At 38.7% G+C, this 72,089-nt stretch overlaps 1 protein-coding gene across 1 annotated transcript; it reads right to left on the reverse strand.

Annotated features, from left to right (window-relative positions):
- Positions 1 to 2,400: 2,400 nt before the first annotated feature.
- slc45a4a (solute carrier family 45 member 4a) lies at positions 2,401 to 38,337 on the reverse strand (the record flags this gene model as incomplete). Its single annotated transcript, XM_083523592.1, has 7 exons — positions 2,401 to 5,432; positions 6,838 to 7,049; positions 7,886 to 7,985; positions 9,342 to 10,393; positions 11,076 to 11,255; positions 15,427 to 15,615; positions 38,013 to 38,337. The coding sequence occupies 7 exons, from the start codon at positions 38,335 to 38,337 to the stop codon at positions 5,061 to 5,063; spliced, it is 2,430 nt and encodes an 809-aa protein (XP_083379718.1). The 3' UTR covers positions 2,401 to 5,060.
- Positions 38,338 to 72,089: the final 33,752 nt, after the last annotated feature.

The following is a 72,089-nucleotide window of genomic DNA, read 5'->3' on the forward strand; positions in this document are numbered from 1 at the left end:
AGATTAGACTACTGTAACGCTTTACTGTCTGGGTGTGCGAGTAGGTGCATAAATAAGCTTCAGTTAGTTCCGAATGCAGCAGCAAGAGTCCTCACTAGATCTAGGAAACATGACCACATCACCCCTGTATTAATCAGTCTACACTGGCTCCCAATTAAATCTCGCATTGATTATAAAATACTACTACTGATGTATAAAGCACTTAACGGTCTCGCACCGCAGTATCTGAGTGAACTTCTGTACCAGTATGATCCTCCACGCCTACTTAGATCAAAAGGTGCTGGCTATCTGTTGGTTCCTCAAATAATGAAGACCACAGCAGGGGGCAGATCTTTTTCCTATAAAGCCCCACAGTTATGGAACAGCCTTCCAACCAGTGTTCGGGACTCAGACACAGTCTCAGTGTTCAAGTCGAGGTTAAAAACGTATTTATTTAGTCGAGTCTTTTATCAGTAGATTTTTCTTAGGTAAAGGCTCAGATCTGGAGGGATCATGGATAAAGAGTGTTTGGTGAACTGGTATATTTGTATGCTGTCATCCCCTCACATTCACAAGGTTCTCCCTTTTAGTTATGCTGCCATAGCGAGTCTTGCCGGAGTCCAAACTGCACAGTGACATTAACTTTCATACACCAATAGGGACACTTAATAATCCATATCCTTCTCTTCCCGTCACTCTCTCTCTCTCTCTCTCTCTCTCTCTCTCTCTCTCTGTCTCTCTCGGTCGAGTTAAACATGCTCCTGAGGCTCCAGTGACCACTGTTCCTGCCCCTCTCCACTCCGTGGATCTTCACACTTCTGTGCAGCTTGGGATGGTTTCTCATCAACGCCTTGGGTGGTTCCATGTAATTCCGGAGTAGAACGGGTGCTTTGAGGATGAATTGGACTGTAGTTGGTGTCGGCGGTCTGCTGCACTGACTCGGGAGTGCAGTTTGCTTCTGATCGTCATCACTGTACCCCGCAGCATTGTATATCTGCTTCAAATGGACATTCGGTGCAACCCAGATGAGGATGGGTTCCCTCTTGAGTCTGGTTCCTCTCAAGGTTTCGCCCTTATGCCATCTCGGGGAGTTTTTCCTTCACCACAGTTGCTCATCAGGGACAAACTTACTTAAAAAGAACATATTTACGTTTATCACCACATTATCTGTGTGAAGCTGCTCTGAGACAATGTTCATTGTTAAAAGCGCTATACAAATAAAAATGAATTGAATTGAATTGAATTATTAATATCCGTTTCTTGCTTATCAAAGCATTTCTGGAAGAGGTTTGAAAATTGCTAGAGACAGTCCTGTTTTGACATTAAGGGCAAGTTCATTCCACCATCCCCGCCCTTGCAGGTCTTTCTTGCATCATGAGAAATCGTTCAATTCAAAAAGAAAAGACGACGCATCACAGCAATATTTTTTTTAGTGATTCTTTAAATGTGCATTCAATACAGTGTTCCTGAATAGATCTACATTTGAAAGGCTTGTGCATATTTACAGATGTTATGTACAGTTCTTAGAAAATGAAACTAATAAAAAATAATCAGCTTTTTTTTTTTATATATATATATAGCAGCAAAAGGAACTATTTCAAAGGAATATATATATATATATATATATATATATATATATATATATATATATATATATATATATATATTTTTTTTTTTATATATATTTATGTATATATACAACTGTCAAAGAACAAGGCATCTAGTACACTGCAGATATACTATTCTCCTTCATACGTTCTTGTCTGCCGTGACAACTTCCACTTACTTGTTTCAAAAATGTCGAACATTGAACAAAGAAACGGTCGCAATGAGGCAACGATGATCTGCAATCACATCCCTTCAACTAGCTATATAATCAGAATCAAGTGATATCTGTTTTAAATTAAGGTTTGTAAACTATAAATGTAGACAAGCCTATTTCTGATGTCTCTAGCACACACACACACACACACACACACACACACACACACACACACACACACACACACACACACACACGCGCGCACACAGCCTCGCATCATACTTCAATTTGCATTCAGTACAACACTTAATAATAGATCTCTCTGTAATTATAGTTTCAGATTTAAATAAAAACCAAAGCATTTGTTTTGTATAACATGAAACAAAACCTCAAAAATAAATATCCACTTTTCTTTTAACTTTTGCAAGACGATTCTTTAAACTCTATGTGGGTGTCCTGTTGGACAAGGATTAATCCTCGTCTCGAACTTGCACAGGTGGAAATCCTTCTTATTCCAAGACCGTGCATAATCCAAGTCAGGGACGTCAGCCCATGTGCAAGCTCTTTGCAATATCAGATCTTTTGCTCATAGAATAAAAACAATAAAAAGACAAGAGTTACATTCAAATGACTTTCGAAAACCAAATCCAACACAGCGGCTCTTCATACAGGTCTTTACCATACACCTTCTTGGATGATTGAAAGAAAAAAAATTATGAACACAGCACGCTTCAAGTATATATATAAAAAAAAAAAAAAAAAAAAAAAAAAAAAAATAGAGACTTGTCTACTAAGCCAAGCCTCTAATATACAATATTTTTTATAATGCGAACATATCATTTAACACTTTCTATGAAGGCCACATTCACATCCTCCATATCCATGTTATGACACATTTTCAAGGCATTACACTATACACAATAGATTTTTTTTTAAGGTGAAAAATTGCACTTCATGATAGTAATTGTTAATATACAGTGCATTCTGTATATAGTTTACAAACTAACACAGAAAAACTCAGCTTGCACATTATATTTAACAGAAACAACTGAGGTTGTATTTTCCAGATTATTTTAAAATTCTGAATGTACTGAAATGTTACTGTGTTGTAGCACTCATTTGTATTTATTTATTTCTTATATTAATACATTATATGGAATGGACAGATCATTTTTAACCGGCTAGTTCATTTTTATTTTATGAAATATAATCAAGTACGTTTGTAAGAAGATGTCAGGGGATATTTTCTATGAGGTATAGAGAAAATAATCAGTATATATATAAAAAAAAAAAAAAGAAATTAATAAAATAAAAAAAAATAATAAAAAAAGTTTTTTTTAAATAATTTATATGATTTTCTCCAGAGTTTTGTAATCTGGTTTATATTTATTAAAAACAAAACAAACAATAATAAAAAATAAAAAAAATTGAAGATTTGGGTTACGGTCATTTTTTAAATAATTTTTTATAACGAATAAAGATTTTCTTTTAGCACTAAACAGATGCAGATGGTGTCGCTGTAGTACACAAGTAATACTTATAACACAAACAATTTAATGTTACCAACAATGCCTTATAAATGCATTATAACACATTATTTACATGTTCAAAGTTTATGATTGAGGCTTGATGGCCTTCATAAAACGTATTGCATTTCTTTAGTATCTAGGATGCGACACCCTCATGCACTAGGTAGAAAAATCCAGCACTCAAAACGTTCACACGCTCTGAGGCAAGTAACGTTATTATTGCAACTGTGTCTGATTTGTCTAAAAAATAAGCTGTGTGTGTGTGTGTGTGTGTGTGTGTGTGTGTGTGTGTGTGTGTGTGTGTGTGTGTGTGTGTGAGATTCTTCAAGTTTGGTTTCATCTTTTAATCAACATTCCCCATAAAAAAAAAAAATATTTCAGCATATGACTTAATTATAATACTGTATAAAGAAAGACTTAAGTACAAATCTGTTTCTTGGGAAACAAGAATATTGTCGACATGCTTCAGAGTAGTCCGACATGCTAAAACAGCAACATGGAAGTAAATTTTGTGTCTTTGATCCTAATCGAATCCTGACCCAAGTCAGAAATCTTACCATTTGACATCAAAACCCCTGAAGACTCCAAAGATCAAGCACACACCCTCCCCAGCGTCCACCATAGCAGGTGTATTGCACCGCTATATAGTAAACCGGGACTGAACCTGAGGCCACGGAGGAGCCGAGGTGCCAGAGGTGACCAGAAAAATCGCACGATCTTTGTAGGGAAGGGTCGGAAAAGTGCCTTCCAACATGCAGCAGTTAAAGGAGAATGTAAACATTACTATTGATGGTGCACCACACTCTAGTCAGAAGCACCTTTCGTTCACTATTGAAAAGTGGACAAAAAGAAACTGGAAACAACAGTGTTTTTGACTGAATTCAGCATTAAGTCTTTCCCAAAAAAGTGAAAACGGCGAAGCGCCGACACTGAAACGCCCTCTCAAGCACCTTCCCGATCACCTCATTGCCCCAAGTACAGGCACTCAAATTACACGAGTCGACTCCAATCACATACTGTTACAACCGAAAGATACGCGAAGCATCTTCTTTCACACGCTCACTCATTTACTGCATGTGGAACTTGTGGCTCTAAAGTCTCAGCTGCAGCACTGAAGTCTGTTGCACATTATTAGTTTAGCGCTAAAGCGTATCCACCACCAGGTAGAAGATTTGGATTTTTTGTTGAAATTTTTGTTTTAAATTCCTCACTGCTTCTAGAAACAGCAGAGGAGCCTGGAAAAGCTAGGAATCTTTGAAGGAGAGGCAATTCCTTCTCCTGGCACTGATTTTTGCACGATCAAAAACGCTAAACAAAATACCGAGCATTTGGATCTGTTTTATAACTATTGGGTGCTTAATCACACCTTTACATAAAGACACAATAAAAAAAATAAATTAACAAGGGATTGAATATTTCTCCATATAAATGTACTCTGGGAAAATTTCTCTTCCTGGACAAAAAAGCATGAAGGAATAATAAATGGAAACAAAACCGAGAATCCAATTGACGATTTTAGAGAAATATATTCATTTCAAATAGATTTGGTAACATCTTGCACTGAGAATAGACGTAGGATCTTTGATTTGGATGAAGTGCATGCTAAAATAGATAACCATATAGAGAAACCACAATGCCCTTGTCAAATCGAATGTCCGGCACCCCCTAGTGGCCCTGAGGATCAAGAATACCCATGCCACCTACTAAAAAAAATCTACACCACTCCTATTGTGAAAGCTGAGCTCTGCAGGGATGGATGGAATGTGAGCTCCGACAGCTGTTTGCTGTAATCACAGTGTAGATTCACACTCCACCTTGCAGGTCGTGGTGGTGGTGGTGCCTTTGCGTGTGAGCTTCAGGACACTGGGCTTCTCGGCACCGGGGTCGTTTTCTCCGTTGCTGGTATTGGTGAGGGCTTTGTTTTGCTCACTCTTCTCTCCATCATTATCGCCCGGATAGATAACAAAAAAGCAAGCGGTCAGGAAACCCAGGAAGGAGCCACCGGATGCCACCATGGGGATGACGCGAACGCTGCCCACCGCGTCCACGACTGCACCCAACGCTGACGCTACGATGATCTGAGAGATGTACACCTGGCAGGACAGGATTGCGCAGTCGATCCCGAAGCCTCGCTTTGAGTTACCAGGGCTGTGATGGATATACTGTGGAAAAGTGGAAAGATTTTGAGTTATTGTCGAACCAGGTTGGTTTATCTTCTGGACAAAAATACCTTGTTAATGAAAAACATCAGAGGAGACTGGTTTTAGAAGCCAACAGTAGCTCATAGAACCACTATGTGCAACCATGGTGAGCAGAAAAGCATATCAAAAGAGACAACATACCAAAGCTTGAGACAGCAGCAGAGGAGCACAATCAGTTTCTACTTGTCATCCGGTTACAGATTAAGAAATGACCAGCAAAGGTTTTTCCTCTCTTTAGCTATCCAGTTTCAGTGATCCTATGGCCACTGTAGCCTCAGATTTCTCAATAGTTGCTGTTATGAGTCATCTGCCTCACAAATGTATACACTATATGGACAAAAGTATTAGGACACCTGAATTTTCCTGCTATATGAGGTTCCTCTCCAAACTGTTTCCACAATGTTGGAGGCACACAATTGTAAAGGACGTCTTTGCTATAATAAAATTGTGTGTTAACTTGAACTTGGAAATCCAAATCTAAATGCCAATGCCAATGTTTACAAAGTGAGCACCATAAAGATCTGGTTTACATGCATTGGAAAATCTTGAGTGACCTACATCAGTAGCTGACTTTACTAACACCTATGCGCCTGATGAACACGAATGTCCACATGTACACTCCAAAATCCAGTGGAACATCTTTCCAGAAGTGAAGGGAATTATAAGAGCAAATTGGGACTGTTCGCAAACCTTTGGCAATATAGTGTATGTCAATAATATGCAGTGGTTTCAAAAAGGTTTGAGACTTTTTTTGTAAAATGCCAACAGATGGCAGCACAAAGCTGCACGCACAGTCACAGGGAGCACCGAGCTTCATAAGACAGTGTGCTTTGTACATGCTAACCACGTGCGCTACAATGTCTGCTATTTCATCATGGACAGCAAGTTAGAATACCCTGTCATCAAGCAGGTGAGTTTCTCGCCATAAACAACATGAGCTCCCACCCTACTCGCCAGATTTGGCTCCTGCGAACCTCGCCCTCTTCCCGAAAATGAAGATCAGCTCAAAGAACGTTTTGTCACCATTTTGGAGTTTCTGCGTCAATCGCAGAAGGTGCTTGACACGCTTCGAAAAAAAGACTCCCAGCACCTGTTCCAGTAGCGGCAGGACCTCTGGGTGCGCTGTATTGCTGTGAAGGGGACTATTTTGAAGGTGATAGTGTAAGTGTAGATAAATAAAGTAGATTTTTTTGTAAACAAGTTCGAATCTTTTTAATACCCCCTTGTGTATGCGCTCAACTCCTGTAAAGATGAGTAATTTAGGAAAATTTATCAATATTCTCTTACCATTCTCAACAACCTGCACTTGATGTTTTTCCTCAACATTTCTAAAAATATTTAAATCCATTCTGGTGTGCCGTCTTACCTGTTTAATCTCGTGGTACTGGCCCAGTAGCGCATATGGACAGTACGAGATGCTCATGGAGATGATACCCATACTGCTGATCATCACCATGGACACGTAGACATTGGGAAAAATGGCCATGACGGCCGTGCCAACAGAGAAGCCCAGGGTGCCCAGAATGTAGATGACCCTTATGCTGAGGTCAAAGTTGTCCAGGTACTTTTGGAGTAAAGCTTTACAAAAGAAACACAAAATCTACAAACGTCAAACATTTGCTAAAATGCATGCGTTTTTTTTTTTTTTAAACTAGTTCCAAACATGATTATAGTCTGATTTATGTTTTGACTGGTCATGAATTATCAACTTGTAATGAAGCAAGAACCCAGAGTCCCTTATAATCTATCCAGATGACAACCACAATAAAAAAAAAAAAAAAAAGGCACACTGTGTAAAATGTAAATAAAACTAGAATGCAGTGATTTGCAAATTTATAAACTCAGATTCTATTCACAATAGATAATTGAAAACATATTAAATGTTTTAACTGAGCAAATGTACCATTTTAAGGAAAAAATAGGGAAATTTTTAATTTGCCACTCTGCAGCATTCCCTATTCTAACAACAGGCCATATACACCTGGGAACTGAGAAGACCAGTTCCTGGAGTTTCGGGGAAAGTATCTTGTCCCAATCAGGATTCCGGCTGCTCAAAAGTCCTGGGTCTTCTTTGTTGTATTTTTTATTTCATGATATGCCACAAGACTTCATTTGGGAAAAGGTCAGGACTGCAGGCAGGCCAGTTTATCAATGTTGCTATTAATTGTATTGCATATATTTTAACTGCATTTCATACTATACTTGTACTCTGCACAATGACAATAAAATTGAATCTAATCTTATCTAATCATGAAATCTAATCAGGCTAGCCTGGGAGACCTATATACACCTACAGACTACACTTGATATAGGAGTGACAGAATAATTTTTCATAATAATAATAATAATAATAATAATAATAATAATAATAATAATAATAATAATAATAATAATAATAATAATAAAGAACAGACCTGAGCAGACAGCAGCAGTAGCAGCATAGATCACCAGCCCCCAGCAGCCCATCTGCACTCCTTTATGGTAACTCTGCAGCTCAGTGGAGTTGGAAGGAGCCTAGACATTTAAACCCAGGGATTGAGAATTATCTAGAATATTCAAATCATATTCCTAGTAATAGAAATTAACCCGAAGAGAAAACAAAATAACAAAAAAAATTTCTCCTCATTCAAGAAAACATTCAAGATATTTCTTTGTTATGGCTCAAGACATTTTTTATTAATGTTTGTATTTTATATATGCATAAATATTAGTTGGTTGTTCTTAACGAAATTTTTATCTGCTCTAAATTAATACTTTAAAAATGTTTAATACTCTAATCAACATGCGCATGGACAAATATTGATGCTTTATGCAAATGTATGTTTATTAGTAGTGAAACCAAACTCAACATAGAGCATGAAGACCAAATATTTTTGTAAATGTTTTAAAGTAATGATGGTGTTTTAAATTATGTAAATCATCAGGACATCAAATGGAACTTTTGCTATGTTTCCACACGGACGGTTTTAATTGCCGGATATGTGCATCATGTTAGATTTTTGTGTTTGATATGAGACTTGGCGCATCAGTAAAACAAATGTTTAGTGATTAAAAATGTTTTTTCGATGAAGTAAATATCATTTAAATATCTGAGGTAAGAAAGGACATCTTAAATAAATTTGTGTTGAGTTGAAGGTTTTATTTTTGCCTCTTTTATATTTATTTATTTATTTTTGAATAAAAATGCTCAAACAGAAATGTTTGTGTTAATAGCGTTAAAATTAATTTGCTTTGTTGATTTAATTTACGATTAAGTCAGATGAGACAGACCTAGAAAGACATGCATTTCATAAATTCCTGAAGCTTTATTAATGCATGGATTTTGAGAGGAGGCATCTCTTTGCGGAGACCTGGCAACCCGGGACAACTGTAAAAGCTTGGCCAGAGAGCTAATATTTAACTAGCTATCCTGAAGTGTGTTACTCTTTAATGCACTGCTTTTGTCTTGTTATCTGCTGCAAAAAGCCTGAATGATTCTTGTAAACACAGTGGCATTAAAAGGGTTTAATAATTCTTTTTTTACAATTATATTTAAATCAAATAACAATGGAAACCTAAGGCTTATAACCAAAGGCTTATTAGGAGTAGTTTTAGCAGCTCAGTGGATAAGATGTTGAACATCTAATTGAAAGGTCATGGGTTCAAATCCCAGCACCAACAAGAAGCCACTGCTTGGCCCTTGAGCAAGGCCCTTAAGCCCTTAACTGAAATAACTGGATAAATGCCATAAATTGAAATGTAAAGCATTGAAAATGTATCATATTGCCATATATATACTGTATGATACACAAATCATATACAATTTTTAATTCTATTTTTTTTGTGAATTGTTATACCCCCTATTAAACTGAAATGGTGCTATTATCTCACCGTGGGGTCGCCCTCGTAGATGACCTGTCCCATAAAATCAGTGTAGAATACGGCCTCGGCGATGATGGCGAACCAGGTGAGCAGGTGGCAAAGACAGAGGCGCAGCAATTCTTTGGGCATTTTTAGCATGGACATCCAGAGGAGGCGTACAGTCGTTTCCATTTCACCCTCCTCACTCTCGGTGTCTCCGCTGGACGTCGTGTTGCCACTTTGGTGCCGAGCCCTGTGCCGTTGTCCCCTCCTCTGGCGCTGCTGCATCTCGTAGATGTCGTTCATGCTGCGTGAAGGTTTAATAAGCACGGCGGCATTAGCGCGCCTGTAGCGGTAGCGGTGTGAGCCCAGGCGCCCATAGTAAGAGAAAGTACAAGACGACTGGCGGTAGAAAGTGTGGCGGCGGCGCCGGATGGCAGCTCCGGTACTGCAGGAGGATTTGAGCGCGTTTGCTGGAAGTGGCTGGGTGGTATCGCTGTGCCCGGCTGGTTGGCCATTAAGGGGTTTGGAATCCGCATGGAGTGGGACGTCTTCACCCTCAGGCTCATGGGCTAGTGATGAGAGACGGCTCAGGCTGAAGCGCCCATGTGAGAACTCTTGGCTGTGGTATGATGATAAGCGGTCGTGAAAAATGGATGGTTCTATCTGGCGCAAGAAGAGTGCCTCATGCTCCAGGCTGCCATCTCCCATGGCTAGCACCGAGTCGCTTTTACTGCGCACCAGCTCCACGTCTAGGAAGTCCAGATCATGATCGGCTGAGTGCGTTTCATGCTCATAGGGCTCATCCTCAGGAATCAGATCCAGCTGCGGCTGCGATGTCGGAAGACCAAGAAGGACATTCAGTTTGACAGAGGTCGTCCCATCAGCCTCCTCATCCAGTCGTTCCTGCTGCGGGATGTACTGTTCCTCCTCAATGCTGAAAAGGTGCAGTGCCACTGAGACGATGAATATTGCAGCAGCAAACACAAACAGGATTTGTTCCTGGGACTTAAAAGCCTGACCAAGGAAGGTGTGCGTCCAGTCAAGACCACCAAGTGCATAACCCACAGCGCCTCCCAGTCCTACAAATATATACACACTGGTAATATTATGACTTATTTGTATATACACACGCTCAAGCACTAGATGCACAAAGATTTGTAGACACCTGACCAAAAGATTAGTATTTGCTTATTTTTTACCATTTCATTCCACATTTGCCGTTATAATAACCTCCACTCTTATGGGAAGATGTTTCACTAGATTTTCTGGAGATTCGTTGAGCCACAAGGGTGTTAGTGAAGTCAGGTACTGATGAAGGTGAGGTGAGGAGGCCTGGGGTAAAATCAGGGTTTACATTCACCTCAAAAGGTGTTCAATAGCATTTAGAGCTCTATAACAGGAGGTCTTCCACTTCTAGTTCAAGTAAAAGGAAAATTTTATGCTACATCAAAAGACAAATGCGTCCTTCTATTTTTGTGATGAGAGTATGAAATTGAACCACATATGGCTGGAAAAGTCAGGTGTCTCAATCCTTTTGTCTATATAGTGCACACATATTTGTATAATCATAATTATCATTAATAAAATATGACTTTTATATGACAGTATACAGTGTGCCATCAGTTGAGAAGGTGTTGAAAAGACCTGAGCTGTTGAGAGCAGTGTTCATGCGTAAATGATATGGGAAAGTGGGAAAGATGTGTAAAGATGATGATGCGGTGTGTTCGGACGTGATTTTCGGCACGTATAAAAAGACTCTACCTGCTGAGAAAGCATGGATGTTGAGAGCCATGTCCTGCTCCTCCGTGTCAGCCACGTCCAAAAGATAGGCTCTGATGGGCCCCTCGGCTGCGTCGGCGCAGAAGTCCAGTACCACCACTCCGAGTACAGTCAGCACAATGCCTATAGGCTGCCTGTTGGGCACGTCTCCTACAGCCAAACCTGTCTCACACACACACACATACACACACACAAAACATGAGAATCAGAGAACAAGCCATACCAGTAATAACCGCAACAACATTGTAATTGCAAGAAACACAATGTTACGAGGCAAAATATCAGATTATTAGTAGAAAACCTTTTTCTTTTCCAAGATTCCTATTACTACAGGACAGCTCTCATTATTACAAAATAATATACTGGTTAAGACATTGGACTTTGGATCAAAAGGTCAGTGTTCAAATCACAGCCACACCGAGCAGCCACTCCAGGGCCCCTGAGCAAGTTCCCTAACCCCCATAGCTGCTCAGTTAAATGTATTAGATAAATGTATGTATGTGTGTATGACTGTATGTATGTATGTATCTATACATCTATGATGTAAAAACACACACACACACGCACACACACGCACACACACGCACACACACGCACACACACACACACACACACACACCTGTATTACCCAAATGGGGTAAATTTTATTACATTTATTTAAATTATTACATTTATTTAATTGTGTTTAATCAATTTAATCTGTCAGTGTAATCAGTTACTCAATTTAATCAATATAATGAAAAGTGTATTGCATTAATTAGATTTATTCTATTTTATTTTTAAATATTGAATTGTTAATTTAAATCAAGCAGGTATTTTATTTAGAATTGCTTGAAAAAAAAAAAGGAAACTGTTGGTCACAAATGTTAATAATATAAAAAAAATGACAAGAATTCGATGTTTTGCATTTCTTCCCCCAAACTGTAGCAAAATTTAACCGAACTGTGAATTAAAGATCGATGTAGGTATTGAATTGTGCATTTTGTGTACAGTTACGATATATATATATATATATATATATATATATATATATATATATATATATATATATATATATATATATATATATATATATATAAACGAGTAAATAACGATTTAACGCAAATTTATTTCAACAGCGCTAATTTTAATAATGTGCCATTAATGCGGCAGCGGAAAGACATTTCCGTTTCACCATTTTTAATAAATAAATAAATATAAAAGAGGCAAAATAAAACCTTTAACAAACACACATTTAATTACAAAGTCCTTTTTTTCGCTCAGATATATATAAAAAAATACTCCACCGAAAAATTATTTTAATCACTAAACATTTGTTTTACTGATGGACCATGATGCACACATCCGGCAATTAAAACCGTCCGTGTGGAAACATAGCAAAGGTTCAGTTTGGTGTCCTGATAATTTACGTACTTTAACACAATTACTTTAAAACATTTACAAGATTATTTTGTCTTTATGCTCTATGTTGAGTTTGGTTTCACTAATAGTTAGACTCCCATAACACTGACAATAGAGCGGCACACAGCAAGCATATGCTGGAGACAGGAGACAGGAAGTTGTTCCAGATAGCCAATAAAAGGTAAAAAAGGGGCACAACAGGAAATAGTTCCCTGTGAACTGGTTCCTAGTCCTTTCCCATGTCACTGAGAAGGACTGGGTTTACAGTCTCGTGCACACACGGACACAAAGTACTCATTAGGAGTCGTGCAAGAGCAGATAGTTTACACTCTCCTTCTCTTTCTCACTATCACAAAAACACTGTAAATGGTAACAAGAGGTCACAGGCAAATTCGACTAACACTCCCAGGCAAATGCTTATTTCAACAGACTACACACTGAAACTGTTATAGCAGAAAAAGTTAAATTGTAACCTAAAAATCACCTACACTCTTATAACTTTATTCTTTTTCAAATACATTTTTATTAAAATAAGTTCCTATATAAGTTCCTATTTATTGTTTTTGAACAGTATATGGTACTCGCTAATAAAGGTGCTTTCACATGTATTTTACAGCACAGTTAGATTCTTCTTTCACTGGGGTCAGACAGCAGAGTCAGCCATGATACAGTGTCCCTGGAAAACTGATAGTTAAGGGCCTTGCTCAAGGGCCCCAAGTGTGGCAGCTTGGTGATACCACGGCTTTAACCCCTGACCTTCCAATCAGTAACCCAGAGCCTTAACCACTGAGCTTTCCCTTAATGCAAAACATTAAACAGTTTAAATTTTTTAAACCATTTTAAATAAAATGCCTGCTTGGTAAATAATATATAAAATAATTATAATATTTTATTTCAAAAATTTTATAAATCTAATAATGCAATCTAACTAAATGCAATACACTTTTAATTATACTGATTAAATTGAGCAATCAATTAAGTTGGCACAAAAAAAAGGAATGCAATAATTTACAAATCTCATAAACTTATTAATATTTTATCAAAAATAGAATATAGATACAATATCAAATGTTGAAAGTGAGACATTTTGAAATGTCATGACAAATATTGGCTCATTTTGGATTTCATGAGAGCTACACATTCCAGAAAAGTTGGGACAGGTAGCAATAAGAGGCCAGAAAAGTTAAATGTACATATAAGGAACAGCTTGAGGACCAACTTTCAATTTATTAGGTCAATTAGGTTGATTGGGTATGAAAAGAGCCTCTCAGAGTGGCAGTGTCTCTCAGAAGTCAAAATGGGCAGAGGATCACCAATTCCCCCAATGCTGCGTCAAAAAAAATAGTGGAGCAATATCAGAAAGGAGTTTCTCAGAGAAAAAATTGCAAAGAGTTCGAAGTTATCATCATCTACAGTGCATAATATCATCCAAAAATTCAGAGAATCTGGAACAATCTCTGTGCGTGAGGGTCAAGGCCAGAAAACCATACTGGATGCCCGTGATCTTCGGGCCCTTAGACGGCACTGCATCACATACAGGAATGCTACTGTAATGGAATTTACAACATGGGCTCAGGAATACTTCCAGAAAACATTGACGGTGAACACAATCCACTGTGCCATTCGGCGTTGCCTGCTAAAACTCTATAGGTCAAAAAACGAAGCCATATCTAAACATGATCCAGAAGCAAAGGCGTTTTCTCTGGGCCAAGGCTCATTTAAAATGGACTGTGGCAAAGTGGAAAACTGTTCTGTGGTCAGACGAATCAAAATTTGAAGTTCTTTTTGGAAAACTGGGACGCCATGTCATCCGGACTAAAGAGGATAAGGACAACCCAAGTTGTTATCAGCGCTCAGTTCAGAAGCCTGCATCTCTGATGGTATGGGGTTGCAAGAGTGAGTGTGGCATGGGCAGCTTACACATCTGGAAAGGCACCACTAATGTTGAAAGGTATTTCCAAGTTCAAGAACAACATATGCTCCCATCCAGATGTCGTCTCTTTTGGGGAAGACCTTGTATTTTCCAACATGACAATGCCAGACCACATACTGCTTTAATTACAACATCATGGCTGCATAGAAGAAGGAATCGGGTACTAAAATGACCAGCCTGCAGTTCAGACCTTTCACCCATAGAAAACATTTGGCGCATCATAAAGAGGAAGATGCGACAAAGAAGACCTAAGACAGTTGCGCAACTAGAAGCCTGTATTAGACAAGAATGGGACAACATTCCTATTCCTAAACTTGAGCAACTTGTCTCCTCCGTCCCTAGAAAAAAAAGAAGAGAGGATGAAGAGAAGAGAAGAAAAAAGAAGAGGAGATACCAGACAGTGGTAAACATGGCCTTGTCCCAACTTTTTTGAGATGTGTTGATCCCATGAAATTTAAAATCAACATATTTTTCCCTTAAAATGATACATTTTCTCAGTTTAAACATTTGATATGTCATCTATGTTGTATTCTGAATAAAATATTGAAATTTGAAACTTCCACATCATTGCATTTTGTTTTTATTTAACAATTTGTACAGTGTCCCAACTGTTTTGGAATCAGATTTGTATATATAAAAAAAACAGGCCTGTTGTGCATTTCTGGTCATTTACATTCATAGCATTTGCCAATAATCTTATTTATACTACTGAGCAGGTGAGGGTTAAGGGCCCTGCACTGGAAGTCCAACATTTTAAGCAGTAGGCTACCACTTTCACAGTCATTTCAGTCTGTTATGTGTAGAATTATTGTATTTCTTCTCATAGAAAGAGGAAATCGCTTTGAAAAACTTGACTATGCCTACCTATACAGGAACATACACAGCACAATGAGGTCAGTTGTAGTTCATGACCTCCAATGCCCTCTTTGTGCATTTATAGTTTTGCTGTACGTACTGTAGTGTTTAAGCACAAAGCTCCACCCCTACCCTTCTCCTCACCTATTAGAGATCCGTTGAGGAAGAGAGCAACACCAAATAGCACCCCCACACACAGTGCTAGGATGAAGGGCCGGCGGCGACCCCAGCGCAAAGTGCAGCGGTCGCTGGCTGATCCTATCAAAGGGGTAAACATGAGGCCCAAGATTGGGCTCAGAAACCACACCAGGCTGTAGTACTGTTCTGGAAGACCTGTAGAAAGAGCACAGATGTGCAGGTTAATGTATGTGACTAAAATAATGCTCATGCTCTCAGATAAGACCTGAAAAGAGGTGTTTTGTTGTATATCTAACCCATGCTGCTATGGTGAAACCAGGATCAGATCTCAGACCAGTGTGGGGTTATAGTTTTATGCAAACAGGGTTTTAAAACAATCTGGGTAATAACAATATAATAATCATGGATTATTAGATCATTAGTGAATAAAATCTAAATATATGAATGTTTAGAAACAAGGCCAAAAGGATTACAGCATTTTACAATGTGCCATATAATGTAGGGACGGACTGGTATAAGTCAACATCAAAGCTGATTAAAAAAAAATTGAAAAGTACAAAAACAAAGTATATGGACAAAAGTTTGTGGACACCTGACCACCTGGTACTGTATGTGCTTCGTTCCCATTCCACATTGAGTCCCTAATTCCTGTTATAAGAACCTTCACTCTTCTGAGAAGATGTCTACGAGATTTTGTGGAGATTTGTGAAGAATTATTCCAAAAGGTGTTCAATAGGGTTGAAGCTCTCCAGCAGGAGATCTTCCATGTCTTCCAACCCATGTAAAGCATATCTTTATGGAGCTGGCTTTGTGCACAGGGGTATCGTCGTGTAGGAACAGGTTTGGGTCTCCTAGTTCAAGTGAAGGGAAAATCTCATGCAACAGAATCCAAAGACAAGTACAAGTGTGTGACTTTGAGTTTGTGTGAACAGTTTGGGGAAGAACCACATGTGGGTGAAAAAGTCAGGTGTCCCAACATGCTTATTTAAGGCTTTATATCTTTTACTACATTTACAACATTACCATGAAAGCAAAGAAGGTCCAAGAGAGATTAAACCTCATAAGTTATTGAAAAAAACATTGCTGATTTTAATCAGACACTCCTAAATATAATATATAACTGGCTTTGTGCCATTAACGGTGCTTGATGGTTTTTGTAACTTCAATATGTGTATCATTAAATTGTTAAATGCATGTGTTATAGATTTAATCAGCTTCCAGAGAACGAAATAAACCTTGCTGTCTAATTACATAATTACATTAATGAAGACACAAATCAGTGTGACCTAGCAATCGATTATAGAGACAGAATCAGGTTTTGTAAACTACATTACAGGTGTTTCATTTCCAAGCATTTCACACAAACACAAAGGAACAAAGTGTGAGATTAGTAATCTTGTACATTTCTCCCATTCACCAACCGCGCACCGCTCTTTGTTACTGGACCCGACACTTTTCTTCCAAACAGGAGAAAATGACACATGGGATTGAATGAACACTAGGAAAACCTCCTCGTGAACCTCAAGAACAAACATGTTACCTGAGAAATCATTCATCGCAGGCCAAAGCGGCAGAGAGGAAATGAGTATGGTTCCTCTGTTTTTGATGACAGGAGTTTTTCTAACACAATAAAGAATGAATGACTGTGAAAGCAGTTCTAAGCATACAGAAGTGTCTAATAACCGAACTATATTCCTGCGATGTGATTTAAAGATTAAATAACAATAGGATGAAATTGCTTGCTTTTTCATCGAAAGAATGCAGAACCTTGTGAAAACTATGGAATTTACGTCTTTGCATTTTTATTCTGTTCCCATGCAAAAAACTAGGAAAAATTAGAGAGTGAAAGACTAGGAGAATGTTTTGTGAACAGATGAGACGAAATAGATAAAATGTCCACACACACACACACACACACACACACACACACACACACACACACACACACACACACACACACACACTCAAACATGGAGATCGAAGCTTAATAGTTTGGGGCTGTTTTGGAGTTATTACTTATTGGAGACTTATTCTGGAAGGTATAAGGTATCCTGAAAGGAATCCTGAACCAACATAGCCAAAGTTTTCCTACTTCGCCATTACATTATGCAATTCCATCTGCACTGCGGCTCGTTGGAGCCTCCCTCACCATACAACAAGACAGTTGTCTTGAGTGATATTTATCATGGATGACCTGCACAGTCACTGCACCTAAATCCTATTGAACTGCTCTGCGATGAAATCTCCAACTAGTGGAAAAAGATCTCCAAGTTTTACAAGAGGCACAGCAAAGTATTTCAGCTAAACGTTTGGAGAAATGACTTGTCCCTATGCCGAGAGCGTGTAAAGGGAGGATTAATGTCTGGCTATTTATAGATTTGTTTTTAGTCAAAGTAAATTTTTATACTGTTAAATTGCCTAATTTGTTGCACATAACATAAGGAACATGCATGTAGCTCTCCAAAAACACAAGAGACTGTGCTTCTAGACTTCTGATGCATGCTAATCTGTATGTATTGCATTTGTACCAGGTGGTGATTAGCATAGACAAGTACAGACATGTTTTACTGTACTGGGAAAACAATCATACTGAAAAAATTATTAGAATAAAAATCTAAAGGCATTTGTTAATCATATAATTATTAATAATGACAATACAATTTTTTTTAAAGCAATACAGCTATTCAAGAAAATCTTACAAATTTAAAGGCTAAAAAATAAATACATAACCACAATTTCTTCACTAGATAAATTTTTCTCTAATACGATTATGTTTAGAGAGGAACGTGCATACAATGTTATATTTGACTATAATATCTTACCAGCGGCCCAATATCCCCTCTTGGATTTGCATAATGTTTTATTTTTTTAAACAAGCTTTTTTTCTCAGTACTTGGAAATGGTGTTGAAATTCTGGTCCTTGGTAATCACACATACAGTACAGATATAGTTTAAAGAGATTAGGTTGAAAAACATTAGGAGTATTGGTCTAACGACACAAGCTGTGACATGCTACTGATCATCTAGCACAAAACCAGTCATTCGCCCACTCACACAGGGCAAACCTTGTGATTCGTTTCACGTGTAACATGTAGTTTGTATAACCCATTCATGACCTCTTTCAATTAATTCAGCCTGCTCGCCGTGCGTGAATGTTGCCATAGAAACAGTGCTTCAGAAGGTGCGCTGTAAACTCGTACACGTGCTGAATTAGCCAGCTGATCCGCCACAATCTCCACAGTCTTCAACAAGAACAATTCATTTGAGAGGAATCAAGGTTGACCAGGAAGACAAAAGCAAGGTCGTTATAAAGCTGAGATGTTAGTGGTGATGTAAACACACACCAACAGATAAAGGTAAGGTGCACACTCGCTGTTTTCCTGGTGCTCGTGGTTTGGATGTCGCTGCGCAGGTACCCGCGATCCTGAACGAGAACTTCGGAGCGGTTGTTCTCCATGCCGGATCAAACGACACCAGGCTGCGGCAAACGGAGATCTTAAAGAGGGACTTCAGGATCCTGGTGGAGACGGTACGCAGCACATCACCCACAACGAGGATCATTGTGTCAGGACCTCTTCCCACTTACCAGCGAGGGGCTGAGAAGTTTAGTAGACTTTTAGCTCTAAATGAATGGTTACAGTCATGGTGTCGAGAACATAAACTTCTCTTTGTTAATAACTGGAACTGTTTCTGGGAGCGTCCTAGGTTCTTCCGCCCTGATGGCCTGCACCCCAGCAGAGTTGGAGCAGCAGTGCTATCAGATAACATCTCTAGGATACTTCACACCATCTGACTGGTAAGACATCAAGAAATCTTCAACTATAAGAACACGCATACTACAGACCAAATAGTTACAAGTTCACACACAGCCCAGTTTATAGAAACCGTATCTATTCCTCGTGTAGTAAAACCAAGAATTACATACACAAGATCCAGAAATAATCTTATTGCAGTTAAAACTGAAAAATGCCAGATAAGCAAACACCAAAAAGTTCTAAAGTTCGGTCTTTTAAACATTAGATCACTTGCACCCAAAGCACTGATTGTAAATGAGATGATCACAGAGAATAATCTCTCAGCACTCTGTCTCACTGAGACCTGGATTAAACCAGGTGATTATATGGGTCTAAACGAGTCGACACCGTCAGGATATGTTTATAAGCATGAGCCCCGTCAGACTGGTCGTGGGGGGGGTGTAGGAACCATTTATAGTGCTTCTCTTAATGTTAGTCAGAGATTAGGATTCAGCTTTAAATCATTTGAAGTGCTCGTTCTTAAAATTGCACTTTCAGAGATGCATAGAAAACTCGCTCTGGTCACCGTGTACAGACCCCCAGGACCCTACGCTGATTTTCTTCATGAGTTTGCTTGTTTTCTCTCAGACCTCCTGATCAGCTTTGATAAAGTGCTGCTTGTAGGAGATTTTAATATTCATGTAGATGATGAAAACGATGCCCTAGGATTATCATTTGTCGATTTACTAAACTCTTTTGGAGTTAAACAAAACGTCACCAGACCAACCCACCGTTTTAACCACACACTAGACTTAATAATATCCCACGGAGCAGACGTCACTGATATAGATATTTTACCCCAGAGTGATGACATCACAGACCATTATCTCCTACTGTACACACTACCGGTAGAGCAGATTAACCGTGTTTCACCACGGTATCGACTTGGTAGGACTATTATTCCAACCACTAAGGACAGATTCATAAATAACCTGCCTGATTTATCTCAGTTTCACATTAAACCCATAAATGCTGATCATCTTGATGAGATGGCGAACAACATAGACCTTATCCTCACTAGCACTTTAGACACTGTTGCCCCCATCCGGTTAAAAAAGGTTCGAGAACAAGCACCTGCACCTTGGTATAATAGTCATACGCATGCCCTAAAGAGAACAACACGTAATCTGGAGAGAAAATGGAGGAAAACTAAATTGGAGGTATTTAGAATTGCGTATAAAGACAGTATGCTTAGCTACAGACAGGCGCTAAAAGCTGCTAGAGCTAAACACCTGAGCAAACTCATAGAAAATAACAAAAACAACCCCAGGTTCCTTTTCAGTACAGTCGCTAAATTAACAACAAATCAGGGATCTGAAAAGTGTGTTCCATCACAGTTTAGTAGTGAAGACTTTATGAATTTCTTCACTGAAAAAATAGATAACATTCGAAAATCAATTGTGGCAGTTCAACCTCTGACAGCATCTCCCGACACAATCGTACTTACAACCCCACAACTACACTGTTTTACATGTATAGGACAGGAAGAGCTGTATGATGCTATTATGAAAGCTAAATCAACAACATGTCAGTTAGATCCAATTCCCACTAAACTACTGAAGGAAGTGTTATATACAGCTGGTGAGCCTCTTTTAAATATTATTAACTCCTCACTATCGTTAGGTCATGTCCCTAAATCCCTCAAGTTAGCAGTTATTAAGCCCCTCATTAAAAAACCTAATCTGGATCCAAACACGCTATCGAATTACAGACCAATTTCAAATCTCCCATTTATGTCTAAGATTTTAGAAAAGATTGTCGCTGCCCAGTTATGTAACCACTTGCAGGAGAACAATATCTTTGAAGAGTTTCAGTCAGGTTTTAGGCCCCATCATAGCACAGAAACTGCTCTAGTTAAAATCACTAACGACCTGTTTTTAGCTTCAGACCAAGGCTACATCTCCCTATTAGTTTTACTAGATCTTAGTGCTGCGTTCGACACTATAGATCATGATCTTCTCCTCGATCGCTTACAGAATTACATCGGTATTCAGGGACAGGCATTAAGCTGGTTTAAATCCTACCTGTCCAATCGTTACCATTTCGTAGATTTAAATGGAGAGCTATCCAGGATAATGCTAGTAAATTATGGCGTGCCACAAGGGTCAGTTCTGGGACCCCTGCTTTTTACAATATACATGCTTCCATTAGGAAATATTATTAGAAGGCATGGAATTAGCTTCCATTGTTATGCTGATGATACCCAGCTATATATTTCATCCAAACCAGGCGATACAGCTCAATTAGCTCGCATAACTGAGTGTGTTGAAGAAATAAGAGATTGGATGACCCATAACTTTCTGCTATTAAATCCTGATAAAACGGAGATTTTGCTCATCGGCCCAAAAAATAGTACACAGAAGCTCCGGCATCTCAGCCTGCATTTAGACGGTTGTTCTGTAACTACTAGTTCAACGGTAAAAGACCTGGGAGTTATTTTAGACAGCAACTTATCTTTTAAAAATCACATCAATCAAGTTACAAAAACAGCCTTCTTTCACCTTAGAAATATTTCTAAGCTAAGAAATATGTTATCTATATCTGATGCAGAGAAGCTCGTCCATGCGTTTATGACCTCTAGAATAGACTACTGTAATGCATTACTAGGTGGATGTCCTGCATCATTAATAAACAAGCTTCAGTTAGTTCAGAATGCCGCAGCAAGAGTTCTTACTAGGTCAAGAAAATACGATCATATAACCCCAATCTTATCGTCCCTACATTGGCTTCCTATTAAGTTTCGAATAGACTACAAACTACTGCTACTCACTTATAAAGCACTAAATGGTTTGGCTCCCATGTATCTATCCAGTCTCTTAACACGCTACAATCCGTCACGCTCCCTGAGATCTCAAAACTCTGGGCTTCTAGTAGTTCCTAGAATAGCAAAGTCCACTAAAGGCGGTAGAGCATTTTCACATTTAGCTCCTAAACTCTGGAATAGTCTTCCTGACAGTGTTCGGGGTTCAGATACACTCTCCCAGTTTAAGTGTAGATTAAAAACATATCTTTTTAGCAAAGCCTACACATAACACACATCACACACATCACATCACAACCTTGTGCTCCAGAACATCTGATCACATGCACATTATCAACTTGTGCTGTTAATATCATGAACAGCAGCTACGCTAATTCCTCTCCACTGCTTCTCTTTCTCTCCCCATCCCGAGGCTTCCTGAGGTTTGGCCAGCTCCAGTCACGTCCCACCTCGTGAAGATTATGGACCTATGGATGATCATGGAGAAGTAGATGCCGAGTGTTTAAAGGCCCTGGCATGGAGAAGCTGATGCTGGATCTATGATGATCACAAATTGTTCTGTATTGTTGAAAGATTTATGACCAAACTTTTGATGTCACCCATATGAGGATGGGTTCCCCTTTGAGTCTGGTTCCTCTCAAGGTTTCTTCCTCATATCATCTAAGGGAGTTTTTCCTTGCCACTGTCGCCACGGCTGCTCATCAGGGACAAACGCACACCATTCACCTTCACTGTTGTTTTCTGTAAAGCTGCTTTGAGACAATGTCTGTTGTGAAAAGCGCTATACAAATAAACTTGACTTGACTTGACTTGACCAACAGAAATAAGCCTGGTATAAGATGCGATCGTTACTGCTTGGGTTGTGTACGCTGGCTGGCAGTATGATTAGAGAAGCTAAAATTTACTTTGCACACCATTTGGGGGTGCCAGAGCATGTGTAACAGCATGATAAAGAAACACATTGAAGTCCACAAAGTGATAAACATGCTCGGGTAGAATATATGGGTGTGTATATAAAAGTGTAGCCTATTGACAGAGATAAACTTTAGAGTTAATCCACTCTTCAGATGAGTGAGTTGGTAAACATTGGCACACATTATTGTTGTATTTACAGTGTATATTTAAAAAAAATCATTTGTTTCAGTTTTTTGTAGGTAGAAAAAAGGATTGTAGCTGATTGTTGTAAGAAATAAAATAATCTGTCTGCCTGTCTGCCTGCTTGTCTACACAGCTCCAATTCCAAAAAAGTTAGGACAATGTACAAAATGTAAATAAAAGATTGCACACTTCCTAAATCCATATTCTATTCACAAAAAAACAAGCAACAAAAAAAATCTTGAGAATGTAAAACATTAAACTTTAAATATATATATATATATACTATTTTAAGAAAAAAAATGGTTTATTTAGAATTTGATGGCTGCCACATGTCTCACTAAGGTTGGGACAGGACCATGTTTGGTGCTGTGTAGCATTACATTTTTCTGTATACATCTGTGAACTGAGGAGACCAATTGCTGATATTTTGGGAGAGAAATTTGGTCTCATGTGTATCTTATACAGGATTCTTGCTGCTCAACAGTTCTGGATGTTCTTTGTTGTGTTCATGATGTGCCAAATGTATTAAAATGGTGAAAGGTCTAGACTGCAGGCTCTTCTACAACGAAGTCAAGCTATTGTAATATATGCGGTATGCAGTTAGCACTGTCTTGCTCAAATATGCAAGGCCTTTCCGGAAAAAGACGTTTTCTGGATGGAAACATTTATTGCTCTAAAACCTGTATATACTGTTCAGCACTTCCAAACATGAAAGCTGCCCATTTCACAGGTACTTATGCACTCCCATTCCAGCAGAGATGCAGCTGATAATAAGCCAGATAGTCCCTCTCCTCTTTATTCCAATTAGCTATGGGATGAATTGGGTCTTGATAAGAGTTCAACCATAGGCCAAAGATTTGGAATCTGATTTTATATATATATATATATATATATATATATATATTATATATATAAAAATTTCTTCCATTTATTCACTATCTAATTTTTGTGCTTTTCGTACTTCGTTCACCACTGTTTACCACGGTCCACACAGTGTAATCTGAATTTGGGGTGCACATACGTGGTTTTGTTTCTTTGGCCAGTGATAAACCATGTTGACATTCTTATCCCATGCGCTACAGAGGTTGTAGAACGAAATTAAGTTGTAAAACACTGTAGTATTCCTTTAGACCTACAATACATAAACATCGAGAAGCTGCAAATTAATAGACATAGTTTAGGATTACTGAGGCATGTTTTTACTTTAGGAGATTTCAGGGGCTCAGAACCTTAAGGCATGTTTACACAGGAGGAATTGTAGCTAATCTTAGTTTTCTGGTCTTTAGTTCTCCTTGGAAACCTTTAAGCTCCTCCTACAGTGTAAGTACTTTTTGGCAGACAACTCAAACCTCTTACCTGGTTTTATAAATCCCTCAGTAGCATGGCAAAGTAGAGCAAGGCTTATGTAGCCCTTGCTTTTTCACAGCTATGAGCAAAGGATATTTGGAAGTCTAGTGGTCACAGCAGAATTGTGCATTTGTGGTGCTAAATGCTACAGTACATAAAATAAGCAAACACAATACAGAACATGAATCAATAGTAACTGGTTTATCTCTACAGGGAAATTCTGTTATTCACAAATCCTAGCTTCCCAGGAATGTACAGTCAGAGTACTGGGTCATTCAGACAGGATTAAGGGAAAATCTCTTTAACAAGAACTACATAGTTCCTTGACTGGTTCCTAGTTTTCTTTTACACTACATTGTAGCTGTAGGAATGCTAAAAGCAGCAGATTGGCACTCTGGGACTTGAACCTGTAACCACGGTAACCCAGAGTACTGAGGCAACACTTATAATTGCAGAACATTCCTACAATGTAGTCAGAAAGATAACCAGAAACCTGTCTCATACAGGAACTGTAAAGTTCTTGCTGAGGAGCGTTCAAGAAAATCCTATAGTTATGAAAGCTAGGGGAAACAAACGCAACAGTGTCAAGCTGAGCTACAAAATCATCTAAAACCAGACTTTGCTTAAGAAACTCAGGAAAACAAAAGAGCAGGTCTCACGCTGTGTTCCAAGCGGCTCTTGGAGAACAGCCAATGCACCTGCCACAGATTTCCACTTTCAACACTTTTTTCTAAGCAGTGTAAATGTGGAGTGTGTGCTCAGTGCCGGCATGAGTAGTGTATCCTCAGCAGCCGTGAGAAGAACCTTCTAGAAGCGTTTCTCAGGGTCAGAGTGGAAGAACAGCAACGTGACCGTGTGCGTACACCAAAACAGAGGTACCTAAGGTCCGGCTTGACTCGGAGGTTGAGAACTTCCTGCTTCCAAGCATTATATTTGCACCAGCGTCCACCAAGTCACTTCCTCTTCTGACCAAAATAAACTGTTTTTATTTTTTATACAAGTGGTGGGCTTTGTTCATGTTCCACAGAGATTGTGAGATTGTTCATGTTCCATTGAGATAAATGGGATAGACTGGAATTAGCCTGTGAACAAGTTGTTTTTTTTCCCTTGTAGACTGCAATGAGTAAACATCCAAACAGGAAAGTCGTTGATCGTAGTAAATAACGGATTTTTTACCCCCCTTGCCGAGTTGAAAATGACTAACAATACTGAGAGCATGGTGAGTCGCAGGACTCCAGGAAATGGTGAGAGACACATGGGCAGACGGAAAGAAAGAGGGAGGGAGAGAGAGAGAGAGAGAGAGAGAGAGAGAGAGAGAGAGAGAGAGAGAGAGAGAGAGAGAGAGAGAGAGAAAAAGAGAGAGAGAGAGAGAGAGAGAGAGAGAGAGAGAGAGAGAGAAAGATTAAGTTTATTTCAATTAAAATCATGAAAAACAGGAATCAACTAACATACATCATCATGTGTCTATATACAGCTGAGATATTGATAACTTGCATGTGAATGTCCTAATAATTTATTCTAGCACACACACACACACACACACACACACACACACACACACACACACACACACACACACACACACACACACCTAATGTATGTCCACCTAAATGCAGTCATTCACACTTCAGTGAAATTGAATTAAGATATACAGGACTGCATTGCATGTGTGTGCATATATATACAAGTGTGTGTGTGTGTGTGTGTGTGTGTGTGTGTGTGTGTGTGTGTGTGTGTGTGTGTGTGTGTGTGTGTGTGTCTGTGTGTGTGTGTGTGTGTGTGTGTGTGTGAGTGTGTAACAGAAAGCGAGAGTAGTGAAGCCTGAAGCACTCCTTCGCCGGACCATTAGACACATTAGCAGCAGGAAACAGGTGCTTTCTCTTTTCCTTTCTCCCTCTCTGTCAGGACACTTACAGGCAACTTGCACAAAAAAAAACAACGTCCGAAATAAACTACTGCTGCTTCGCTAATTCAGTTTATATTTATCTTTGTGAGTTTTGGAGTATGCATTATTGTGTGAGTCCCGATGCCCAATAACCAACCTAGATCATGCACTTACATAATAAATATATAATAATAAAAATTGAATTTTTTACCTCACGATTAGACAAAATATTCTGGATTCTAATTGGTGGGAATGTTTGCATTTTTTTTTTTATAAAAATTCTCATTTATACAACTGAGCAGGGCCCAAGAATTGCAGGTTGGCATGGCTGGGATTTTAACTCATGACCTTTGCCTTCAATGTCCAATGCCTTAACAACTAAACTACCACCTCCTATAGCAACAGCCAGTTCCAGTGAATTGATTTAAAAAAATAAAGAGCACTGATTATATCTTCATCATGGCACCTGTTAGTGGGTAGATTTATTTATTATGCAGTAAGTGAACATTTTGTCCTCAAATTGATATAAGAAGCAGGAAAAATGTGCGAGCGTAAGGATTTAAGCGAATTTGATCAATTGTGACGTCTAGACGTCTGGGTCAGAGCATCTCCAAAACTGCAGCTCTTGTGGGATGTTCCTGCTCTGCAGTAGTCAGTATCTATCAAAAGTGCTCCAAGGATGGAACAGTGTTGAACCGGCGACAGGGTCAAGAGCGGCCAAGGATCATTGATACACGTAGGGAGCGAAGGCTGGTCTGTGTGGTCCGAACCAACAGACGAGCTCCTGTAGCTCAAACTGCTGAAGTTAAAGCTGTTAATGCTCAATGGATCAGAAATGTTTTGGCAGCAAAAGGGAGACAGACACAATATTAGGCAGGTGGTCATAATGTTACTCCTGGTCGGTGTATACCCTTCAATATGTCGACATATTCGGTCCAGTTTTTGTGGCATATACCTGAGACTTAATGAGGAGGAAACAATTAAAGGGAACCAGACTCAAATAGGAACCCATCCTCATCACCAAATGTCCAGTAATTACAGATCTAATATTGTTGAGGTTGTCAATTGATCATTATAGGGACTCATTTATGCCAAAATGAATAAAAACTTCAAGCGGTTAGGTGACATTACCCTTCTTGAGTGTGATCTTATACCTAACAATAAAACCATTTATCAGTATTTAAAACCCATTTGAAATCATAATAAACCTCAAACATTTGAAAGTATGGTATAAAATGATCTGTCCTCTCAGATATAGACAACAAAAAAAGATCTAGAAATCTTGGTTTCTGTTTCAGATTTCATGAATGCCATATTCTAAAACCCAAACCGTCCTGGAGATTTCCTAATCTTGGTCTGAGAAGATCTTCAAAAAGCAGTTACTGGTACGGTAGAACAAGAGGGCAGGGGGTTAAGCTGCCAAAAACAGTAAGGGAGTTGAGCAGGATACCTTGCGAGCATTGGCAGGCTGCTGGGTGATATGGGAAGCTCTCGGGTTACAGATTGCATTTGCCAGGAACTGAGCTTGGGTCTAGCAGATAGACGGAAATATGTAATGTTTATTTACACTGCACAAGATGACAACTAAACAAGGGGACAAATCTGCAATATATAGTCAATTATAGCCGGAATTTCCTAGTACACAATTAGTTCTATTTATTTCTAGAAAGAAGGAACATTCTCTGGCTAGAGAAGTAGACTATAGAGAAGTCAAAATAATTTTCATAAATGTCCCGGATTAATATTTATATTAGGTTTAAAAATATATACAGTATCTCACAAAAGTTAGTGTACCCCTCACATTTCAGCAACAATTTTAATATATATTTTCAGGGGACAATAATATAGAAAAATAACGGATATATTTTAGAGGAGTCAATGTGCAGCTTGTATATCAGTATATCAAGATTTACTGTCCTCTAAAAATAACATACAGCCATTATTGTCTAAATAACTATCAACAAAAGTGAGTACACCCCCAGATAACATGTCAAAACTGTGTCCAAAGTGTCAATATTTTTTTGTGAACATCATTGTTATCAAGCACTGCCTTAATACTCCTGGGTATGGAATTCACCAGAGCTGCACAGGTTGTTGCTGGGATCCTCTTCTATTTCTCCATAATGACATAACGGAGCTGCTGGATGTTACACACATGGCGCTTCTTCATCTTCCGCTTAAAGATGTGCTCAATAGGGTTCAGGTCTGGAGACATACTTGACCCCTCCATCACCTTCATCTTCAGCAAGGCAGTTGTCATCTTGGTGGTGTGTTTGGGGTCGTGATTATGTTGGAAAACTGCTGTTTGGCCCAGTTTCTGAAGGGAGGGCATCATGTTCTTCTGTTCTGCATGGTTCCAGTAATTTATGCTCTTGGACAGGTTGTTCTTCAGCAAACTGTTTGCGGGTTTTTTTGTGAGCAGCTTCAGAAGAGGCTCCTTCTGGGACGACGGACTGCAAACTGTTGTAGTGTGTGGCGTTTGGTCTGAGCACTGACATGCAGACCTTCTGCTTCTGCAAACCTTAGATCAATGCTGCAGCACTCATTCGTCTGTTTTTTGAAGCAGCTTTTGCACCTGACTCACAGCTTTGTGAGGTCTGTTCTGAGTGGAACCCGTCTTGGAAAATCTCTGTATGACCCTGATCACTGTACTGTAACTCAGTTTCAGGGTGATACTTACACCCATTCTTACAGAATCGGCATCTTTGTGGATAGCAACGATTCTAATTCTCAAATCCTCAGAGAGTCTTTACCATGAGGTCCATGTTGAACATCCAGTGGTCAGTATGAGAGAATTGGACTCAAAGCACCACATTTTAACTGCTCTCATACAAGATACACACATTTGTATGGTTCTGACAAGCAGACAAAAACATGAACATGATGAATAGGACATGTGGCATTGCAAAGTACAGCTGTTATCACTGAGGGTGTACTCACTTTTGTTGCCAGTTATTTAGACAATAATGTTATTTTTAGGAGGACAGTAAATCTATACTGCTACACAAGCTGCACATTAACTACTCTAAAATATATAATTTAAAAGATATGTTATATTTCTAGTATTGTCCCTTGAGAGGTTTATACTAAAATTGTTGCTGAAATGTTGTACATTTCACTTTATTCAAGATAATGGAACTTAATAAGACGTCTTTGCAGTTTAAAGGTAATGCTGGATTTTGTGAGTGAGTGAGTGAGTGAGTGTGTGACAGTTAATAAGTGTATAAATAAGTGTATGTAATTGAAATTGTGTGACTGTGTGTGTGAGTGAGTGACTGTGTGGTTAAATATGTAAGTGTGTGATTGAGGGTCTGTAAGGGTGTGTGTGCGCGTGCGTGTGTGAGTGAGTGAGTGAGTGAGTGTAAATATGAGTGTGTGTGAATGACAATCTGTAATGTTGTGTGTGTCAGTGAGTGGGAGTAAATATGTGAGTGTGTGTGAATGAGGGAAAAAGCAACTGCGACAGAACTGAGGTGAAACATGAGGTAGTAAATCACGAAAGCACAACATCATGCACAATGGGCCAAGGCACATGACGTCACAACATCACTGCAGTGCGCTCTTCTAGTGTGTACGGAGCCATGATCGTGTGCTGCCTCGAAAAATCGGTTAATTCAGAAAACTGATAGTCCCCACAGGGTATCATTAAAACTGAGTGGCGCTGTGACGCGCACAGAGAAAAAAAAAAAGGAAAAAAAATAAGACACACTTCTGAGTCAGCTCTATTATGTAACACTGCACCACTACATCAGGCATAAACAGGACAATGAGTGAATTCCTCCCTCCCCTCCCCTTACACACACACATAGCTGCAGAGAGATGGGAATGCATCGTATAAAACATACAGCGCACTGCAGAAAGCCAGAGCAGTGGCGGGAGCCTCGAAATCACACCAGGCTCTTACGCAGCTCAGCACCTTGCACTTCCCCTGTGCACCATGGAGAAATAAATCCACACAGGTTCTCACAGAACCCACCGCTTCCTGCCTTTGTGGTTCCAGATGGCCGAAGGTGACGGGGCCACGGGCTGTATTGGAGATTTAAAAAAGGCGAACAAATGGAGTCATTGTTTAAGCGAAAGTGATGAAAATCCAGTCGGCAAGAAGTTCATGTGAACAGCGGACAGCCGCGTCATGATGACGCAATACTCTTCTATTCCACTAGTCAGTAACAAAGATATAGAGTCACAATAGGATGTGGACAGAATATGTACACATAAAGAGATTATATATGTGCAGCCGTGATGGAACAGGGTAAAAGATAGACGTTGGTGATGAAGAATGTGTTTTTGAAGACGCTCAGTCATCCAGGTGGAAAGGATTATGATTATATTAATAATTAGTGAGGAGGTTGTGTCCTTTTATAAATATTAGATGAACAAAAATATTTAGAAAATCTGGTTGGACGGAAACGTTTCACCACTCAACAAAGGCGCTTCTTCAGTCTGAAGGAAGTTGGAAAATTAGCAGGATTCAACAAGTTGAGGATCCCTCCCTGTATAGCCTCCTCGTTAGGATGCAACTACCCCAGAGGCGGAGAATAAGGGGAAAGAAGTATAGAGGGGTAATGACCAGAGGTCTTTTTGGGGATGGATGCTTCAAGATGATCAAGACCTCTTTATACGTCCACCAGAAAAGCCACCTCTATGGGGACCACCTATACTTCTATAGACTCTTGCCTTACTCACCGTTTCTCGGGTAGTTAAATCCTAACAACTCCTTCTTGTCCCGTAACGAGGCTATCCAGTGAGAGAAGGATCTTCAACTCTAGAGCATCCAAATTTGTGGAATCCTGCTAACTTCCCAACTTCCCTTAGACTGAATAAGTTGTTTGAAGTATGGTTGATGGAACAGGTTTGGAATCCCAAGTTTAAGTGGAGGGAAAATTTCAAGCTACAGCATCTAAAGAGATCCTATACATTTGTGTGCCTTCAGCTTTGTGGTACCAGTTTGGGGAAGAACCACACACACGACTAGAAAAGTCAGATGTCCCAATACTTTTATCTATATAAAAGTATGTTAATGTTCTAATTTAACATCTTGGAGTAAAATGTATCTGTTTAGGGGGGAAAAAAGGCTCAGTCCTGACTTTTTCCATATGTATTTTAACAGGTTATGATCAATAATTACAATACAAGTAAACATCTGTCCCCATCAGCATTATCTATCTGAATCTAGTATAATTTATCAGTTCTTCTTCTTCTTCTTTCGGCTGATCCCATTAGGGGTCTCAACAGTGGATCATCCGTCTCCACACCCCCCTGTCCTCTACATCTGCCTCTTTCAACCCAACTACCTGCATGTCTTCCCTCACCACATCCATAAACCTCCTTCTTGGTCTTCCTCTTTTCCTCCTTCCTGGTGGCTCCATCCTCAGCATTCTCCTACTGATATATCCCATGTCCCTCCTCTGCACATGTCCAAACCATCTCAATCTCACTTCCCTCACCTTGTCTCCAAAACAGAATGATTTATCAGTTTTAATATCCAAAAATAAAATCATGATATTGAATATTGAAAAATATTATTCCAATTATTTGTATTACTGTATCAATAAGGGGCAAATAACACAGATATATTGTGATTTTGGGATCAAATTATGTATAGAGGTATTAAATGGTCATCAATTAAGCAATAAAAAAAAATAAAATAAACCATAATTCACGAATCAGGATTCTGTCAATATTTTATCCATTTTGGAAAAATCAAGCAAAACACCAGAGCCTGGACCTGGTATTGTTCAAGTGCTAATACTGACACTCTCAAGACTAGGATGAGGACCATCAGATGCCCAATCTAGGGCCAAATCAAAGGTTACAAAGGGGAAATTTTGGCCTGCAGGCCCTAATTTGGGCATCTCTGATACACACACAGTCATCATCCTGGTATGAGTGTCAGTATTAAGATGTGAACGGGACCAGGTCCAGGCTCTTGTGCTCTGCCTGATTTTTCCAAATGGACAACCTATTGACAGAATTTACAGCCAATGGGTCTCAATCAAGTTTGATTTTTGGCTCTTCATAAAAATATATACACAATCTGATCAATATGATCATATTCGACACACTTTGTACGTATACACAGCAACATTTACCAAATTAGAAAGCAATCCCTGACACCAAACATGCAATCTGCATAACATAGAATATAATACATTTATGTCACTTATCAGGGCACTTGATGATGTCCAGACAATTAAGTGTACAAGGCTTTTACCCCTTTTATAGGAGAGAGATAGAGAGGTCCCCTGGTGGTCTAGTGGTTAAGATGCAGCGCTCCCACCGCTGCGACCCGGGTTCGATTCCCGGTCAGGGAACCATCCCCAGATATTTATCCGGTCCCAAGCCCGGATAAATTGGGGAGGGTTGCGTTAGGAAGGGCATCCAGCGTAAAACATGTGCCAAATTAAACGTGCGGAGGATCCGCTGTGGCGACCCCTAACGGGAGAAGCCGAAAAGAAAGTTTATAGGAGAGAGAGAGAGAAAGAGTGGGTGAAAGCACAATCTGTCTCATGTAAATAAACAAAACAGAAGTCTGTTCTGGTTTGGGCCAAAAATGCTCCAATAAAAGTAATTGTGGAGCACTCAACATGGTTAAAAATGTTTTTGTGTGTGTGTAATGCTTGAAATCAATAGGCTATCAAGAAGGGTTGCAAACACCACTCATTTCTTATTCAGAAGGAAAAAAAGCTGAAACACACACACACACACACACACACACACACACACAAAGACGATTGCCACCCATCCTGGTCAGCAGAGTTGTGGGATGGGAAAAACCTCATAATCTCAGCTAAGAACCAACTAGAATCAGCTGAGCCACACATTCCCACCACAGCTTACGCATCAGATATTTTCCCTGGCCGTGCGCTTATTCCTCCCTGTTCTGTGCTGATAAACACCAGAGATCATGGAAGACTCCTGTCTACAGCTGCACATCCATTTCACATGTGTGCCGGCTCACATTTCACACAGAACTCATGAGAAGCATCAATGCACTTGCTAAAGCTGCAACATGCACGTAGACAGTGCATGTTAAAGATTCATATGTGAGACGATTCGAAGTTTGTGTCGACTCAACACAATGTGGATTAATGAAAAAAAAAAAGGGATGCAATGCAACTTAATATGGTGCAGATACTTCACTTGTATTTCTTTGCTTCAGACAGCAAATCATCAACTTACTTCAGTGCCATCTGAATTCTAAAGCATTTTACAAACACGCCTTTTGTAGTGCAAAAAGAAAAAAAAGATAAAATAAAACCAGATATCCTTTTTCTGTTGTGTCTCCAGGAAAATGCAGATCTACCTCTGCCATGTTAGTCTGTATTTAATGTGACTCTCAGGACACGCTGCGGTTTCAGAAGTCAATTATTGTCACTTTGTATAAGTGACAACACAAGTGTATAGTGCAACTAATCTACTTAGAGTAGTATTATAATTATATTTAAATTATAATAATTTAAAAATAATGCATATCACTGAATATTACCTTCATGCCATTTTTAAAGACCATGCATCATACCATCCTTTGATTGTGAACAATATATTATTTCATATGAATGCAGAGGAAAATCACTACTGTGTGGCATGAATTTGGCATCAAACGTAAACAGTCAGCAAACTGCCTACATCATTAACCCAGAGGCGACATGTGCAGTTTAAGCTTAGTAGACAAAAACCTAATCTTGTGATGGACAGTTCAGTCGTCGGCATGACGTCAGTGATAATCAGGTCACAGCCGTTACGGAACTTTCTAAAGTGTCATGCCATCCAATTAGCTTATCGTGCATCGCCCTGATCACCCAGTCTTCTTCTTAGCATCCTGTTTGCTAAGAATGCACATAAGAAAATGTGTCCTTCTACATGAACATACACAATATAGACAAACGCACTGGGACACCAGACTTTTTTTTAGCTTTATACGTCTTCCCCAAAGTTGAAGGCACACAGTTGTGTACAATATCTTTGGAAGATTCACTTGGGCTTTGAGACCCGAACCTGTTCCTCCATGACAACATGCCAGCTTCATGAAGATCTGCTTTCCACGGGGTGGAATGTAAGATCTCCTGCTATAGATCTGCAACACTAGTAAACACCTCTGGGGTGAATTTTTCACACTGACTGCACCCCAGGCCTCCTCACCTTACATTACCTACATCAGTACATGACTTTACACTCTTGTTGATAAATGAATCCCACATGAATCTCCACAAATTCGAGTGGACTATCTTTCCAGAAGAGTGGAGCTAATTATTAATGGTGAATGGAGACTAATTGTGGAATAGAAGGTTTAAAAAACGAATGCTCAATTCTGATTGGTCAGAAGATGATGATTTTTCTAAAGCAGTAGCTTGAATAGTAGAGACAGCTGACATTTAAATCACATGAATTATGGACTTGTGGAAAGTCTTCAGGGAGGAGGACGTTGTGATTTCTTAGTTTCCTGCTATACGTGGTTCTTTTCCAAACTGTTTCCACAAAACTGGAGGCATTTAATTGTTCAGGACGTCTTTAGATGCGCTATAATAAAATTGTGCATTCACTTGAACTTGTTCCAGCATGGCAATGCCCCTGTGCACAAAGTAAACTACTTGAAGATCTGGTTTACATGGTTTGGAGAAGAAGATCTTGAGTGGGCTGCTATAGAGCTCTGATCTTATCCTTACTGAACACCTTTGGGATGAATGTGAACACTGACTGCACCCCAGTTCTTCTCACCTACACCAGTACCTGCCTTTCATAACACCCTTGTGGCTGATGAACACAAATATCCATTAGCACATTCCAAAATATAGTGGAACATCTTCCCAGAAGAATGGAGGGAATTATAAGAGCAAATTGGGAATATATGTGGAATGCACTGCTCAAAAATCACATACTGTACTTCTGACCAGATGACCCAATACTTTTGACAATATCTATCTATCTGTCCGTCCGTCCGTCCGTCCGTCCGTCCGTCCATCCATCCATCCATCCATCCATCCATCTCGTCCGTCCGTCCGTCCGTCCGTCCGTCCGTCCGTCCGTCCGTCCGTCCGTCCGTCCGTCCGTCCGTCCGTCCGTCCGTCCGTCCGTCCGTCCGTCTGTCTATCTATCTATCTATCTATCTATCTATCTATCTATCTATCTATCTATCTATCTATCTATCGCGGTGACGTGCCGATGCTAATAAATGAATATAAAACATTTTAAAGGAAGCACAAAGTACACTGAATATGATGCTGAAGCAGTTAAACTCTTCCGCGTGGCTGCCACATTGTTCAGTCAGGAGAAACCCAAGAAGCCATGCAGAATGAAAACCCAATTACAGCACAGTGATATTCCCTAACTATTCCTTACAATACCATGGGTCATTCAGAAGTCATTCATTCATAATTCTAAGAAGTGTAGGATTTGGCATTTATCTTCTTAAAGATAAATAAATATCACAGCGAGAACAAAAAGAAACAGGAAAAAAACTGGAAAAAACGGTCTCTTGCGAACTTCTCAATGACAGATTAAGAGAAAATTCAAGGTATGTAGACAGATTTACTAAAACAATAAGGTGTATCACTTGTTATAAACTTGTAATAAACAGCTCCAGGTTTCGGCATAGAGTATGTATTAATTGTATGCATTATTTATTTAATATCCTGGCAACCTAATTAATGTTTCTTCTTGCTGGATTAATCCAGGAGTGTGTGAGTGTGAGAACCTTCTATTTCACCAACACACAGTTTCACAGCCAACAAAAGACCTGCCTTTGCGTCAATGTGTGTAACACTATCCATATGGTGCCAAGTGGATTTCCACTTGGCACCATATGGATAGTGTTACACACTATCCATATGGTGCCAAGTGGATTTCCACAAGCTCACTTTACCGTGTGCCCACCATAGCCCCCCCCCCCTCCTACCACCCCCACCAAATGCCCCACAATGTACCTTAGTAAAACACCTAAAGCAAATCTCCAGCATTAGTTGTTTGCTGATGATGCTTCTAAAAGTCTACCTTTCCCTCTTTTCCTCTCACTCTTTCCCTCTCATTTAAGACTCAAAACACTTTCAGTGCAAATGGGAAAGGGAACTCTTTAAAATTAGGCTCGATATTTTGCTTATTGATCTGTTTCCAGGCTTTTCTAATTAGGTAGCTGCTAATTGCTGTTGTGTGTGTGTGTGTGTGTGTGTGTGTGTGTGTGTGTGTGTGTGTTTGTGTGTGTGTGTGTGTGTGTGTGTGTGTGTTTGTGTGTGTGTGTGTGTGTGTGTGTGAGTGAGTGAGAGAGATACCAGCTGAGTGAGATTTCTTCAGTCTTTTGAGCCATGAAAAAAAAAAGAAAAGGGATGAGAAAACCTAAAGCCACTAGAAAAAGTATAAAAAAATAAAATAATATTACCCTCAGGGATCAAATTCCCTTTCACAAATTCCACAAATATCCCTTTTGAGCTCAATAACACAGATCCAACTATAGTTTTGACATTTAAATAATTTGCTAACTTTGGTTAAAACTTCATATGGATGGATGAATGAAATAAGAAAAAGGAAAGATGGATTATAGTAAAGCGTTTGGATGGATAGATGGATGGATGGATGGATGGATGGATGGATGGATGTAACTTAAGTGTTCTGATGGATAAATGGATAGATGAATGGGTGGATTCAAAAATGGATATAAGAAATTTTGGTAACCAGTTCAATTGGATGGATAGATGAAATAATGGATGGATGAGATTTTGTAGAGATTTCGAATGGATAAATGGACGGATACATGGCTGGATGGATGAATGGATAGATGGATGGAATTTTAGTAGAATGTACAGATGGATAAATAAAAGGATTCATTCCATTCTGATTAGTTTTTCACATTTATTGATGTGTAAATAAAAAAAATATATGGGTCAATCAGATCGATACTATTATATAATACATGAATAATCAAATGCCTGACCATGTAATAATCAATGTTCTAATCGAATTTGATTTCAGCTGCACAATCATCATTTACACCAACAAATATCTTAGTGAGGAGTAAATATATTGGCTTTCCACATGTATCTATTTCTTCACAGTGGGTCAGCTCCTGTCTCACAGGCTACACTTTGGGTTGGACTTCAGGAGTGCTTCAGAGGTGAATGAAACTTCTCTCAGCCAGTTGTTGAGCAGCTTTTGGGGGCATGCGACCCTACAGCCTATAGGAATCTAGTTTAGAAACTGGGTGTAAATGAAACCCAGCGAGAAATCTGACCTACAGAAGGCCACAAGGTGGAAGGCATGTACTCAAGGTTTTATTTTAAACACGTCCAAATAGAAAAGCTATTAATAACACCTTGGGGTATAGAATTTACAAGCCTCTATAAATGTTTCCTATCATTATGTCCTCGGCAATTTTTGTATTTGCTGTCTGAATTGTCTTCAGGGGTGACTGATATAAATGGATACCAGATTGGAGAAATACATTTATATGCAATTAAAATGAGCTGTTTGGTGATGAGTTAGAAGAATAATACGCAACATGGCATACCTACGTCCTGTCCAATGGATATTTATGTCTAAGAGAGATCTCTTCATCTCTATTTAGCTGAGGAGCTCAAACAGTGACAAGAGCAGAAAGTGTTGATTAAATGGATATGAATGTGTACAAATCTTTTCTATAACTGTAAATATAAAACAAAAGACCATAACAAAATGACCGTCAAAGGACTGAAAACTCAAAGGATAAGCAACAACTTACCAATTTGCAGCAGCACGGGAGTCACCAGGGCTGTCTCCATTGCGTAGCAGAACTCTCGTCCGAACATGATTGCTCCGTTCATAACCCACTGGCGCAAAGGGATGCTGTCTATAGACCCCTCACTCGCTGACTCCTCCTGATTCTCCTGGTCCCGTGCAGTGGCTCCATTCCCCGCGTCGGCCCGGTCCCGACCTCCTCCTCCTCCACCTCCTCCTCCTCCACCTCCGTCCGAGCCTCTGCTAGCCACCTTAGCAGGGACCACCACAACCTCCTGCACCTGCATAGCATCCGCATCAGCGTTCTGGGGCGCCATCGTCGTCAGCATGCAATCGGCAATGGAAGGACACCTTGATTTTACAGGCGTGCAAAAATTCCCAAATCGAAAAGCCGGATCAATTCAGAAGGTGAACGGAACGCCTTAGAATCCGAGCTGCTCCTTTTGATAATCGAAGTACACTGTTGAGAGGAATTCGAATGCTCAATGCGCAGAATACATTCCGTTTGGGTTCCTCAAGGGCATGCCAGGAAGCTCTTAGAAGAACTTGGTCAGGTTTTTTGGTATGCACCCGTGAGGGAGATATGGCTTCGTCATGAGGTTGCTCACTTCGGGGTGAGCAAGTGTATACATGAGGTTGTATGTAAGTGATTGTAGGAGTGTGTGTGTGTGTGTGTGTGTGTGTGTGTGTGTGTGTGTGTGTGTGTGTGTGTGTGTGTGTGTGTGTGTGAGAATAGGAGCGTGTATATATGTGGTGTGTGTAATGGTGAAGGTGTGTTTACTGTCTATTAGAAATAGTAAAAATCCATATAATTTGCCATTCAGTTAATACTAGTTTCATGATTTCGGTGGAGGAGGTGTTGAAGAGAGAGGGCAGGCAGCGGGCCGCAGGGTAGGACACACAGCTGGGAGCTCGCCGGTGAATCCCCATCGAGTGGCTTATCAATCTGCCTCACACAGAGAGAAAGAGAAGAAAGAGAGGGGGAGAAAGAAGTGGAGATGTTAATGTTTTCTGGCCTTCAAAATAATTCAGATTATTACAGGCATCTCAGAGCTACTGAAAAACTTCATCCTCCTTCGTTAGCTAGTTGTTTAGTATGATGAGTATTGAATTCCAGCTGTTCCGCATGTTTTAGCAAGCTTTATATCAGAACGATCAGCAGGTTTATGTTAAATGAAACACATAACTTGACACTGGATAGATAGATAGATAGATAGATAGATAGATAGATAGATAGATAGATAGATAGATAGATAGATAGATAGATAGATAGATAGATAGATAGATAGATAGATAGATAGATAGATAGAGATAGATAGAGATATAGATAGATAGATAGATAGATAGATAGATAGATAGATAGATAGATAGATAGATAGATAGATAGATAGATAGATAGATAGATAGATAGATAGACAGACAGACAAACAGACATACAGACAGACAGACAGACAGACAGACAGACAGACAATTCACTTATTTGTCATTCATTAATTCTTTCCATTTTTTAATGTATTTTCACATTTATTTATTCATTTTTCACTCATTTAATTAGTTTGTCCATTTATTAATTAATTATCCATCCATCCTACTTAAATTAATGATATTTTACATTAATTCATTCATACTTTTATTAATTCTATATTGTTCCATTAAGTAATTCATTCATTATCCAATAATTTTTCCATTTATTAATTTATTCATGCATTTATTTTCAATTTATTAACTTAGTTTGTTAATTCATTCGTTTCATTCATTTATTATTTTTTTCATTAATTTATTCATTCATTTAAGTTCCATTACTTTTTTTTTTCATAATTCCATCGACTAATTTATTCATTTGTTTATTGATTTGTTCATTCATTCATTTTTTCTCTCTCTCTCCCTCTCTTTCACAGGTTTACATTAAAATTGAAATCCCTCTAAAGCTCCTCGGACTGTATTCCAGTGGCTCATGGCTGGGATTTGAAGACGTCCTGATATGGTGAGCAATGTGACTCTTTGAGAACATTGCCTCTTCAAATTGCTCTGTACTTCAGAGTCCCTTTGCTGTCCTCAAAACACTCATGGGCATTAGCGCATTTAGAGGAATTGTGCAGGGTCTCAACTCTGTGTGGAAGTAAAACCATGCAGAAGCAAATCCTGCCAAAAAATACTCGACACATGAAAGCATGGACACGTTAACGCTTATTAAACCTATTAACGCGCTTGAACACCAGGTACACAAATCCACATGGATATGATGATGAGGTCATGTGCCTCTTTCTGTTCAGGCCCATACAAACTTTGGCCAGGTTTGTCACATGCACTCTGGGGCTGATGAAGCTTTATAAGCGTAAGGTGACTGCAGTTGGTGAGGTGCCGAGTTACACATGACTGGAAAAGTCTATGCAGAGTAAAGGACCTGAAAGCGGATGTACACCACAGCCCTGAGGAATTCTCAATTTCTGGTCAGAACGTATTGATTAATTTCCCCAGCAGATCTAATAGTTCCAATAGTCTCCAATGTTTATTCCAAAATGTTATCGCATCCTATAGTAAAAATTGGCCTGTTTTGGTGGAAGGTCTTCTTTGGTCTACTTCACAGTCTCACGATGAATTCTGCTGGAGCAAAAATTTTCATTTACAATCTCATAAAACCAGTCGATCCGTCAGCAGCTGTGTCTTCAACACCTGAAACATGACTCATTTCTCACACAGGGGTCCTTTTTCCATTCTCAGCTATCTGGTAACGATAACACGTCTCAATCACTCTCCGGCATATCGGCTACCTGAGCAGCGTGAGACTGAGCCTCTCCTCCCAGTGGTGATGCAACCAATCTATCTATATAAATAGTTTTTCGCTAGGGGTGCCACTGGAGAGGCCAGGGATCCACCTATAGCTCCTGTAAGCAACATCTAACATCCACATTTATTATGTGCATTACTTGTGCAAAATGTACATTTATTGCACAGAATTTAGTCGGCACTTTGCTAACGGCGAGACTTTAAATACAACAAAATAAAACGATAAACCGGCATAAAAACTGATATTTTCTAAATATAATAATAAACGTGAATCCACTGTGTTGTTGTTTGTTCTTTTTGCTCGGTTGGGGGTTTGAATTTAGTGGTAATGTATTGTGTGTTAGCGGCCGGAGCAGCCCCTTTAAGAAGGTAGAGAATGGAGGTAAGACATGTGACCGAGGCATCATGACATGCATCAAGAGTGAGTCATAGACAAATGTGGCAGAGAAAATCTGGTAATTTTCCAAAATAAAACATAGTTCAGAATCAGATAATAAATAAAACGGAAATAATGTAAGTTATGTATTCTTTCTGTGCGGCCCGGTACCAATTGACCCACGGACCGGTGCCGGTCCTCGGCCTGGGGGTTGGGGACCACTGCCCTAACAGATATACAGTATACATTGTATTGGTCGGCAGAAATCAGGGATGTTGTCATATTTGCCACTGATCCTCTAATAAAAACTGACATCCCCATTAACACCCCTTTCTCCAAGGACAAGAGACACATATTGTCTCAGAGAGATCATGACAAACACAGGTAGGCACCGATCGACTGCATTAGTATGGGAGGCAGCACCACGACTCCTTCGATCTATAATTTACAGTCTAAGCAGGGAACGAGTAGCTCGTGTATGGACTGCACCTTCCTTCTGTGTCTCAACATTTTTTCCACCGCAATCAGAGCTCACAGATTTACACGGTGTCGTCGCCATGAGGTTGATGCAGATTTTATGCTTTCACGATAATTGATATAACGTGATTTCAGCATTCACAAAACATATTCAAAGGGTTTCAGGTTCCACCAACTATCAACCTCATAAAATCACGTCCTATTCTTGTCTCTGTGCGCCGATAAATTACATCTACAAAAGACGGTGTCTCATGAAGATGGGACTTTTGTGTAAAAACATTAGAAATCATGGATTGGATCGAGTTATAGAACTGAGAAGGTTCAGGAATAAAAAGAGGGTTCCTGCAAGCTTGGATTGCTTTAGTGTTTAGTAATGGGCTGCAAATTGAGAATGAAATAACTCTAAACAATAAAGGACAAGCTAAAAGACATGCTGCTGGAGAGAACATCCAGCTATTCTTAACATTCTACCGAATGCATTAAGAGAACGAATGAGTTTACATAATACATTGGATAGACATCAGGTAGACAGTGTGATGCAATGAGATCTGATATGCAGCATCCCTGATGCAGATCAGGTACAATCTTTGGGTCTACTCTCTCACATTTTGCCTGCTTAATTATTCAGGACGGGTTAACAAGGAACTCTAATCCCGTAACCTGGGCCTGGGACACTGCAACTAGAACACGATGTCCTCCAAAGCGGTCAAGTGTCTGGGACAACATGATGAGTTGAAATAAAAGCCCAATAATAAACCATTTTAAACTTAATAAGCACTCGGTAAAAAAAACAACTATGCTTCTTATTGAAACATCTTTCCAGTGCGAATGAGCTATTAGGGATAAAAAGGGAAGGAAATATAAAACGAATAGAGATAAAATCATTCTGTAGAAACAGAAACCTCAAGGGAAATGCTTCACACTTATCCCAAACAGGCAGACACCCCGTTGTGTCCCATTTACCACGACTACTTTATAGCTAAGAACCTGACATTTTTTATTCTCCAGTGGCATCTTATCATTGCACAAAGAACGATTGAAGAAAATCCGAGTTTGCCTAGATGTCAATAAGGCAGGCTTCTCAAACACAACGCTTAGACACTTACAATCAAATCAAATTTTATTTTTAAAGCATGCTTAAATATGAACAGTGGTTGGCCAAAGTGCTGTACGTAATAGTACAAAGCCAGAAATAAAACAAAAAGATAAATGGAATTATAAAACACTGAAAGCACAGAAGAAAAGATCAGTTTTAAGTAGAAATTTAAATTCACTCAGTGTAGAAGCAGTCCTAATACGTAGAGGTACTGTAGGTTGTTCCACAGCTTGATCTCTTGATCCAAGTTAACCTAGATGGGTTATGAGGAAAAATTAGGTCAGGTAGTTATTTGTTGGCTTGGTTGCAGCGAGCTTTATAGACAAAAACTAGCATCTTAAAATCAATACAATAATTGACTGGCAACCAGTGCAACAAATGTAAAATTGGATGATGTGATCACGTTTATAGCCACTCGTGAGCAGACAGGCAGCCGCATCCCATCTGAAGATGAGTAATTGAATTGAAAGGTAGCCTGACATACAGTGAGCTGCAGTATGTGGAACTGAAGGTCAAAGCTATCGCTACTTAAAAATTATTTGACTTAGCCAACCGGCGTAAGTGATAGAAGCTGGTGTTAACTATGCTACTGATTTGCTTGTCTAGCGTAAGACTACTTTTAAGATTAAACCCGAAGTTTTTAACATCATGAAAAATTGAAAAGAGGGAGAGTAGAGAAATCTAGAACTATTAGCATTGTATAACAAAGACAGAGAAGAGCATTTTCATTGGTTCTGCTTTAGTATACAATAACACACTCGTGCTTCAATTCCAGAAAACACAGAAGGAAAAGCTTCTTTTTCTCCATTATACAATATGTATACAGAGCCTGTGAAGAGTGTAGAAAAAAATTAGTCTTGCATGGCTTTTGAGAGACATGTAAACATTTTCCTCTTAATTTCTATGCAACAAACTCAACAAACAAGTATGGAATGGGAACCAACATGGCTTCATCCAGTCATTCGAGTGTGTTATTATATATATATATATATATATATATATATATATATATATATATAAATATATATCTAAAATGATAAAAGACTCCACACTTTTGACAGGCTCTGTGTGTACATGAGCAAGGCATAGAAAAAAGGCTGGACCTGAAAAATAACCAGGGCAAATAACAGCATGAAGGTTGTATGCATGTATACAGGCTTGCAAATTAGTGCCCACAGATAACATATCATCAGTGTGTCAGGTAAGCATTAAGCCTAATTGATTTCTGCTTGCCTGTGCATAGTCGGTTGTAATTAGTGCCTGTGTGGACCTGCACACATGCACACTATTATCCCTACTGCAGGACACACACGGAAGGGGCAGCTGACTACAGTAGAGAAATCAGGTTTAAATGGGTACCAATGGGTCAGAAGAGCCTAAACTGATAGGATAAGCCATCATTATCTCCAGATCAGGACTATACACCCGAATGTGCCTACAAAAACTGTACAGTACAAGCGTAAAGATCTGGGTTAATGGTTGTGAGGTCAAATCTCATGGAATAGCTAGAGTGAGTAAGTAGTAATGCCAGTGAACCAGGCATTTAATCTCTGACCATCTCAGCTGTTCAGACATTTATACCATAACACTTTATTGTTTTACTGATAAGAATGGTAACTGGCAACCTTGGCTCTTGTTCAGAACTTTCGGTTTAATTACATTCCCAAGAACCGCTAAGATGCCACTGTTGGATTCTTTAACTAGACGTTTCTGATTAGTTACATTTCATCTGTCAAGCTGGATATAAGTGACTACAAACAATATAATAAGACAATATAACAATATAATAAGAGTTTAATACAATTTAATTTCCACAGAAAAACAACTTTAAAGAATGAAATAGATAGAAATGTCATTTATAGTGTTATAGATTAGTTAAAAAAGTTTATCCCTATGAGAATGAACACATATCCATCCATCCATCCATCCATCCATCCATCCATCCATCCATCCATCCATCCATCCATTCACATATCCACATATCCATCCATCCATCCATCCACACATCCATCCATCCATCCATCCATCCAGCCATCCACACATCCACACATCCAGCCATCCATCCACATATCCACACATCCATCCACATATCCATCCATCCATCCATCCACTTATCCATCCATCCATCCATCCATCCATCCATCCATCCATCCATCCATAACCACATATCCATCCACATATCTATCCATTTATCCACATATCTATTCATCCATCCACATATCTATCCATCCATCCATATATCTATCCATCTATTCACATATCCATCCATCCATATATCCATCCATAAGTACAAGTGTTCATTCCTACTGCTTTTAAACCCAGTTCTGGTTCTGAAAAGTTTAATGAAAGTAAATACTCATAGAAGGCACAATGTATATAATCTAAAAGGCAAGCATAACAATAATACTTATTAACCAGATAAAATTTTTTGCATCACGAAGGTCCGATAAACATCTAAAGTACAATTATGTCGCACAAGTCGCCAAATGAGTCATTACTCTGATACTCTGAGTCATGATAACTCTTATTAGGAGGTCACCCACCCATATTGTCTGCGCATTTCTCAACAGGCTGCACACAATTCAGGAAAGGGCCTTTGCTGTTATGTCAGAAAATGTCCAGCCCATGCGCACTGCTGTCTCAGCCCGCTCTCCTGTGTCATTCAAAGGGCAGGCAGAGTCTAATAATAGACCCTGTCATTGAGAGGCTTTTGGCAAGCCGAGAGCCTGAGCGAGAGGGTGAGAGACTGACACTTATTCTGGAGACAAACATACTTCTCACAAAACTACGAGGTTGAGACACTCGACAAAACTATGGAAAAAGGAGCAATATGTGTTTCTGTACTTTTGTGACTCTTCATAAAATACTGAATTAATTTAGTACAATAAAAGAAAAAATACATCAAAGCTAATGAAAAGACCGTGCCCATTATTCCGGCCCTTACGAAGTGAAAAATGGAGATTGATATGCAGTTCGGCAGAACACGCTTGCTCGCAACGATTCCAAGAAAAGGTCCGGAGAAAGTGCTTGAATAACTATGTGCTATAACTGCGGTTCCTAAAAAGATAACCGGAATGACATTTATCCTCTATACGTGTGCAGTAAGCCCATTAAAACCAGCAGGAAAGAAAGCATGGAAGGCAACTTTCCATTATTATACATGCACAGACCTTAAACGGGTATGAAAATTCATTTCGAGCCAAATGCATTTTTATTTTTTTTGCAGCTTTCCACATCTTCAGGTCATTAACACAGGGCTACGGCAAGCTAAGACTTAGTTGTGTTCATTCATGCAGACCGAGCATTTACACAATATAGACAAAAGTTTGTGGACACCTCACATGGTTCAAGGGCATGCTTGTTAGCTGCATCCTTTTTATTGGTCCCATTGGCAAACGATCTAAAATTAAAATCAAATAAATTGGTTACAACTGCTTTGGATAGTGGAAGCCCAGTGGATAAGATGCTGGACGTCTGGTCAGAAGGTTATATGTTCAGATCCCAGAACTACCAAGCTGCTACTGATGGGCCCTTCAGCGAGGCCCTTAATGCTCAATTGCTCAGCTGTATATCCGAAATAACTGTCAGGATAAGGACATCTGTCATATACCATAAATGTAAGATTGGTATGTGCTTTTTGAACATCCCATTTCACATGTAGTCCCCATTTGCTCTTAGAATAAACTCCACTCTTCTGGGAAGATGTTCCACTAGGTTTTGTGGAGATTTGTATGGAATTCAGCCACAAGGATGTTAGTAAAGTCAGGTACTGATGTAGATGAGATCAGCATTCCAATTTATCCCAAAGGTCACAGATCAATAGCAGGCTATGGAAGATCGTGCACAAAGCCAGTTCCATAATCATGTTGGAACAGGATTGGGTCTTCTAGTTCGACTAAAGGGAAACTTAAAGCTACAGCATCTAAAGATGTCCTACACAACTGAGTTCTTCCAACTTTGTGGGAAGAGCCACGTATGGCTGGAAAAATCAGGTGTCCCGGTCCAAATTAGAAATATGAAAATTGGCATTTATGCAGCCAAATATTCCAAATAACATAAAGAAAGTTTCACCAAAACACTTTTATTTTTATAACCTCATCGTTACTAACTGCTGTATGTTTGTGGAGAGGTGGCAGGAACACAGAGAACCTTCAGGACACCAGTGTAAAGGAGAAAATGTAAAGCAGTAATGCTATTTTCTGCCTCGTTGTACCAGCACTACCACTACCACAGTGGTATGATACGACTAGCAACGAAGAGTCGTTTCTAAACTTTGAAAACGAACCATTCAAGCCACAGGCTGTGAAAACAATACAGAGACCAGCAGCAGAAGGTCGAGATGATCTATTCTTTGGTGTTTATCTCTCTCAGTAGGTGCAAGCCAGCTTACTGTGCTAAAATAAGCCCGACCGCCCTAATTCCACACAGGGCTGTCCTTTCTCTTTCTGCTCTCATGTCAGCACCATCCAATTTCCTTTCAGCTTGAGTGCTACAGAATTCATCAATGACTGCATCAACAGCTCGAAGCTTTGATCCAGAAGGTTTGTTCCGCTAAAGGTGCACCTTAGAAAACATCAGAGCTGCAGTAATGTTCCTTCAGCTCCTAATCCATGCTTCGATATAAATGATAAAAATGGTAGTTTACCTATGACAAAAAAAAACAATGCAATGACTGTTCACTGTGCTTCTAGAAAACTCGATCTCTTGACATGTTTGGAGATGAACATGACACCCATGAGAGCTATGGTGCTGAAACATATAACCATGCTAGCTGGATATACCTTGCTAACCTCCTAGTGGCAGTTGATGGCAGACAACTACGGTCACATGAGAAGTCAGGTGCTGGGGTAGTTGAGGCAGAGGACGTGTTGATGGTGCAGGGAGCCCAGCGTAGGAGACGGAGTGTTGGGTTACATGCAGCTCCAGACTTGTAACTGTGGAACCTGAACGCTGCTCCGTGAGGGAGGGGGAACAATCCTCGTTGGCTCGGAGGAAACCGCCTGCATGTGGAGTCACAGACGTTTGCAAATGGAACTCATCTGATGTCTGGTTTAAGGTTGGCAGATTTGGTGTTTGAAGTGGTCAAAATTACAAGAATTTTAATGCTGGTATTTTTTCATAGCTTTATCTTTTTCCAATTGTCCTTGATTGATCCTACAGTATGTCCTTTAGCTTGTGACATGGAAATCAATAAAATCCCATCTTACAGGACCTGTGAGTGTGTATCTCTAATCACTATGGTGAATATTTATGCTTTCATTGTGTAGGTCTAATGACCGAGGGAAGGAATAGCTCAATGGTTGAGGTGTTGGATTTCTCATGGGAAGGTTGTAAGTTCGGATCTGCTGGACCAACCTCAAGTTGTCTGAATAAGATACAGTATACAAATATATAAATATCCAGATGTTCTACTTTGTTTTCATAAAAAAAAATAAAAATAATAAAAAAAAAATCCTCCCTTAGCATGAAGAACAGCTTTACACACTTTCAACATCTGGTCAGTTCGTTTCTCCAAACATTCATCTGAAATACTTTGCCATGCCTCAAAGATGTTCTTCACTAGTTGGAGATGTCTTGTTCATCCCAGAGCTGTTCAATAGGATTTAGGTGCAGTGACTGAGCAGGTCATATTCCATGATAGATATCACTCCAGACGCCTGATTTCTCTTGAAATTACTTTTACAGAGCTCGGTAGTACGTTTCGGCTCGTCGTCTTGTTGTACAGTGAAGTCGGTTCCAATGAGCCGCAGTCCAGACGGAATTGCATGGTGTAATGCTGGAGTATGGAATGGCAGCCATGGTATTTATTTTCGCTTTCCGAAACCTTCGCTGCTGCAAAACAACACCAAACCATTAAGCTTCCACCTCCATTTTTGCAGTCTGATCACATCTTCTCTCCTGTTTTTTGTCTTATACAAGATCTTCTCTTAAAGCTAAGAGTGTCCAAACTGGACTCATCTGTCCACAGAACTTCTAGTTATTCACTGTCCAATTCCTGCTTTTTTGCCTTTACACGTGCACTTGTCTCAAAAGCCATGAAAGTCCAATAAGAAAGCATAAAAAGTCACACTTTCATGAATGTGATCATCTCGTTTGGTACAAACTTTAAACATGTGCTGCATTTGTTTGCTTTCTTTGCATGTGCTGCATTTGTTCATTTGCTTAGAAGGAAATAAGAAGTGAGGAAATAAAAATGAGAAATAAAAACATGAAAAAACATCTAGTTAAATTTTAAGAATAGCAAACTTTTCCACTCATCTATAGGTTTTGTCACAGGGTTAAAAAAAATTTTTTGGGAGCCTCAAGGTCCCTTTTTTGATCTCATTATGAGAAACAATAATGAACCAGTAGGCCAATGAAAACCACGAACAGGTGCGAAAACACTGCTCCGAGCCGAGTTTGTCAGCTATAACTCTTCCTGACAGTGCTGAATTCCAGCTGCAGCTGTGAAACAAGGTGCTGACATAGCACTCGACCTTTAAAAAAAACCCATACAAACTTTAGCACCGGCAGCACTCTGATTACAAATACAAATAAGGATTAAATACACGGGCAGGATATTGAGCTCTAGGTTTGCATTGAACACAAATTCCTTTAAAAAAATTCATCCGATTAGCATGTACAGCATGCCAGCTGGAACAGAAAGCCACAGCTTGTCAAGGTACTGGCTTGTCCAAACTCACACAGCCTTATACAACACCTCTCACAACATTGCTTCACCCAGAGCATGTGAAACCTACTGGAAATTTCCAGAGTTTGTAAGGAAGGAGCTCTGTGGTGGAGCTAGCCACTCCATATACTGTACACACACCCACTGCTCTGATTCTGATAAGCTCTATCTTATCGGCTTGAGGTCCACACATATACACACACACACACACACACACACACACACACACACACACACACACACACACACACACACACACACACACACACATACTTTTTACCTCTGCTCATGCCCAAAATACAGGAAGACAAATGGGTAATCACTGTTTTTGTCTCACACACCCTTTAACAGTATGCATACAGTTGTGGGAGTTTTGCAGGAGGGGGGAAAAAAAGCTCTCACTCTACACTTTCTCCACACAAAGCATCCTTTATGAGTCTCTGGTGTGTTTAAGGGCTGCACAGACTGTAAACAGTTTCCATTTCTGGTGAACACAAATGACAGGGTGATTCGTTTGTGAGCAATTACTAAAAAAACAACAAAAAAAAACAACAACAAAAAAAGAGAGGAATAAATGGATTTAGATCGGACCAGATGCTAAAGCTTAATATAAAAATTTGCTGTGGAAAGATTAAGAGCACACACACATACACACATATATATATATATATATATATATATATATATATATATATATATATATATATATATATATATATATATATATATATATATATATATATATACATACATACATACATACATACATACATACATACATATATATATATATATATGTATACATCTGCACACACACACACACACACACACACACACACACACACACACACACACACACACACACACACACACTATATTGCCAAAAGTTTGCGGACACCTGGTCATAAGTACGGTATGTGTATTTTGAGCATCACATACAACATTTAGTCCCAATTTACTCTTCTATTTTGTATAATTTAATTCATCAGCCACATGGATGTTAGTAAGGTCAGCTACTGATGTGTTCACATTAATATCAAAGGTGTTCAATAGGGTTTAGATTAGCAGGCCACTCAAGATCTTCCTCTCCAAACCATGTAAAGCAGATCTTCATGGAGATGGCATTGTGCATAGGTGGCATTGCCATGCTGGAACAGGTTTGCGTTTCCAAGTTCAAGTCAAAGCATGATAATGCACAAAGCCAGCTCCATGAAGATCTGCTTAACATGAGTTGGAGTGGAAGATCCCCAGCTATGGGACTCCAAACCTATTAAACAGCTTTGGTATAAATGTGAATGCTAAATGCATCCCAAGAACCTCTACATGTCACCTACATTACCTGACTTACACCCTACTACGAATGAATCTCACACAAATCTCCATAAAATCTAGATGAACATCTTCCCAAAAGAGTGGAGGTCAGTATAAGAGCAAATGTGTGATGGGATGTTCAAAAAGATACGAATAGCACTTTTTTTTTTTTTTTTTTTTTTTTTCCTATATAGAATATACATATGTAACATATTAAGCACAGAGCTGTTGAATGCTCTGTGGTTTCTCAGTAAGAGGGTAAGATTCTACTAAACACATGTTGGTAAGGGAATAACTTTCTTATAGTTTAACTGATAACAGAAACGAACTTGTTTCATGGGTGGTACAATATTTAAAAAAAAAAAGTACAATATACTTTACAGATAATATATATGATGTGTAAACAATGGAATCATTCACAAACTGCTGATGTACAGTGAGGAAAATAAGTATTTGAACCCTGCTATTTTGCAAGTTCTCCCACTTAGAAATCATGGAGGGGTCTGAAATTGTCATCGTAGGTGCATGTCCACTGTGAGAGACATAATCTAAAAATAAAAAATCACAATATATGATTTTTTAACTATTTATTTGTATGATACAGCTGCAAATAAGTATTTGAACACCTGAGAAAGTCAATGTTAATATTTGGTACAGTAGCCTTTGTTTGCAATTACAGAGGTCAAACGTTTCCTGTAGTTTTTCACCAGGTTTGCACACACTACAGGAGGGATTTTGGCCCACTCCTCCACACAGATCTTCTCTAGATCAGTCAGGTTTCTGGCCTGTCGCTGAGAAACACGGAGTTTGAGCTCCCTCCAAAGATTCTCTATTGGGTTTAGGTCTGGAGACTGGCTAGGCCACGCCAGAACCTTGATATGCTTCTTACAGAGCCACTCCTTGGTTATCCTGGCTGTGTGCTTCGGGTCATTGTCATGTTGGAAGACCCAGCCTTGACCCATCTTCAATGCTCTAACTGAGGGAAGGAGGTTGTTCCCCCAAATCTCACAATACATGACCCCAGTCATCCTCTCCTTAATACAGTGCAGTCGCCCTGTCCCATGTGCAGAAAAACACCCCCAAAGCATGATGCTACCACCCCCATGCTTCAAGTCAAGTAAAGTAAAGTCAAGTCAAGTTTATTTGTATAGCGCTTTTCACAACAGACATTGCCTCAAAGCAGCTTTACACAAATCAACAGTTAAGGTGAATGGTGTGAATTTGTTATGAGATGTTATGACGAAGAAACCTTGAGAGGAACCAGACTCAAAAGGGGAACCCATCCTCATTTGGGTGACATCAAGAGTTTGATCATAAATCTTTCAACAATACAGAACACTGGAGAGTGAGAACTAACATGATTACTGGAGTATAAGATTATAAGTCATGTTCTTTCTGCAGTCTTATACAGTCTATATGGTTAGTAGCTCCTAGTTTATAAGCTCAGCATTTGTGATCATCACAGATCCAGCATCAGCTTCTTCATACCAGAGCTTTTAAACACTCCAGGAGGTCCAATGTCAAAACTCCACACATGTAGCGGGATCCAAATGGCACTGGTACGTCTCTAGATGGTTCGGGATGTTTGCGAGTTTGGCATCTACTTCTTCAAAGGTCTGTAATCATCACGAGGTGGGAGGTGACTGGAGCTGGCCAAACCTCAGGGTGTCTCGGGATGGGGAGAGAAAGAGAAGCAGTGGAGAGGAATTAGCATAGCTGCTGTTCATGAAACAATTCTGCTTCACAGTAGGGATGGTGTTCTTGGGATGGTACTCATCATTCTTCTTCCTCCAAACACGTTTAGTGGAATTATGACCCAAAAGTTTTATTTTGGTCTCATCTGACCACATGACTTTCTCCCATGACTCCTCTGGATCATCCAAATGGTCATTGGCAAACTTAAGACGTGCCTGGACATGTGCTGGTTTAAGCAGGGGAACTTTCCGTGCCATGCATGATTTCAAACCATGACGTCTTAGTGTATCACCAACAGTAACCTTGGAAACGGTGGTCCCAGCTCTTTTCAGGTCATTGACCAGCTCCTCCCGTGTAGTTCTGGGCTGATTTCTTACCTTCCTTAGGATCATTAAGACCCCACAAGGTGAGATCTTGCATGGAGCCCCAGTCCGAGGGAGATTGACAGTCATGTTTAGCTTCTTCCATTTTCTAATGATTGCTCCAACAGTGGATCTTTTTTCACCAAGCTGCTTGGCAATTTCCCCGTAGCCCTTTCCAGCCTTGTGGAGGTGTACAATTTTGTCTCTAGTGTCTTTGGACAGCTCTTTGGTCTTGGCCATGTTAGTAGTTGGAGTCTTACTGATTGTATGGGGTGGACAGGTGTCTTTATGCAGCTAACAACCTCAAACAGGTGCATGTAATTTAGGATAATAAATGTAGTGGAGGTGGACATTTTAAAGGCAGACTAACAGGTCTTTGAGGGTCAGAATTCTAGCTGATAGACAGGTGTTCAAATACTTATTTGCAGCTGTATCATACAAATAAATAGTTTAAAAATCATATATTGTGATTTCTGCATTTTTTTTTTTTTAGATTATGTCTCTCACAGTGGACATGCACCTACGATGACAATTTCAGAACCTTCCATGATTTCTAAGTGGGAGAACTTGCAAAATAGCAGGGTGTTCAAATACTTATTTTCCTCACTATATAAGAAAAAAAAATTATAATAATACAATTCTTTAAAATCAACTTGTTTAATTATTTTCCTATAACACCATGCCCTGTTCGGTTTTATAAGATAAAGTTAAAGCTAAAGGGGCTTTTTAATTGTCACATACACATTAAAGCATTCAAGGGTTAGGGGCCTTGCTCAGGAGCCCAACAGCGGCAGCTTTGTGATACTGGGGCTTAAACCTTCAACCTTCCAATCAGTAACCCAGAGCCTCAACCACTGATCTTTCACTTCCCATTTATCCTAAATTTATTCCTCATAAATCAGTGTGAATGTATGAATTAGGAGCAGATTAGCTTTGATGCTCGACATGTCATATTATGGGGATTATGTTCACCTTGATATTTGACATTCAAATGCTAATGCAAACCGTAGCTCATGCTAATGCTCATGGATAGCAAAAAAAAACAATCAGATGTCAGCAGAATAGGGACATATCCTGTGAACTAGGGACATGTCATGTATTAGCGGTATTCTAAAAAAAGAATGTATAAGTAGATCAACCTGCACATTCTGTAAATTGTATAGCAGTGGTGGAGCAAATCCCAAAGGTGGATAAAGAACAAACACTCGGTAAAATATTTCTACAGTAAAAGTGTCCTTCAACTTTCACTTGAGTAAAAGTACAAAAGAATTTGCCTTCAAATGTACTTAAGTATCCAAAGTACTGTGATTTATTATAACTATAATGTTCCTTTTATAATTTTTGTTACAAGACTCTTTACTTAATCAACTCAGTTAACGTGAAAAGACTCTGATGTTACTCTGCTATTCATCAATCTAATAATATAATATTAATGACTCAAACTCAAAAATCGTGTTGTGGCGAATTCGAGTCTGGATTTTCTTTATCATTTATTTCTCTCACAATGTTCTGCTTGTTGTTGAACTGATGTTGAACTGTATGTTGGTGATCAGTAGATACACCAAGTGCCAATCATAACAAGTTTATAACGGAGCCTGATTGGTGGATTGCTGCGAGTTTGACCAGTTACGTTTTTATCCTTATAAATAAAAAGAATTTGACAAAAATAATTGATAAAAAAAAAAAAAGTAAAATATTTAACTTTAAAATGTTAAAGTTACAGTAACAAATTACATTTAGATTGTTACTGTCCAACACTGGCAAATCATAATTCCTTGCCTCAGAGCTGCTTAAGTAGGCTTTTTTCCATTTTTGTGTTGCATTATAATCGTTCAGGAAACTCTCATGAAGGTGGTACCTAGCAGTTTGCACTGCTTATGAACAGAGTGTTCACGTTTTTACCACAGACCAGTGCACGAATGTACAAAACACATAGCCAGTGAGTGCTAGCTCAAATTAAAAGTGCACTCTGGAAAGAAAGTGTCTGGGTGCATTATTTACGGCACCGGTTCTGAGAAAGAGAAGTAACTCTGAAGCTTGATAAATAAGCGATCAGGGGGAAAACCTGTTAATGCAAACATCTAATCAAGCAGCAGAAAGCATCTGGGCAGATCTGGCAACATGCATGCAAGAGTCATCCATATTTTATCTTTTAATGAATTTTGAATGTCACACAGAGCCTCATGAATGCATGCATGAGATAGATGGCAGGCCAGGCAGGTGCTCGTCAATGTCCTGTCAGAGCGTGGGGAAAACCTACTGCCAAACAAGCGCGATTACTGTAACAAAACTGAAACAAGGATGACGTGCTGCTTCGGATTTTCCTGCATATTGAAAACAACATACTATTAATTCCATGTAATAAGAAGCAGCACTAAAAAAAGTTCCACATCAAGCCGATGATGACATAAAGCTTGTCAAGGGCAGGCTGACAGCTGGAAGCCGCCCAACCTTTACAAGTAAACACTCGCCAGAGAGCGACAAGCTCTAGGACATTAGATAGTTGCTCCTCCCTTTTTCCACCTGGTCAGCTTATGACCAAGAGACTTGACATAGTTTTGAATAAACTGTATTTCTCTCATCGTGCACCCTTTTGACAGTTTACATTGGCACAGCAACATGCAAAAAAGAAAATTGGAAAGGAAACAAAGACAGCAGTAGGATGATAAGACTGTAATTTGAGAGCATTTTCTCAACCAGGTTTGTTTCAATCCTTGAAATAAAACCGCACAGAAACAATGACCTCGTGCCAAAAGGTTCCGGGGGTGGGGAGATAAGCCACGGCGAAAACAACCTGGAGAGCTCCCACGCACCTCGAACAGCTTCAGAATGACAATACAGGTTAGCTCAGGGTGATGCCATTCATAAAGAAATTTAGAAAAGCATCTCCGAACATCCTTCGCTGAAATGAAGGCTTTCATTCACAATGAAGGCTTTTCATTGGCGCGTTTTGCTCGTTTCGATCAAAAAGAGACCCTACTTCAAATCTGACACATGAATTCTAATGTAAATGGAACCTTATGCACAGCAAAATACCTAGATGTTGTCCTACAAACTAGGAACAGGTGTATAGGCACTTTTTACTTTTTTTTTTACACTAATCACATCCGAATTGTCAAAAGAGGCTGCAATTGTCAACCTGTAAGCAGAAACTCTAAACTAAAACATGATGTACTGCATCAGAGGATTACAAATGGATTAAAACTAATATTACATAAGCAAAAACAAACACAATGAGGCAGTCTGCTACAGGAAAATAGTCAACAATAAGGTGATGTAGGTGGTTGAACATAAAGCAGAGTTACTGTTAACCAGAGGTGGAAAGTAACAAATTACATTTACTTGTGTTACTGTAATTGAGATTTTTTGTGTAATTCTACTGTTTAAAGTAGTTTTTGGAATCTGTAATTATACTTTTAAATAAATAACTAATAATGAATAAAAATAACTCAAGAGAAACCACTGCAGGAATTGAGAATAAATGCAAAGAAAGATGAGGACAGACAAGACCAGTGATGCAGCTGAAATCGAAATGCTGTCAAATCGAAAGTTGTTCCATGCGTGAGATTTCTCTCATTATCATAATTTATATTATAACAAAAGATTGTTTTACTGCAAAAGGGCATCCTCACATTAAACTCAAGTCATGGACTGTAGTGTTTCTATAATTTAATATTTTGTCATTGAACTTTGTAAAGGTTAAATTAGAAACAACTTGTTTGAGATTTATATAGTAATAAAATATTCTACTCAAGTAAAATTACTGTTACTTCAAGCTAATTTAATGAAGTACAAGTAAAGTCACTACTACTAAAATCTATTAGAAGTAACAGTAAAAAGTAGCTAATTTCATTAAAGCATTATAACTAATAATCATTATAATGAATAATTAAATTAAATTATTTAAAATTTAACCTTTATTAATTAAATTTAACTTAATTGAATGTAGGTGAGGTCCATGACTTGAGTCTAATGTGAGTTATGTGCTAAAATTTCGATCTTTGTTACAAAGTCATTTCGCTTTCAGCTCTCAGTAAACCAACTAATCAGTGCACTACTTTTCGGGGGGCGATTTTTCCCCCTTCGTCAATTTTTATTTATTTATTTATTTATTTATTTATTTATTTATTTATTTTACTTATTAACGAATCTGATTTAAAATGTAGTTAAGTACAATAACGAAAAGTAAAATTACAGATTTCAAAAACCGTACACACAAAATTCTACTCCATTACAAGAGGAAATGTAATGTATTACTTTTTGAACTACACTAGAACCCCCAACCCATCCCCACTGTTAAAAAAAAAAAAGTTAAACTTGTTCAATTTTACTCAGAGTAAATGATAAATAAGCTACTTTTGACTTTTACTTGATTAAGTTTTTAGACCCGTAATCTTACTTGTGTGTGTACCATTGAAGTAACAGTAGAATATTTTATTACTCTTTCCACCTCTGCTGTAACCCCCCTGAATCCACCATCATGGCCTGAGAGTGTGTGAACGATTTCTAGTTCAAAAAATGAAGCAAATACGTGTTTCACTATTACGTTTCAAGGTGTGGAATGTCCATGGGGATAGATCTTGTGATCATCAATGTTTGAAACAGTAATTTTCAAGTAATACAAGTAGAGGTGGTGAAGGTGGAGGAGTTTTAATCCCTGGGGTCGACTGTGCAAACTAATGGAGAGAAGTGAATTTATTAGAGAAATGTGCAAATAGGATGTTTTGGAGACAATGTGAGTGATTGAGATGGTTTGGACATGTGCAGAGGAGGGACATGGGGTATATCAGTAGCAGAATGCTGAGGATGGAGCCACCAGGAAGGAGGAAAAGAGGAAGACCAAGGAGGAGGTTTATAGATGTGGTGAGGGAAGACATGCAGGTAGTTGTTTTGAAAGAGGCAGATGAAGAGGACAGGGGGGTATGGAGACAGATGGTTTGCTGTTGAGACCCCTAATGGGAGCAGCCGAAAGAAGTTAAAAATGGAACAGGCTTTGGGTCTCCTAGTTCAAGTGAAGGGAAAGTTTACAGCATCTAAAGACGTAATATACAATTTTGTGTCTCTAACTTTGTGGTGACATTTTGTCAAAGAAACACGCAAAGCATGAAAAGGTTTTTTACCCCTAAAATGCATGTCCATTACGTTTTCCAGCTACACGATAATCCAAAGAAGCAATCCTTAAACGCTAAACATGTCATGTCATGACTGACGACTTTTTGGGGTTGTGAGAGAAAATTATTCATTCCAAAAGAAAAAAAGAATCCAGTTTAAAATAAATTTTTACTGTTTGGGGTTGAAGCGTTTTGAATACATTGACCTTTGACATTCGAACTTACATTAGGTCTCAGCAGCGGACTTTTGGTTTGCTAGCTGATGTGAAATCATGAGATGACATTAGCCTCAGGGAGGAGCGAATAGCTAATGTCCTAGAGCTTGTCGCTCTCTAGCGAGTGTTTACTTTGTAAAGGTTATGTGGCTTCCAGCTGTCAGCCTGCCCTTGCCAAGCTTTATGTCATCATCGGCTTGATGTGGAGCTGCTTTTGTTTTAGTGCTACTTATTATTACATGGAATTATTAATGTGCTTGGGGGGGCTTTTTTTTTTCTTGTCACCTGTTCGTTAAAGAATATCCCAGCAATGTTAGGAAGGTGGCTGCCACTCTTGGGCCCTTGAGCAAGGCCCTTAACCCTCTATGCTCCGGGGGTCCCTTACGAGGGAAATATCAAGGTCCGTGACGTCGGAGTGACGTGGGGCCGCCTTCCCGTGGGCTCACCACCTGCAGGAGGGACCGTAGGGGACGGTGCTGTGAGGATTGGGCAGCAGTCGAAGGCGGGGTATGCCTGCTTAGACTGCTGCCCCCGCGACCCGAATTACGGATAAGCGGGAGAAAATGAATGAAAGGATAAATGAATGTTAGGAAGGTGGGGTAAGAGATACAACACCCCTAGAGCACAGAAGGTTAAGGGCCTTGCTCAAGGGCCCCAAGACTGGCCGCTTGGCAATAGCGAAGCTTGAACCCCCAACCTTCTGATCAGCAACCAAGAGTTTTAACCAATGAGCTTACACTTCCACCTACTGCATGGGAACTCTAATAAATTAATTGACCACACGTCTGGACAACTAATAAGAGTCGAGTTTCTCGTTTCTGTAATACATATATTCTGAAAAAATATTATAGCAAAACAATTCTGAAAAATATTATTCCACCAAAATTAATAAATATATAATAAATCAATGTTTCTACAGCAGAATTAAGAGTGTATATGGTCAACCCCAGGACAGAGATTTAATAAAGAAGTATAGAGTTCAGACGTCTGGAGTTTTGGTTCTGTTTTTACATCATTCCCCTCAGCAGTCATGTGCACGGTTCAGCTGAATCAGCTAGTATTAAGCAATCAAGCAATAACACGGAAAGAAAAAAGTGAGAAGTAACATCATCTTATCAGAATTAGTCATGCAAATTATTTGAATATAAGGGAAACAAACAGCAGTTGAGGAAAATAAAATCACTTGGATGAAAAACTTGTTTGTCTGAGAGTGTAGCTCATAAACAATTCAATATCTTAAATATATCCCAGTGAGCCAAATGAGAACTTGGATGACTCACCAAGAGGCCTTGAAAGCTTCATAAATCTCCAGTGCCTGCATGCAGCAGCTCTTTTACAGAGGAGGCCTGGAACCGTCATCGGCTGCGCACCAGCTAAGCAGCAGTTTTGGCACCTGGGAAGGAAAAGAAAAAGGAAAAAAGGACACCAGTCAACACAGAGCGCAGCAAACAGCTGATACGCAAGAGCGCGGGCATTCCAGGAAACAGCAAAACAGCACATGACAATGCACTCGGATCTTTCTGCTTTACATCACACTATTCTATACTGGACTTGTTTGCATCTCATTTCAATGCAGCGCAGACGAAAAACCAAAAGACGAGCTCAGCATATTTCTCTCACATGACACTAAGGGGTGAGAAAACTTTATCAGAACTAATCGCTTCCTCTTTCACGAAAAACATTACCAATGACTGCGCTTTGCTTTTTATTGCCATTACCTGCTGTACATACAGTATACATAACGTTTAAACATCTCCACAGCGGATCATCCATCTACCCCCTGTCCTCTACATCTGCCTCTTTCACACCAACTACCTGCATGTCTTCCCTCACCACATCTATGAACCTCCTCCTTGGGCTTCCTCTGCACATGTCCAAACCATCTCAATCTCACCTCCCTCACCTTGTCTCCAAAACGTCCTACGTGTGCTGTCCCTCTAATAAACGCATTTCTAATCCTGTCCATCGTCATCACTCCCAACGAAAACCTCAACATCTTCAGCCCTGCTACCTCCAGCTCCACCTCCTGTCTTTTACTCAATTTTATATGATATATGAGACATATTCATACTCAGTGTTGCTCATATAAATCCAATAGCAAAGTGAAGCCATCAGGATTTCATACATTGTTCACAATTGGTTTTCAGTAAAATGGTGGAAACAAAGATTTATTATTATTATTATATTTGTACTTAATAATAATTAATAATAGTAACAGTAATAACAATAATAATAATATTATTATAATATATTATTAGTATATTATTTGTCTCTATATTATTTTCAGGAGGTTTAGGAAAACATTAAAGAACATATACTAACTAAATAATAAAATAATTATATTGCACCAAATTCCAGATTTGTCCCCAATCTTTTTTAATCTTTCAAACATTCTCAATACATAGAAAAAAGTGTGGTATATATTTTTATTTATGTTTAATATTCTTTTTTATTTATATTTATATTCATATATTTTTATGATTATATATTATATTGGTGTAGTTTCTATCCAGAAACGTTATAGAAATAGTTACAAGTTTTCAGAGATGGGAAGTAAGGAAGTACAAATTCTTTGTTACTGTAGATTTTTCCGGTATCAGTATTTAACATTATTACAAATTACAAAAATATCTGTACTTTCTTCTTCTTACATTTTCAAATCAGGCTTGTTACTTTAGTTTTAATCTATTTGGTGACATGAACAATACTTTTCCTTCTCATTGCGCAATTTTTTCAGCCCATTAACCTGTTTCTTGTCTTTGCACTGCTTTTTCAACCCACCACTGGTGTTTCATTTCCACAGACATAGGCTAGTTTACGATGCTAAAAACAAGTAAAGCAGAAGGCAGTAAGACGTCTGGGGGTAACGTGGATGAGACAGAGGGGGTCAGTGATGTAAATATGACTGAGAACAGACACATTCCTGATCATCATCATCTTTTCTCTGCTTGTGTTCTATATGGTGGATCTTCAGCCTGAATACATTCATTATATAACATTTAAAATTATTCTTTTTTAAATATATTAATATGATGTGAGATTTCATTACCAGCATGACACTAAACCTTTCTACTTAAGAACATGTCAGAGCCCAAACTTCTTTACTTTAACTTGAGTGAGAAAGTGTAATCAGAACATCAACTTGAAATGATGTGTGCACTTTTAACACCTCTGCACGTTTTACACAACAGCTCGAGGTTACAGAGTGAGGATTTGTTTCAGAGTTGGCAACCCTTCTCGCTGTGTGCCAGAGGTCAGAAAAATAATCGAAAATAATCGAAAATAGGCTGGATAACTCATTAAAATGCAATTGAAAATAAAATACAGAAATATTTCTATATAAAAAAAGATTATAATTTTTTTTTACATAAAATAGTTCTATATAGAAATATTTATATAGAGAAATAAACATGATTATGTTGCTGTGCAGAATAAATGTATAGAATTGATCAGCAGATAAACAATAATACAAAATAATCAATAAATGTAACATTATTAATAAAATAAAGATAAAATCAAGGAGTGAAAACTGTGTGCGTTTTTGGTCGAATTATGATTACATAAAATTAGAACATGTAGAACGGGTGCCCGCAATAGATATGTGTGTGCGTGTGTGTGTGTGTGTGTGTGTGTGTGTGTGTGTGTGTGTGTGTGTGTGAGAGAGAGAGAGAGAGAGAGAGAGAGAGAGATGCGGTCCAATCGGAAAATTACTGCATAAATGTTATGCATCTGTGACCGCCACGGTATTGGGCAACAAGAGAAACCCGAGCAACATGCACTTGAAAAAGATCTTCTAGGTCAACGAGGATGGTGATGATGAAGATGATGACGATGAAGATGATGATGCTGATGCTGCTGCTGCTGCTGCTGATGCTCTATCGTGTAAAATATGAACGCTGCGGTTGGTGACAGATCTCAGATCTCAGATCTCAGGATACCTTGATGACTCAGTGCATCTCCAACTTCTGGTATATGCAAATCCTATGCGTCCAGAAACACGTCTACAGTACATTAGGATGAAGGATGAAGGATGATAGATGATAGATGAGGATCATTCTGCATGTTTATTCCCAGGAGTGTAAGGAAAAGGACAGGGAGCGCAAACGCCCCGGAGATGCGGTTCGGTCCCTATAATAAAACCGAGCGCCCTGTTAGAAATAAACTACTCACCCAGGAGCCCGGAATGTGGTGACCAGTCCGTGTGTAGGGGGTCACTCCGACAGGACCGCCTGGGACAGTGTGTGGGTGATCGGGATTAACTGATGGTTTGGTCTTGGGGCTCTGAATGGATCATCCGAGACGCCTCGCAGTTCAAGCCGCTTTAAATCCGCCTTTAAAGGGAACAGTAGTCGGAAATAAACCGAGCGCTTCCGCTGAAGCAGCCGGGCTCATTTGCATAAATGGGCGGAGTTAACACTTAAAGCCGTACACTTGAAAAACACTCCCAATCTTTTTCTTTTTCTTTTCTTTTCTTTTCTTTTCTTTTCTTTTCTTTTCTTTTCTTTTCTTTTCTTTTCTTTTCTTTTCTTTTCTTTTCTTTAAATAAATCTGTACCAACTTTCTGCTTTTCTGTTTTATAAATATTTCTCCTTTTTTTTCTACCAAAGTTGAATCACTTATTTATTTGTTGCTTATTCGTTTAATAATTATAAATAATGAAAAAAAAAAAAAAAAAAAAAACCAAATATATATATATATATATATAAATTAATTTAATCATTACTACGATACTAAGCTGGGGTTGTGTTTTTATGCAGGTATTTATATATATATATATATAAAACAAATAAATAAATACCTGCATAAATATGTATGACATATAATGAAATGCTTTTTACTACTGTCCAACTTGTAAACATGAAAGAAATACAATCTAAGATTAAAACAAATAGTAATGTAAAAATAAATAAAATAAATATAAAATAAGTATAAAAGTACATTACAATATATAAAAGTATACTAAAGTATATTATAATATGTCTGTTTTATTTGTTTGTTTGTTACTTATTTGTTTATTTGTCTGTTTATGTATTGATTTTTTTTCTGATGATCCATATTCAGACTTAAATCTGCCACAGCTAATGCTGTGAAAATGGTGTTTCTGAGAAGCATAGCTTCTGTGTGTGTGTGTGTGTGTGTGTGTGTGTGTGTGTGTGTCTTCTGTTTTGTTTGTCTGTATGTATGTCCGTATTAATTTTTTTATTTGTTGTCTGTTTGAAGCTCAATAACTTTAATAATTATTCCATTAACATTTTTAGTAGTATTAATGAAAACTGCTGAGGACAGTGTGATTTATTTGACATTCAAAAGGGGTCCCTGGCTATAAAACCATTTAGGAACCTGTATGGTACTATATACAGAACCATAGGCCCACTTAAGGGAGTAATTAGGATGCTGGTGATGTGTTATTCATTAAGGCTGGTATGTTGGTCTGATAATGGTGTGGTGGCCTGAGAAATCTCTTCACGTTAATGATTTTCTCCTACAGTTCTAAAACACTGCAGATTAAATTAGCCACAGGTTAAACTAAAATGATTGTCTGGAATGGCTACTATTCTGACAGGTCATACATATCAGACATAATAAATTAATATTTCTCTTGGACATTTTGAAGAAGGTAAAATATGGCATAAGATGTGTCCATCTTTTATTTACAATCAACAAAGTGGACTGAAATGACTGATGGGACAAGAGAGACTCTGGCATAATTACATAACCACATATCCATATATAAAATGAATTCAATACCAGATAGGGCTTTATTTAGACTTATTTTAGTTGTAGGATTAGCTATAGCAATAGATATATAAATCTGGTTGCATTCAGAAGGGGAAAAACGCAAAATGCTTTTTACGATTTCATTTCAGTTCCGCCAAAACACACAATCCCCCCTTTATTTTATCACCTTAATGGGAAATCTGTGAATTGAAATTGTAAATCAGTGCACACTTTAATGATCAGCATCATCCACATCAGCCTCTGCTTCATCAGTTGAAGTAAAGGCAACCCTTCACTCCTCTGATCTCTCTTTATTCTAACAATGCAGAGCATTAATAATAATAATAATAATAATAATAATAATAATAATAATAATAATAATAATTAAATAATAACTAATTGCTGGTTTATTCATTGAGATCTGTTTATTGGTTCATTTTATTCAGATATTCATTTGGATCTTTTCTCTTGCCGTTCTTACAGTGTGCATCTTTTCTCTTTCTTGGTGACGATAATGTGTTGGTGCAGGACGTTCACAGGCAATGTGTCAGCTCGTATCTGATTACAGTCGAAAATCATTAGGCTTATTGGATTGCAGTGACAGCTTTTAGCTCATATCCAGCACTTACTAACCATAAAGATGACTCAGGACTGCGATTGCTACGAACAGTTTCTCTACGATGGCTCAGGACTGCAACTGCTACGGTACCATTGCCTCAGGACTGCCATTGATATAAAGGATTTCTTACTCAAACCACATTTATTTAATCACTTTAACAGAACATACATATTACAACTGATAATATATAATGAATTCACTCTCAGGTATATATTTGTAATCATCAATTCTCAAAGTTGTTAAGCTTCTTGTAAGCTTCTTTTTTAGACCAATGGGTATACAGTTAAACAAGGGAAATTAGATATGAACTATAATTATTTATATATAATATTTGGTGTCCCTCAGATTAACCTTTAAGTCTGGTTCCTGGTCAAATTATTTCGCATATTTTCCCGCACTGAAATATTTCATCACCACCATTACCTCTGGCTCACTCATTCTAATTCAGTTCATTTATGACATTTGGCAGATGCATTTATTTAAATTATACAATTGAGCAGCCATGTGGTTAAGGGCCTTGCATCTTAAATTGGTCCCTATATGAGCAACCAAGTGGCCACAGTCGCAAGCAAGAACCCATTGAGATGATATGAAGAGGAAACCTTGAGAGGAACCACACTCAAAAGAGGACCTTCCTTATATGGTGGACACCAAATATCAATTGAGCTCCATCATTGTCGAGGTTATCAGCTGTTGTTTATTTGTATAGATGGCGGCGTGACAGGAAGGATGCGCTCCTCCGTTGTTGCTTGTTGAAGAAGTGGAAGAAGTAGTGTGTAATACACCAGACTGTGTTTTAAAAATTGTCTTAATGAAGCACAGACACAGCTGATACAGTAACATTAATTAATGGTCTAAAGCACATTTGTAGTGTATTTGTAATATTTTCTTACAACAAAGGTTATTTTAGTAACTGGTAGGTAGAGTAGGATTTATGAAACCATTTCAGCCATAGTTAGAAAAAGAAAAAACCTGCAAATCAAATATAAACAAGTATCCTCGGAAATAGAATTAGAACCAAAACCAGAAAGGAATTGATTGCCAAGTATAAGAAGCATCTAGGTACAGTATATGTAAATTAAAAAGAAAAGAAAAGAAAGTTTTGTACACAATTTACAGTCATAGTGCAATGCAAAAATATACAGATGTAATATACACATGTACATAAGTGTGAAGTAATAGAAAGCAATAGGGAAGTGGTTGCTCAGTGGCCTTCTGATCAGCTGGTTGTGAGTTTAAATCCCAGCACCTCCAATTTGCTATTTCTGGGCCCTTGAGCATTAACCCTCACCTACGCATTTGTATTACTGTGATAAATGTAAGTCACTGCGGATAGGGGCATCTATAACGATACTATAAATGTAATAAATAATAAATACAAATGTGTGTGATGGGCCTGGTGTGTAATGTCCATGGTGAGTTTGGAAGTTTGTGCAGCTCATTGTCTAGCGAGAAGCAGATCATTATGGATGAGCGACTGAAACACCATCCCAGCAAAACTGAAATTCTGCTCAGCCCAGGTGATTCATCTCCAGGTCAGGATCTTAGGATCTTTTTACACAACTCTCTGATCTCCTCTTTGGCCACTGCTCACCTTGTCCCACCTTCTCTCATCAAGTCTCTTCTCTGTTCTGGCACCGAGGTGGTGGAATGAACTTCCACTAGATGTCCAAACAGCCAAGTCACTGGCTACTTCAATGGATGACTTTTTCCACTTTTTTTGTCTTTGTTTAAGCTATAATTCCTCTCAATCGAGTTTTGGGCTCTTGAGTTTGTAATCCAGTGAACCAGTGTTGATCTATTCATTGAAAGAGACTACAGTACTGTACATCGCTCTGGGTAAGGGCGTCTGCCATAAATGTAAATTTAAATGCCAAGATTGGACATACAATATCAACCTTAAAAATGTTTGTGTCTGAGCTTTGCATAAAGCAGGACCATAATTAAGCCTTAATGTTGTAACAAAACACTTATGGAAACTGAGATGTTGTTTGTTTAAGGGATTATATTCCACCCTTAAAGCACACATGCTGTAGGCCATATATGTATTCAAATAAATTGTTAATGCTGGAAAATAGGCATGATGTAGGCAGGATAATCAATAGCTAAGTATAATGCATTATAATATTGTAACACACACCTAGCCAGTGCTGTTGTATTCTCAATAGTAATTTACTTTGACAGTAGCTCTGACTATAGTTTGGCATCAACTCAAATCAGAGGTTTACATGAATGTGCTTGATGTAATGCATTGTAGGAACAATGTACATGGCTTCTCGAAAAAAAGGGATAAAATACTATATTGTATACATATACTGGATATATGTATAGTTCTAGTTATATAGTGATTTCCAGGAGGAGATTCTCTGTAATAGTGGCTTTTCTTCTCTCCGGATGTCCCTAATTTATCCCATTGCCAATGCTTATTAAATTAGGGATCACTCTGTGCAGCTGAGAATTGGTTCCACATGAACAGTTTTAAAGTTCCATGAAGTTCCTGAACAACTAAAGAACTTTGAGAATGGATTTGGACTGTAATTAATATCAACAGTGTGGTACAATGACTAAAGGCTGCAGTTTGCATGAACAGTTCTGCATTTCAGCCCCATCACTGAACAGTACTCCTCAACAATGGTGGAACTGAGTGTACATTCGGCGATGAGTCTGGTTCCTCTCCAGTTTCTTTCTCTTACCATTTCAGGGAGTTCTCACATGCTCAAGCCACTGGCTCACTCGTTAAGAATACATTTGATAGAACTGATGGAAGGAGTCTCCAGTGTCACAGTCAGAAGTCAAGCTGTTCCCTTATATTTTCTTTCATAGGAAAGTCTTTTCTCAGTAACAATGCATTTGCATTTTATATTAATATTAAGATATTAACTGAGAAACTGAAAATCAAGGAATGATTGTTTCAGGTTATAGAATCGATTATAGGTTAGAGTACAACTAAATTGTTTTGCAGACATTCCACAATATAAAATTTAACTATAAATGGATAAAAAAATGCATACAAATAAAATAAACAAAGAATTGACACTTTTATTAATTGCTGAGGTACAAAATGACCACAAAATGTGTTGTTTTGGCGTGTTTGCGTTTGGAAAATCAACACACCAGTGCATTATTGAGTTTACGATAAGAGCATATGATAATGTCGAGCATGTTATCTGATAGGATAAACCGTTTCTTCACAGCACAAGCCGAATAAAGAACAAGGCTTTTTAATGTACCAATAGTTTACGTAGAACATTTGTCTAGTACGCATCTTACACATCTTTAATAGGGATCTGCAAGATCATGACAATTCAGTCTCCAGGAAATTAATAGACACTGGCACAAGAAAAAAAGAAAGAACAACAAAACCAGCTTAGAATACTGGATGTTAACCCTATGTTCATATGTTAATGTATGTATGTGGTGGGCTTTCAAGGCCAGCAAGGTTTTCTCTGATGACCTAAAACTCTTTCATAATCACTGACTTATGTTATAATATATTTTTTGTCCATGAATATGTATTTGATTATTCCCAATAGTCTATTCTCTTCCTTTCATTGCGTTTCTCTTGGCTGCGGTACTACAAGGAGCAGTGTTGGCTCTTGGTTTTTGGTGGCTTCAAATCCATATTGCTTTAAGGTGTTGCTTTAACCAATCAGAATGCTTCTTGCTCAGTCTGAGGCCCTCTAGAACAGTGGTCCCCAAACTTTTTTGCGCCACGGACCGTTTTTAATGTCAGACAATATTTTCACGGACGGGCCTTTAAGGTGTGGGGGATAAATACAACAAGATAAAATGATACGACTGACACAAAAACTGCATTTTCTAAATATATTAATAAACGTGAATCCACTGTGTTGTTTTTTTTTTTTATTTTTAGCTTGGGGGTTTCAATTTAGCAGTAATGTATTATGGGTTATCGGCCAGAGCAGCCCCTTTTAGAGGAAGGTAAGACCAAGGCATCATGACATGCATCAAGAGTGAGTCATTTGAGTCACCATGAAAACCATAATGCACTGAATAAATGCACAAAAATGCGAAACCCTCAAAAGTCATTTTATGAGGTGAATATCGATGCTTCTGCTAGAAATGATGTATGCGGGTAGTCCAGCTGTGGCTACAGTGAAAGGAAACACTGATGGTTTCTATTGCCATGACATCATAATGATGATATTAAGAGGTAGATTGCTTCAGGTAGAACTAAGGGTGGAATGTACGGCCCACCAGTAGTGTATAATAGTGATAAACTAATTGTTGAAAGATGATTCAAACTGTATAAGGTTTTTTTGCTTATGCAGATGTACAATAGACTTCGTTCTTTTTTTGTGCAGTGTCATTTAATGAAGCATACATTAATAGTAATACATTTTCATTCAGTTTTATTTATCTGAACAGAAGAAAAAAAGGGCATAAAGAGCTGAGTCACGACAATGTTGCAATCTTATGGCATAAAATTGATTTGTTTGTATGATCACATGGGAAATTGCTCGTAAACTGTACCAAAACTTTATTTTTATGAGGGAACAGTAGTGTCTGAGCTTCCAGCTCCCACCACCCCGAGAAACATGGACGGTTCCGCCGGGTGTGAAAGTGAATGAGGTGAAATGGACCCTCTAGATAATGGAGCACTTCACACAGAAGAACAATAGCAGTCTGGAGCCAGGCAAGGGCAGAGGCCACCCGCGGCACTCCATGTTCCTCCATTCTACACTATATCAACACAATGGCTTCCTGACTGGCCTCTCTGTAAGCTGCGGCTGGGGGAAGATCCCAATGACCCCTTTCTCTAGACAGACTTGTTTTGGCTTTGGCCTCCCATGGCCTCGTTTCCTTTTTAACCCTCCATCACTCTTTAAGCAATGAAATACTGTACTCTTAGACATATGATTTCTCCCTTGAGCCTGTAGATCCTGATTATAGTAATAAAATTATTTTATTATTTTATAGCCCAAGATTATTGAGGCTCTTAGGAAGCTCGTTATAGAACTTTATTCTTCATTACAATACTAGTCATTATTTTGGCCAAAAAAAACCCTGGTTTGAGGATGTATGGCTCAAAATTGTCAACTTTACACATTGTGGACTATATTTGCCGGCTGAACTTCAGCATTTAAATACATCACTAAACTTGTCCACCTCTCCGTAGGTGTCATGCATGACTTGCATTGAAACAACACTTTGTATTTACATATGCAGCGGCTTATTGTGCACTCAGTCATCTTGACACTCAGATGCCCGTAAGCCGGAGATCGCGTGATAGCGTTGAGCGCCATGATACAGTGCAGCAGGAAGCCTTCTGGGAGATTTTCCCACTGTTTGTTATTACATTAAACCAGGAAACCCGTACCCGGCGCCTTTGACTCATTTTGTGTTCATTTCCCTACGACCACCAAAATATTACACCAATCCTACTGTTCCCTGAGGACATAAACACAGGTCAGAGGTCTGGTAAGCACCCAGCTCTAATAATCCCACAGACTGGGTATTGTCTATTTACATTGTTGATAATTCAGCTTTCAACTTCCTTCCATTCGATATTCTTATGTCATGTTTGCAGCAGGCCTAGTTTGTCTGATTTCCTCTTTTTCTTGCTATTTTTTTTTCACAGCACTTTTGTCCTTAACTATGGGAATTTCCACTAATAATTCATAAGAAAAACAACAACCACAAAAACATGAGAAAGTTTATTGCATGGAGAAAGACCAGCTATAACACATATGGCATATAACCAAAAGTATGTGAACAAAAATATGTGGACACTGCAAATGCACATGGCAATAATATGAATTTGGGGGGAAAAAAAGGTGCTTTGTACTTGTCAGATGAACTTTACAGCACAATAGAAATTGTCTCTTCACATATCCCAGTGACATTGGGAAGAAGGGGAGCTTGATGATACCGGGACTCGACCCCCGACCCCGATCAGTAACCCAATGTTTTTACCACTGAGCTAAACCAGCCTCGATTCATCTGAACCAAGCATTAGTAAAATCAGTTAAAACCCAAATACTGGGGACATGATTATGCATCCACATACTTTTGCCTATTTAGTATAAATTAATCCGAATCAAAATGCTTTATTGATCCCATAGGGAACTTGTCAGGTTGCTGTTGCTCACAGTAAAAATAAAGTAAAATAAAGAAAATTCACTATATGGACAAAAGTATTGGGACACCCAACCATTCCTGCCATATGTAGTTCACCTCCAAACTGTTACCACAAAGCTGTTCTTTGGATGCAGTATAATAACATTTTGTGTTCACTTGAACTTGGAAACTCAAACCTGTTTCCGAACTGCAACGCCCCTGTGCACAAAATCAGCTACAAGAAGATCTGGTTTAAAGGGTTTGGAGAGGAAGATCTTGAGTGGTCTGATCTCAATCTTACTGAACAGCTTTGGGATGAATGTAAACACTGACTGCTCCCCAGGTCTCCTCACCTCCTCACCTACATAAGCACCTGACTTTACTAACACCCTCACGGCTGATGAACACAAATGTCCACAGCCTACTCTAAAATCTAGTGGAACATCTTCCCAGAAGAGTGGAGAGAATTATAAGAGCAAATTGACACTAAATGTGGAATGAGATGATATAATTATACATATTATTAAATTATATTTTAAGTAAAATGAAATGTGTAGCAGCATGAAATGAAATGTGTGGCAGCAGTAAAACAGATGACAGAAAAGTCAGACAACAATGAAGAGTTTTTGCACATTATAACAATTATTATTAATTATTACAAATAATAAAGCAAAATAATGTGGCATATGTGAGTCCTGTTAAATATTATGTTTGTTCTATTCACCTTTATTCATATGACTTACTGAGCCTAAAACCTTTCCAGAAAGGGGCTTTTTATTTCTTCAGTGAGCAAACTGGAGATGACATGAAGAAGAAGCTTTGAGAGGAACCAGACTGAAACTGGAACCATCCGTCTCTGGATTGTATTGCAAAAAGTCAAACAGTATGAAAAGATAATCATGTGGATAAAGAGATCCAGATTACAGTATCCAGGGTAAGCAAGGGTAAGTTTTGGGTATAAAAGTGTGACATGAACGCATCATTAGAACTTTCTTTCTCTTTCTTAGCAGTGACCTGAGTGTATGTGAATGTAGACATGAGCCTGAGTTTAAATACAAACTTTACACTATTAAACAATTATCATAATACTTAATAATAATAATAATAATAATAATAATAATAATAATAAGAAGAAGAAGAAGAAGAAGAAGAAAAAGAAGAAGAAGGTAGAGCCTACAGTAAATGAGTTTGAATCAGACTGTGCGCAGAAGTGAAATCTGTGTGTGATTGTGTGTGTGTGTGTGTGTGTGTGTGTGTGTGTGTGTGTGTGTGTGTGTGTGTGTGTGTATATGTGTGTGTGTGTGTACATGTGTGTGTGTACATGTGTGTGAGATTAAAGGATGCATAGCCACTGTTCCTGTCAGCTTCTGTGTCAAGTTCCTAAAGAGAAAAAAGAAAAAGATAAGAAAAGTATCAGAAAGAAAAAAGAAAGAAAGAAAGAAAGATAGAATGCTTTTTATCCATTCCTAGCTACATCTGATGTTAAGGAAGGTTCGAGAAAACAAGTTACACTAAGGAACTATAAACACTCAATCCCCGAAAAAATTGAAAATAAAAAAGAAA

Source organism: Silurus aristotelis, assembly GCF_946808225.1.
Source record: "Silurus aristotelis genome assembly, chromosome: 21".
NCBI lineage: Eukaryota > Metazoa > Chordata > Actinopteri > Siluriformes > Siluridae > Silurus > Silurus aristotelis.